Genomic DNA, 71,734 nt, shown 5'->3' on the forward strand with positions numbered 1-71,734 from the left:
CGGCTAAGAGGTGTTTCACAAACCTCGTCCGCACGATAGGACACCGCAAGAACTGACCCACAAGTGAGGTAACTCAATGACATGAGCAATTTACTAGAGTTACCTTTCGGCACTCCGCCGGGGAAGGTACAACTCCCCTTACAATCACCGAAGGTGGCCACGAACAATCACCAACTCGTGCCGATCCTTCACCACTGCTCCAACCGTCTAGGTGGTGGCAACCACCAAGAGAAACAAGCAAAATCCGCAGCGCAACACGAATACCAAGTGCCTCTAGATGCAATCACTCAAGCAACTCACTTGGATTCTCTCCCAATCTCACAATAATGATGGATCAATGATGGAGATGAGTGGGAGGTCTTTGGCTAAGCTCACAAGGTTGCTATGTCAATGAAAATGTGCAAGAGATCAGCCTTGAGCCGGCCATGGGGTTATAAATAGAGCCCCAATCAAATAGAGCAGTTATACCTCTTCACTGCGCAAAACGCGCTCTGACCGGATGCTCCGGTCATACTGACCAGACCCTGGACTCAGCGTCCGGTCTCCCGATGGACGCCACGCGTCACTTGCTTCAAATGTTGTTTGTCAGATTCCAACGGCTACAAAACTGATCGGACGCACCAGCAAAACTGACCGGACGCTGAAGCCCCAGCGTCCGGTCGTTTCCAGTAAGCTCCCCGAGGCGTATTTCTTCAACCGGACATGTCCGGTCCACCTTGACCGGACGCAGACCAGCGTCCGGTGCAATACCCTAGGTACTGTGCTGACCGACCAGTTCGACCGGATGCATGTTGCCAGCGTCCGGTGGTTTCAGACCCAGCGTCCGGTCAGTTGACCGACGCCAGCGTCTTCGCCACTAACTCGTTTTCACTTCTAACTTCTTCACCCTTGTTCCAATGTGCCAACCACCAAGTGTATCACCTTGTGCACACGTGTTAGCATATTTTCACAAATGTTTTCAAGGGTGTTAGCACTCCACTAGATCCTAAATGCATATGCAATGAGTTAGAGCACCTAGTGGCACTTTGATAACCGCATTTCGATACGAGTTTCACTTCTCTTAATAGTACGGCTATCTATCCAAAATATGATCACACTCACTAAGTGTCTTGATCACTAAAACAAAATGGCTCCTACATTTTATACCTTTGCCTTGAGCCTTTTGTTTTTCTCTTTCTTCTTTTCCAAGTTTAAGCATTTGTCCATCACCATGCCATCACCATTGTCATGATCTTTGCCATTGCTTCATCACTTGGAGTAGTGCTACCTATCTCATAATCATCCTGATAAACTAGGTTAGCACTTAGGGTTTCATCAATTATCAAAACCAAACTAGAGCTTTCAATCTCCCCCTTTTTGGTAATTGATGACAACCCTTATACAAAGATATGAATTAAAGTTCATTTGAATCCATGTTGCTTGCCCAAGCATATTTACCATGTGTAAAGGAATATGGGCAAGTTTCATGAACTCCAAATGGTAGTAATTGCTCCCCCTACATATGTGCTAAGAGTTTGGATTGTAGCTTTGCACATATGCTTAGATAGGAAATATAGGAGTCAATTTCTACCAAATGATGCTAAGGTATAAGAGATGGACCTTTGAAGCATGATACCAATCAGAGTGCACCAATATACCATCCTTAGCACCATTAGTAACTAGACATACATAAAAACTAGAATACCCCATAAGATCAACATTAAAAGCAAGGGTCTAGTTTTCATAATGTGAGCATGAGTCTAGTTACTTAGCCTATGCATGCTAGCTTTTCATTTCAACATTCAAACCTACAACTAGCATACACCACACAAGCATGGATATTTGAAATTAAAACTTATGCCATGCAAGCAAACATATGTAATGCTCATTCAAATGCATCATACAAGTTTATGAGCTTGCTCCCCCTACTTGTGTGATCAAAATTTTAATTGATCCCTTCTTTCCTTTATTATATCTCTCCCTTAACACTCATATCTTTGTTTCTCTCCCCCTTTGTCAACAATTAACACAAAAGGTGAGCTCAAATTATGGATAGGTTGAGATGAAACTATGTGAAATAAGGATCATTTTCCTAATTTGGTTCAATCTAGATTACTTGCAAAAGATATTTAACTCGGTTTGATCCAAGGACAAGCTTCTTCACACCTCCAAATAAGGGTTATCTTGTACCATGTTGAGTTAAACACTTATAGCCCATTTTCTAAATCAAACACTAGGTTTACAAGCCCACAAACATGTCATATGCTACCACTAGATCATTTCAAACATACAAGCAATAGTGGTACCATATAAGCATCAAATTCATTTGATTTTCATGAATGAGCCTAGGACATGATAGGAATGACTAGATGCACTAAACAAGTCCTTAGTAATGGATGGATGACATGTCAATCAACTTTATCTTGCTTTGCTCGAAGGAGAGGCATGTCATATAATGGGGGTGCATCAACACATATTGGAGAAGTCAAGTATGTTCAATTCATTTCCTTAGCTTGCAAAACCTCTTCTCATCAAGTGGCTTGGTGAATATGTCGGCAAGTTGATCTTCGGTGCCCACACTCTCTATGCAAATGTCCCCTTTTTGTTGATGATCTCTTATGAAGTGATGACGGACATCTATATGCTTTGTTCTTGAGTGTTGAACCGGGTTGTTGGTGAGCTTCACGGCACTTTCATTGTCACATAGCAATGGCACTTGCTTGAACTTGATTCCAAAGTCACTTAAGGTAGCCTTCATCCAAAGTAATTGAGCACAACACCTACCGGCCGAAATGTACTCCGCTTCGGCGGTTAAAGTGCTACACTATTTTGCTTCTTTGATGACCAAGACACAAGTGATCTTCCCAATAGTTGACATGTGCCCGATGTGCTCTTTCTCTCAACTTTGCATCCCACATAATCGGAGTCCGAATATCCAATCAACTCAAATCTTGCTCCTTTGGGATACCATAATCCAACATATTGTGTATGCTTCAAGTACCTCAATATTCTCTTTGTTGCCTTCAAATGACTTTCTCTTGACGAGGCTTGAAATCTAGCACACATGCATATACTAAACATCACATCCGGCCTTGATACGGTCACATAGAGTAGACTTTCAATCATAGACCGATACATCTTTTGATCCACCATGTTGCCACTAGCATCACTATCCAAGCTTCCACTTGTCCCCATTGGTGCACTAATAGCTTTACTCTCATCCATTTCAAACTTCTTGAGCATGTCCTTGATATACTTGCCTTGACTTACAAATGTGTCATTCTTCATTTGCTTGATTTGAAGATCAAGGAAGTAACTAAGCTCTCCAATTATAGACATCTCAAACTCACTTGCCATCATCTTGCCAAACTCCTCACAAATTCTTGATTTGTTGATCCAAAGATGATATCATCAACATAGATTTGCATTACAAACAAGTCATTTCCAAGCTTCTTGGTGAAGAGAGTGGTGTCAACCTTTCCCATCTTGAATCCCTTAGAGAGTAGGAAATCCCTCAATCTCTCATACCATGCTCTAGGTGCTTGTTTCAATCCATACAAAACCTTTCTCAACTTGAACACATGGTTGGGTTTCTTTTCAACTTCAAAACCGGGAGGTTGCTCAATATACACAAGCTCATTGATGTACCCATTGAGAAATGCACTTTTCACATCCATTTGGTACAACTTATGTTATGGGCACAAGCATAAGCTAGCAAGATCCTAATTGCTTCCAATCTTGCAACCGGGGCATATGTTTCTCCAAAGTCAAGACCTTCAACTTGAGTGTAACCTTGAGCCACTAATCTTGCTTTGTTCCTTATTACTATCCCATCTTGATCTTGCTTGTTCCGAAAGACCCACTTAGTTCCAATCACATTATGACCCTTAGGCCTCTCAACTAAATCACATACATGATTTCTTGTGAAGTTGTTTAGATCTTCATGCATAGCATTGATCCAATCAACATCCCTCAAAGCTTCATCTATCTTCTTAGGTTCAATGGATGACACAAATGAGAAATGCTCACAAAATGAAGTCAATCTTGATCTTGTTTGCACACATCTTGAAATATCACCAATGATAGTGTCCAATGGATGATCTCTTGCAATATTGGTTGGTTGAAGCACTTGCACTTGATTGCTAGTATTTGATTGATCACTTGGTTGAGATGATGAACTAGCCATTTGTTGATCTTGCATATTGCCATCACTAGTGCTTGCTTGGATTTGATCATGAGAACCACTAGCTTGCACATTTGAGTTAGAGAGCACTTGATTCTTGTCATCTTCTACATCAATCACCTCTCTAGGTCTTAACTCACCAATGTCCATATTCTTCATTGCATTTACCAATTGAGTGCCTCTTACATCATCTAGATTCTCATCTTCCTCTTGGGAACCATTTGTTTCATCAAATTCCATATCATGAGCCTCCTCAAGAGTACCACTAGCCAAATTCCAAACTCTATAAGCCTTGCTAGTAGTGAAGTAACCAAGCAAGAAACCTTCATCACATTTCTTTTCAAACTTGCTCAATCTAGTGTCTTTCTTCAATATATAGCATTTACAACCAAAAACCTAAAAGTATGCTATGTTGGACTTTCTTCCATTCAATAGCTCATAAGGTGTCTTCTCCATCATGGGGTGACAATAGAGTCTGTTGCTATAGTAGCAAGCCGTGTTGATTGCTTCGGCCCAAAATGAATGACTCATATTATACTCACTCAACATTGATCTTGCCATATCAATCAAGGTTCTATTCTTTCTTTCAACTAGCCCATTTGATTGAGGAGTATACTTGGCCAAGAATTGATGTCTAATTCCAAATTCATCACACAACTCATCAACTCTAGTGTTCTTGAATTCACTACTATTGTCACTTCTAGCTTTTTTGATTATGGTTTCAAACTCATTGTGAATGCCTTTGACAAATGATTTGAATGTTGCAAACACATCACTCTTATCAACAAGAAAGAATACCCATGTGTATCTAGTGAAATCATCCACAATCACAAATCCATATTTGTTTCCACCAATGCTAGTGTATATGGTTGGTCCAAACAAGTCCATATGCATCAACTCAAATGCCTTAGATGTGCTCATTATGCTCTTCTTAGGATGTGTATTACCAACTTGCTTTCCGGCTTGACATGCACTACGTAGCTTATCCTTCTCAAATGTGACATCTTTCAAGCCTCTAACTAAGTCATGCTTAATCAATTTGTTCAATTGTTTCATTCCAACATGACCAAGCCTTCTATGCCATAACCAACCCATGCTAGACTTAGTGATCAAACATGTTGACAATTGAGCTTCTCTAGCATTGAAATCAACTAAGTATAGATTCTCATATGTAAATCCTTTGAATATCAAGTTAGAGCCATCTACACTTATGATCTCTACATCATCCACACCAAATATGCACTTGAAACCAAGATCACACAATTGAGCTACCGACAATAAGTTGAAGTTCAAGCTCTCTACTAGTAGCACATTGGAAATACTCAAGTCATTGGATATTGCAATCTTACCAAGCCCTTTGACCTTGCCTTTGCCATTGTCACCAAATATGATACTATCAATCCCATTGATCTTGCTTTCATTGATTGAATTGAACATTCTTGAATCATCGGTCATGTGTTGTGCACTCACTATCAAGCACCCAATGCCTTCCTCCGGCTTTATAATTTACCTATAAAAGAAGATCAATTCTTTTTAGGTACCCAAACTTGCTTGGGTCCTTGTAGGTTAGTCACCAAGGTCTTTGGTACCCAAATGGCCTTCTTCTTTGGGCCCACAATTGGTGTACCAATGAACTTAGCCTTCACACCATTGGCACCCTTATAAAGCATGTAACAAGAATCAAATTTGATTGAGGATACATTAGGTAGCTTTTCTTGTTAGTCTTCCAATTTTGCTCTATATGCCCAACTTGCTTGCATCTATTGCAAAACCGACCATTGCCCTTCACAAAGCTAGCTTTGGGAGTGACAAAGGCCGCTTTGCCTTTCTTGGGGGTATAGCCTAATTCCTCTTTGTTGAGAGAAAACCTTTAGCTACCCAAGCACTTTAGCAAGCGGGCATCTCCACCATAGGCATTGCCTAAGGCACGAGTGAGCTCATTCACCTCCTTCTTGAGGGTTTCATTTTCCACCATTAGTGATGTATTATTCATAGGTGGAGTGGTAATGGTTGTGCTACAAGAAGTGTTAGTGGGAGCAACAATAATGGGTTCATGAAAAGATTCATTAATAAGATCACATGTTAGTCCCACATCACATGTTACTATCACTTGATCCTTCTTGGCTTCTTCCTTCTTGACTTGCTTAATGAGAGAGGAGTGAGCCTTTTCAAGCTTAGAGTGAGCTTTGCCAAGCTTCTCATGGGCATCCATTAGCCCCTCATGAGTGGCATTGAGCTCATCAAAGGATTGCTCAAGAAATTTTACTTTCTTGCACAATTCTTTGCACTCCTTTCTCTTCATCTCATTGCAAGCGTGCACTTGCTCACACATGTCCAAGAGCTCCTCCTTGGAGTACTCCTCATCATCATCATCATCATTTTCATTCCTACAAGTGTCACTTTCACATTCATCATCATCACTCTCATCATATTTTACCTTGGTAGGCTTTGCCATGAGGCATGTTGATGGAGTATCGAAGATGGAGGGCTTGTCATTGATGGCGATGCTTGCTAGTGCTCTCTTAATAGACTTCTTGCCATCATCACTAGAGTCATCACTATCCGATGAGCCATCACTATCCCAAGTGACTACATAGCCTCCACCCTTCTTCTTCTTTTGGAAGGTCATTCTCTTCTCCTTCTTCTCCTTCTTTTCTTTCTTATCCTCCTTGTGCTTCTTCTTCTCATCCTCATCATTGTCACTATTGTATGGACAATTTGCTACTACATGATCGGGGCTCTTGCAATTGTAGCATCTTCTCACATACTCTTTCTTCTTGGTGTGATCTCTTCTCTTTCTTGCACCATAGCCCTTCTTCTTCATGAACTTGCCCATCTTGCGCTCAAAGAGAGCCATAGCCTCATCATCAATATCACTTAGATCTTCATCATCACTTGATTCTTTCTTGGACTTGCCCTTGTTTTTGTATGATGATGAACTAGCCTTGAATGCTATACTTTTCTTCTTCTTGTCCTCTTCTTCCTTCTTGTCCTCCTTGTCATCCCCCTCCCTTTCCACACAATATGTCTCTTGTATCATGACATCACCTAGTACTTGTGTCGGGTACCGTAGAACGGGGTACTCCGAGCGAACATCAAAAGGGTCACTTAAGTCCCATAAAAAACAAAGCTAGAAGGTAAGCCGTGGGCCCCTCACCAGCCACGTCCGAGCCCACCAGGCTCTCCACCTCGCCTCGAGCCTCGCACAGGAGGTCTCGGCGTCCTGGTGCAATCTCCGTCTCGCGTGAGGCTTTTCACGGAAGGCCTCGACAGGGAGTGCCATCTCCGCCTCGCGCGAGGTCTCTCACGGAAGGCCTCGGCAAGGAGTTCGATCTCCATCTCGCACGAGGCATCATCCTCTGTATCGCGCAAGGCCAGCTTATCCATAGCCCGTCGCCCCCGCCTCGGCCGGTCTTCCCGACAGCATGTCATGTCCCATTAATACGTCAACCACTCCCGCAATCTCAGCCGGACGATGGCTCGACACCACAGAATGGCCGACGGGACATGAGGTCACATCAGCACCATATCGGCTAAGACAGGGCATGGCGGGAATTACTGGTCACTGTACCCTAACGCTGTGCCCACGATCAGCGCCCGCACTACACTGTGCCCCACGATCCCTGCCTCGAAAACAACATGACATGGATGGCCTGGCTCGGGTCATCACCATCTCCAAGCTAGCACACCAGATCAACCGCTCTCTCCGGGCCTCAGCACTATGCACCAGGGTCTCGGCTACCTCGGGATTCGTGTTTGCCGAGACCCCCCCATTACGGTGCAGCCTCAGCACCGACCGAGCCTCGGCCTCACGCACAGTCAATCCATAGTGATCCGCACCCTGACCGCCGCACCTGCTCTGAGGCAGCCTAGGAGCTCCCATGACACATAGGGACGGATGTGACCAGCACGTCGCCCCAGCGCTCCAAGGACGGACCACTCCGATGACCGTGCCGCCATAGGAACAGGCTACAGGGCCCGGACACGTTGCCTCTGTTCACACAACACCGTATAGTTAGCACATGTACCGTCCTTGTCCTCCCTTCAGGCTATAAAAGGAGAGGACTTGGGCCATTTTAGGGGGGACTCACGGAGAAGAAGGCCCTATAACACACACTTCCTAGCCGTCTGAGAGCAACGTCTCAAGCAGCCCACACCTCGCCGAGACCTGGGACTAACTCCCTCTCTCACCATGCTTGTAATCCCCTACTACAAGCGCTTCGATGCAAGGAATACAAGATCGATCTCTCAGACTGGACGTAGGGCTCGAATTGCCCGAACCAGTATAAGCCTTATGTCTCTTTGCATCACCATCTGGAATTGGGAACACACAGGATAAATTCACTAGTTGGTTGAGGACCCCCCGGTCCGAAACACCGACAGTTGGCGCGCCAGGTAGGGGCCTCTGCGTGTCAGTTTCGTCATCCCAACAAGTTCTAGATGGTAGACCCTGTACGACCATTACGTCTTGGCACGGTGATCTAGTTCAGGAGCCTAGAGTTCATGTCTCTAGGGCATGAGTACGACATGGTACTCCTCACGCCCCGAGCCCCACCAACCGACAACGACGTCACGCACCGGCAGCCCAGGCGGTGCCCGGGCGGCCGCTCTCGCCGTGATCGCCAGGCAATACGCGAGCAAGATCACCCCGATGCTACACGAATCTAGGGTGGCACGCCGCTCCCCGCCGACATCCTACGACCAGCTATTGGCGCAGGGTCCCTAGCTGGGGACCTGTCTAGCCTGAGCTTGGACAAAGGAAAAACACCGGTGGCACACGGCGACACCCAGTCATCAAGCTCTGCTCCACCACTCCCTGAGGAGCCAATTCCGGCGGAGCAAAGTCCAGCGGCGGCACCATCCCTATACCCCTTTGGGTTGAGAAATGCCGCCACCTCTTATGCTTACGCTTACGCTGCCGCTCATGAGGATCCCTCAGAACGCCGCCAGCGCTTCGCTCTCGACCTAGGCACCCATGCCGACTCCTCAGAGGAGGACGAGGCATGGCCCGGAGTGGATTTCTCTAGACTTCATGACCCTAGAGCTATGCACCATTTCTTGGCCGCAAGCGACTACTGCTTTGGCTACTTCAACTCCGACGACGAGGGCACCTACGACCCCACTCGCGAGTGTTTCCACGTCGGGCTCGGGATGCTGAGGGCGGGCGAGGAAGCCGAGGGGGCGGGTAGCCATTCTCCGCTTCGCCTGGGTACAGGCGCCACCACACCTCCGCACATTGTCCTATCGACAGCACGAAATGAGAACCCCGCTCTTGCACAACCTCAATGTCCAGACCTAGAACAGCTCCGTGAGCTCCAGGCCAAGGTCAAACAAGACTGACTCCTTCTACAACAGCTTTGAGACTCTCTTGAATAGGAGCAGCGAGGTTGTGGCGAGGGCGGAGGAGCCCGACGGAGGGCCCGCGATGTACATCACCGCATCCACAACGACGAAGGGAGCGAGCAACCCCCAGTCTTCAATCGCGCTAGCCAGAACATCACGGCTGCTGCAATGTTGGTTTGTGCGATGCCTGAGCCTTCTACCACAGAGGGGCGGCGGGTCCGCGGCGAGCTTCGAGAACTCCTAAAGACCACCATGGTTCAGCAGGCCGAGAGTTCCACCTCCTGACGGCACGGGGGCATCTTGAACCTACCCGCGACACCGCCTCAGCAGGATAGGGAAGCCTCGGCTCGTCCCGAGCCCGCTCGAGCACCGATAGCCCATAGGTTCCCCGGGCTTCTGGACCGCCTCGGCAATCGACGCGAGGTGCAGGGAGACCATGAGGTGGTCAGCAGGCGACGACGCCATGACAACAAGGGGCCCGCTCGGGGCTACCACCCACACCGAGGCGGCCGCTATGACAGCGAGGAGGACCGCAGTCCTTCTCCTGAACCACCAGGCCCTCGGGTCTTCAGTAGGGCCATTCGCGCTGCTCTTTTCCCCGCTCAGTTTCGGCAACCGACCAATCTCACGAAGTACAGCGGCGAGACCAACCCCGAACTCTTGCTTGCCGATTACTGCCTGGCCTGCCAGCTAGGTGGCATGGATGATGACCTGCTCATCATCCGCAACCTCCCCTTGCTCTTGTCAGACTCGGCGCGAGCCTGGCTCGAGCACCTTCCTCCCTCACAAATCCATGACTGGCGTGACTTGGTTAGGATCTTCGTCGGGAACTTCCAGGGCACATACGTGCGCCTTGGGAACTCCTGGGATCTTAAGAGCTGTCGCCAGAAACCAGACGAGTCTCTCTGAGACTTCATCCGGTGCTTCTCCAAACAGTGCACCGAGTTGCCCAGCGTCGGTGACTCGGAGATCATCTAGGCTTTCCTCTCTGGCACCACCTGCCGAGACTTGGTTCGAGAGTTAGGTCGGAATGTACCACGCTCAGCTGCCGCGCTCCTCGACATCACCACCAACTTCGCCTCGGGTGAGGAGGCTGTCGGAGCCATCTTCCCCGACAGCGACACCAAGGGTAAGCGAAGGGATGAGGCCCCCGAGGCCTCAGCCTCCCACCTCCCCAAGAGAAAGAAAAAGGGGCGCCTGGGGAAGTAGGAGGTCCTGGAGGCCGATCTGGTCGCGGCCGCAGAACGCAAGAATCCCCGAGGCCCCAAAGGCCTTAGGCCTTTCGACGACATGCTTAAGAAACCCTACCCTTACCACCAAGGTCTGGTCAAGCACGCCCTCGAGGACTGCTCCATGCTGCGGTGTTACTATGCCAGGCTCGGGCTCCCCGACGACGACGCCAAGCAGAGGGGCGCCGACGACCGAGATGATGACAAGGACAACGGTTTCCCTGAGGTACGCAACACCTTCATGATCTTCGGCGGACCCTCGGTGTGCCTTACGGCGTGGCAGCGCAAGAGGGAACGCTGAGAAGTCTTCTCGATCAAGGTGGCCACCCCCCGGTACCTCGACTGGTCTCGGGAGGCAATCACCTTTGATCAAGATGACCACCCTGACCATGTTCCGAATCCTGGACAGTACCCACTAGTTGTCGACCCAATCATCGGCAACACCCGACTCTCCAAGGTGTTGATGGACGGAGGCAGCGGCCTCAATATCCTCTATGTCAACACCTTGGAGCTCTTGGAGATCGACCGGTCGAGGCTCCGAGGCGACGTCGCACCCTTCCACGGCATCGTGCCAGGGAAGCGCACGCGACCCCTCGGGTGCATCGACCTTCTCGTCTGCTTTGGCACCCCCTCCAACTACCGCAAGGAAGTCCTAACCTTCAAGGTAGTCGGGTTCGGGGGAGCTTACCACACCATCCTGGGGCGGCCGTGCTACGCCAAGTTCATGGCAGTCCCCAACTATACCTACCTCAAGCTCAAGATGCCAGGCCCTAGTGGTATCATCACGATTGAGTCCACATATGAACATGCATACGACTGCGACGTCGAGTGCATCGAGTACGCTGAGGCTCTTGCGGAGGCCGAGACCCTCATCGCCCACCTCGACCAACTCAGTGGCGAGGCGCCTGACTCCAAGCATCGCGCAGGGGCGTTCGAGCCCACGGAGGCCATCAAACTCGTCCCAGTCGACCCCGCCTGCCCCGACGATCAAGCGTTGAGGATCAGCGCCACCCTCGACATCAAATAGGAAGCCATGCTCGTCGACTTCCTCCGTGCGAATGCCGACATATTTGCATGGAGTCCCTCGGATATGCCGGGCATACCGCGGGAGGTCGCCGAGCACGCCCTGGACATTCGGGCTGGATCTAGACCGGCGAGGCAACGCCTGCGCCGCTTCGACGAGGAAAAGCGTAGGGCCATCGGTGAGGAGATACAGAAACTCTTGGCGGCCAGGTTCATCAAGGAAGTGTCCCACCCAGAGTGGTTGGCTAACCCCGTGTTAGTCAAGAAGAAAAATGGGAAATGGAGGATGTGTATAGACTACACCGGTTTGAACAAAGCCTATCCAAAAGTCCCCTTCCCATTACCCCGAATCGATCAAATCGTTGATTCCACTGCAGGGTGTGAGACCCTGTCTTTCCTTGATGCGTATTCTGGTTACCATCAAATCAAGATGAAAGAGTCCTACTAGCTCGCGACTTCTTTCATCACACCATTCGACATGTACTGCTATGTGACTATGCCTTTCGGCCTCAGAAACGTAGGTGCCACGTACCAGCGGTGCATGACCCAGGTCTTTGGCGACCACATTAGGCGGACCGTCGAGGCTTATGTGGATGACATCATGGTCAAAAACAGAAAGGCCAAGGATCTTGTTAATGACTTGAGGATAACCTTCAAATGCCTTAGAGAGAAGGGCATCAAGCTCAACCCCAAGAAGTGTGTGTTCGGGGTCCCCCGAGGCATGCTCTTGGGATTCATAGTCTCAGAACACGGCATCGAAGCCAACCCAGAGAAGGTCTCAGCCATAACTAGCATGGGACCAATCAGAGACCTCAAGGGAGTACAGAGGGTCATGGGATGCCTTGCGGCCCTGAGCCGCTTCATCTCGCGCCTCGGCGAAAAAGGTTTGCCTCTGTACCGACTCTTGAGAAAATCCGAGCATTTTTCTTGGACCCCCGAGGCCGAAGAAGCCCTCGATAGACTCAAAACGCTGCTCATAAATCCTCCCGTCCTGGTACCCCCGACCAGGGACGAGGCCCTCTTACTCTACGTCGCCGCAACGACCCAAGTGGTCAGTGCTGCCGTAGTAGTAGAGAGGCAGGAAGAGGGGCGTGCTCTACCCACCCAACGTCCTGTTTACTTCATCAGCAAGGTGCTTTCCGAGACCAAAACACGCTACTCCCACATCCAGAAGCTGGTCTACGCCGTAGTCCTGGCCCGGCGCAAACTGCGTCACTACTTCGAGTCTCACCTAGTGACTATGGTATCATCTTTCCCCTTGGGGGAGATAGTTCATAACCGGGAGGCCTCAGGTAGGATAGCCAAGTGGGCCATCGAGCTTATGGGGGAAACTTTGACTTTTGCGCCATGAAAGGCGATCAAGTCTCAGATCTTGGCCGATTTCGTGGCTGAATGGATAGACACCCAATTACCACCTGCTCAAATTCAGACAGAGTGCTGGACCAAGTACTTCGATGGATCCCTGATGAAGACCGGGGCAGGCGCGGGTCTGCTCTTCATCTCGCCCCTCAGAGTACACATGCGCTACATGGTGCGGCTCCACTTCGCCGCCTCCAACAACATGGCCGAGTATGAGGCCCTCATCAACGGCTTACAAGTCACCGTCGAACTTGGGGCACGGCGTCTTGACGTCCAAGGCGACTCGCAGCTCATCGTCGATCAAGTCATGAAGGAGTCAAATTGCCTCGACCCCAAAATGGAGGCTTACTGCAAGTTGGTACGTCGCTTAGAAGACAAGTTCGATGGTCTCGAGCTAAACCACATCACGCGAAAGTACAACGAGGCCGCCGACGAACTGGCAAAGATGGCCTCGGCACGGGCCCCGGTCCCCCCGAACGTCTTTGCCAAAGACCTCCACAAACCTTCCATTGACAACACCTTGGTAACCGAGGAGGGCCCACCTATGGAGACCACGGCGAGGCTCGACACCCCCTCTACTGCCGAGACCCCCTCGACCAAGCCCGAGGTCATGGAAGTCAACACCGAGCCTCCGCAGACCGGCCAGGACACAGATTGGCGAATCCCGTTCCTCAATTGGTTTGATCGGGGGGAGCTTCCTAGCGACAGGACCAAAGCCCGATGGCTTGCGCGCCGAGCCAAGACTTATGTCCTCTACAATGACGAATTATACAGGCGAAGTCCCTCAGGTGTCCTCCAAAGATGTATCACCGCCGAGGCGGGCCGAGCCCTACTTTGGGACTTGCACGCAGGCGCCTACGGGCACCATGCGGCGCCTCGGACGCTCATAGGGAATGCTTTCCGCCAAGGGTTTTACTGGCCAACGGCGGTCGCCGACGCCACCAAGCTAGTACGCTCCTGCGAAGGATGTCAGTACTATGCTCGACAAACATATCTCCCGGCCCTGGCCCTCCAAACCATCCCCATCACGTGGCCGTTTGCCGTATGGGGGCTCGATATGGTCGGGCCTCTGCAAAAGGCCCCGGGAGGCTACACCCATCTGCTGGTATCAATTGACAAGTTCTCCAAATGGATCGAGTCTCGTCCGATCAATCGAATCAAATCCGAGCAGGCAGTGCTGTTCTTCACTGACATTATCCACAGGTTTGGGGTTCCCAACACCATCATCACCGATAATGGGACACAGTTCACCGGCAAAAAGTTCCTGACGTTTTGCGACGACCACCACATCCGTGTGGCCTAGTCAGCCGTAGGACACCCAAGGACCAACGACCAAGTAGAACGTGCCAACGGCATGATCCTACAAGGCCTCAAGCCAAGAATTTACAACCGGTTGTAAAAGTTTGGCAAGAAATGACTCGCCGAACTCCCATCAGTCATCTGGAGCCTGAGGAACACCCCAAGCTGAGCCACGGGGTTCACGCCTTTCTTCCTGGTCTATGGGGCCGAGGCCATCCTCCCCACTGACTTGGAATATGGTTCCCCAAGGCTACAAGCCAATAACGAACAAAGTAACCGCACCACCCGAGAGGACGCCATCGATCAACTAGAGGAAGCCCGAGACGTCGCGCTACTGCACTCGGCCAAATACCAGCAGACCCTACGACGCTACTAGGCCCGGCGCGTCCGAGGCCGAGACTTGAAGGTAGGCGACCTGGTGTTGAGGCTAGCACAGAGCAACAAGGGCCGCCACAAGCTGACCCCGCCATGGGAAGGACCGTACATCATCGCCCAAGTACTGAAGCCCGGGACCTACAAGCTGGCCAACGAGAAGGGCAAAATCTTCACCAACGCTTGGAACATAGAACAGCTACGTCGCTTTTATCCTTAAATTTCCAAGCATTGTATATATTGTTTCTCGGAATACAATTAAAAAGCATTCTTTAGTTGGTCTAACTTTTCGAGAAACCCCCCCGAGCCCATCGTGGGTCTCGGCAATACGGTAACACGGTAAGTGAGACTCGGCTCTGCCTCGACAGAACCAAGCCTCCCTCGGGGGCTAGATGGGGAACTCCCCCTAAGTCCCACGCACCATTCTTTAGTCGTTTTTCGAAAAAATTCCTATGCCAAGTCTCCAACACGCTCTGATGAATCGGTTGTAAAAACCCCTCGGACCAAAACCTATTTCCTAAGCAAGAGGCCGGTAGAGTCGCGAGACGGCCTACGCCTCTGGGCTATGGCACTCCCTCACTACCTCTCGCCCAAGGGACGGCTTGGGCTCCAAGGAGGTGTTTTGCAAAAGAAATCTGATCAGAGGCAACAGAGGGCAGAGGCTCGGAAACACGAAAAACAACTAAGAAACACAAATACTTCAAAAAGAAAGGCCTCGATGGCCACAAGCGTTACGATACAAAGATAATTCCTACTCTATTTTTACATAGCCCCTTGGGCCCAGGTCAAGGCTTAGGGCCTCCGGCACTGGCAGATGGTAGGGGAGGGACCACCTCCACTTCGAAGAGCGTCGCCAGCGTCGTGCCAGGGCCTTCCGCCGCCTCCATCAACTTTGTGACCGCCGCGTCGGCCTCCTCATCATCATTAGGCAAGACATAGCCATCACGGATGGCCAGGAGGTCGATGCCAACGTAGTGGGAGGAGATGACGGCCAACGCCTGCTTGACACCCATGTGCAGCGCTCCTTGGAGCCGCTCACGCATCCGGCTGCTCAGCGCAATCAAACGGCTCCCAAGGGAGCTGCCTGACTGAACCCCTTCGACCTCCAAGGCCTCGCAGGCGGAAAGGGCGGCACGTTTCAGCGCCTCATGCTCCCCGATCTTGGTCTCGAGCACCGTCTGCACCGCGCTGGAAGCCTCGGCTGCCCAAGTAACCTCCGCCTCTGACTCTGCACCATGGAAAACAGAATGAGGCTGAGCGAGGGAAAAAACAACCTAAGTTAGGGGCGGAAGCCCACGGAACTCACCCTTGGCCTTCTGCTCCCAGCGTCGGGTCTCGACCTGACAGGCCTCGACCTTCTCCTTCCAGTGCAGAGCCTCGGCCTAGGAGGCCTCGGCCTTCTCCTTCAATCGCTGGGTCTCGACCCGAGAAGCCTCGGCCACCTTGGAAGCTTCACTCCCTAGCTCTACGTCACGCAAGGAAGTTAGGGAGTGAACATAAGGAAAAGAAAACAAAACGAGGGGACTAAAACTCACCCTCGACCGTCCCCCTCCAAACCACAGCCTCGGTTTGCAAGGCCTCAACCGCCGCAAGGGCCTCGTCCAAGGCGCCTTTCGTCAGCTGGTGCGCACTCTCCTCCGCCCCCAGCTGCCCAGCAAGGGCCTTGCCCAAGGCCATCGCTTCTTTGGCCTGAGACCTGAAGGCATCCCGATCATCGGCGACGCGGGTAAGCTCCTCCTCCAACTCCTTGACCCATGCCGTCAAAGGGGAGACCTGCCCCTAGGCCATGACCACCTCGACCCTCGTGTCGGCACAACGAAGCCGAAGGTCCTCCACCTCCGTGCTCCGCGCCGCCAGAAGCTCGTTGGCTCCCGCAAGCTGGCCCCTTTGCCGCTGGAGCTGGTCCCAGATGTCCCTCTCCCGCCGAAGAAAGACTGACTTCCCAAGGGACCGGGCCTCGAGCTCCTGGGGAAGCAGAACAGGGGTCATTGATTGCAATAAAACTCAGAAAAACACAACGTCGCACGAGAAAAGAAAACACAAACCTGGGCGACTCTGGGCAGTTCGTCGGCCACCACGGACAGCGCCATCCAAAGCGACCGTTCTGCCAGCTCACGGTATTGCTCGAAGGTGTCCCAGCGCCCGCCCTCGGCTGCGTCCTCGAGAGTGAACAGGGGCTCCGCCTCAGGGTCGTCCCGGCTCTGCCATAGTACACGCGGGTGCTCCCACCCGCGAGGCTCGGGTCGCACCCGCACGAGGGCCGAGCTTCCCTCGCCCAAGGTCAGAGCCGGCTGTTCCATGGCGCCGGTCTCCTCGGCGTCAACCACCCCCCGCGCCTGGGAAGTATCGTTGGAGGAGATCGGATAGACCTCCACCTCCCGGGCGCTCTCTCGTAACAGTGGCGGGCCCTGAACCAAGGGCGCCAACAAGGCCTCCGCCGCCTTCATCTCCGCCTCCTGGGCAGACGGCCTCGCCGCCATCACGTCGGCCTTGGCGATCTCGAGGGCTCCAGCCTCCGCAGTCATGGCATTGACGGTCTCAGGGGCTCCGGCCTCCACCATCGTGGCCTCGGTGGACGCAGAAACACCGACCCCCGCCAATGCAGCCTCAGCGGTCTTGGGCGCCCCGGCCTCCATCGCCTCAGCCTCGGAGACCCCGGGGGCCTCGGCAACCAAGGGCACGATGGCCCCATCCGACTCATGAGCCTCGCCCTTGTGGGGCGGAAGCACTCCCTCCCCCGTCTTTGTCGGGGTCGCCTCGACAGCCCCTCCTTGGATGGCTGGCTCCTTCGGGTCGGCCCTCGCCGACGCCGCGCCGCGTTGTATAGCGGCTTGTGCCTCCACCACCCAGTGGGCGGAGGAGCCGGGGCTCGCCTTGAGCACCTTAAGGGGCGCCAAGGGAAGCTCGTCCGTAGGCCGCTTCCGACTAAGGAAAAATCACCTACAGAGTCCGCACGAGACCAAAGAGCGAATGAAAGGCACTGCGACCCCGCCAAAAATACACCTACCTCGAATGGGGCGGCAACCGCTTCGCCATGGCAACCCTCGTCCGCAAAGGCGGTGGTGGTGGCAGAGGCGTCGCCTCCGTGTCCATCGGTGCTGGCCGGTCCTCAAAGGACCCCGGTGCCCCGTCGGTCCTCTGCGGGGGCGGTTGCGTCGCCTCCGCCGCCACTTGTTCCACCATCGCCGTCGAGCCCACCGGGCTAACGGCGCGTTTGCCCAATGCCCGCGCCCCAGGCGTGTCAGCCTCGGCCCCGGAGCGGGCAATCGCCGACCCTAGGTCCGCTTTTCCTCCTCCTCCCGGGAGTACCGGGCTGCTTGCCAATGCCCCGGGCACCACCTCCACCACGTCAGGGAGATGGTCCAGGGGACCTCGCCCTGCCTCGCCCTCGTCAACCCTGTCCGAGGCCTCCGTCGACAGCGACGGTGATGGGGATTCCTCCAACGGGAGACCATCCTTCCTTTGTTGACGGCGGCGCTTATCCAGCTCCTCGCGCGCGAGGATTTGCTTTGTGTGCTTCGCCGCCTTGGCGTCTTTCCGTTTTTTCTGCGCATCGGCGTGCACCCGGTTGATCGCCCGCCGCCTCACGTCCTCGGGAACGGGTGGTGGAGAGGAACGCACGTCCCTCATCCCCTGTAGGAACGACGAACGCGCATAAGGGAACAAGGGGTAAGGGGGGACTGAGGAGGCTCGGAGGCTACATCGGCACATGACTTACCAGCGAGAGGAACCCCCGCGATGGTCGCATCACGATAGGGGTCAAGTTGCCGCCCCTCAGCTTCGCCTCTACCGTCTCCCCCACCCGATGAAGAATTTCCTCATCGGAAAGGGTGGAGGAGGACATCCGGATGCCCTCAATGGGCTCACCTAGCTTCATCTCGAACAGCCGCCGCCGCCAAGCCATCAGCGGCAGCACCCTCCGGCGGTGGAAGGCGGCCACGACCACAGCCACGGTGAGACCATGGCCCCGCAGCCTCGCCAGCCCCTCCAGAAGCGGCTACAGCTTGGGCTGGTCGTCCTTTGGGACGCCGTACTTCCATCTCTCTAGGCAGCTCCCAATAATCCGCCCAGTGTAAGGGGGAAGTCCTCCGTCATCGTTACGAAGGTAGAACCAGCTCGTGTACCACCGGTGGTTGGAGGACGCGAGCTGGGCCGGGATGTAGAGGTGCTAGCGGTCCTGGCGCACTTGGAGAGTGCAGCTGCTGGCCCTCGTCGCCTTCCTCGTACCCGACGTGCCCGTCGGCTTGGTGGTGTGCCCCACCCGGAATAGGTGGAGCCACAACTCCCAATGGGGAGCAATCCCCAAGTACCTCTCGCAGACGGCAACAAAGATAGCCGCCTAAGCGATGGAGTTGGGGTTGAAGTTGTGGAGCTCCACGCCGTAGTAGTGCGGGAGCGCCCGCATGAACCGATCCGCCGGGACACTGAGGCCGCGCTCGTGAAAGGAGACGAAGCTCACGACATAGCCGTCACGAGGCCTCGGCTCTGGCTTGCCGTACGGAGCAATCCACTCTGGCCTGGTGGGGTCCGTCACCAGGCGAAGGAGTCCCCTGTCGACAAGCGACTGAAGCATCTCCTCAGTAACGTCCGACGGATCCCAGGGGTCCACCTCGACAACGATGATGTCACCAGCCATGAGTGCGACGGAGGGATCAGATGTGGCTGTGAGTTTCTCTCTCTCTCTCCCATGCTCTCGCTTTTTCTCGCTCACTCCCTAGCTCGCTCTTCTCCCTTCTTCTTCCCGGGACTTGCTGCTCTAGCGATGGCTCGATAGAGGCAGGGCTAACGCAGGTAAGGTAAGGTGGGGAGGGGCGAGACTCTTCAAGTATTTATACAGGGGGAAGACGAAACGAACGGGCGATAAAATCGGGGAAGTTTCCCCCCGATCCAGCGCGGTTAACCACGAGCCGATGTTGCTGCCCAAGTGCCCACTTCTTTCTCATTAATTGCGGGAACAGTTACGTCCCATCCACCACGTCACGCTCGGCCACTACGGCAGCAGGCGTCGTTTCGCCTCCCTAGGAAACAGCCTCAAAAGGCGCGCCACCCGTTGCCGAGCCAATGGGGAAAGTATTCCCCCCCAGCCTATTCCTTTCAGATGAAGGAACCAGGCTCTGAGCCTATTATAGTCCAGGGGTTCGAAGGCTGGGCCCCAAGGGGTTTCGACAGCCGCCCTAGGACAATAGAGTCAGGGACGACCACGGGCGAGCCTATACGAGGCTGAGGCCTAAGCAAGCGAAATGCTTGGGATGCCCTAAGTCGTGTTCGAGATCGGCAGGGGAGTCTCCGAATGGGATCCCACCGTAGGGAGGCACCGAGCCACCGAGGCCCAGCAAACGGCCTCGGCACCCACTAGAGAAACCCTCCAGTACTCTTGGAGTGCATCTCCGGACCGCTAGCCGACCCTTAGCGAATGGGGTTCGGGCCTCCACTCGGACTACCCGATAACAGCTCACCGGAAGTGCCACCGCTCGTGCCCACCGAGGGTAGCGAGGCACATTCCACCCCTCCTTCCAAGCGAAAAGGAAGCATGAGGGTTGTATCAAAAGTCAGGGGAACCCCCGATGGCCTTCTCGCTCTATGTAGAGGCTAAGGGGCTCTTCCTGCAACCTTGCTGAGACCCAATGACCCCAGCTCGCACTCGAAGGGGCTCGGCAAAATAAACCCTCCTTCCGAGCGAAAAGGAAGCGTAAGGGTTGTACAAAAAGACAGGGGAGCTCCTGACGGCCCTCTCGCCCTACGTAGAGGCTAGGGGGCTCTCCCTACAGACATGCCGAGACCCCACGACCTGGGCTCGCGCCGAAAGGGGCCTCGACAAACAAACCCTCACGCGCGAGGGGCGTATAAAAAGCCAGGGAACTCCCAACGGCCCTCTTGCTCCGCGCAGAGGCTAGGGGCTCTTCCTGCAACCTTGCCGAGACCAGAATGGGCTTGGCAAACAAACCCTCCGTCCGAACAAAAAGGATATGTGAGGGTCGGATGAAAAAACCAGGGGACCCCTGACCGCCCTCTTGCTCTAGGTAGAGGCTCGGGGGCTCCTCCTGTACCCAAGACAAAGATAAACGATCTAAGTCCACGCTAGAAGTTTTGTTACAAATACGATAAAGGGCACCGAGTCCGTTACGGTCCAGGGGTTCAAAGGCTGGGCCTCCAAAGGTTTCGACAGCCGCCCTAGGGCAACAGAGTCAGGGATGACCTTGGGGCAAGCCTACGAATGGCCGAGGCCCGAGCGAACAATCGCTCGGGGCACCCTAAGTCGTGTCCGAGACCGGCAGGGAAGTCTCCGAATGGGATCCCACCGTAGGGAGGCACTGAGCCACCGAGGCCTAGCGAATGGCCTCGGCACCCACTAGAGAAACCCTCTGGTACTCTTGGAGTGCGTCTCTAGACCGTTAGCCGTCCCCTAGCGAACGGGGTACGAGCCTCCACTCGGACTCACCCGATAATAGCTCATCAGAAGTGCCCACGCTCGTGCCCATCGAGGGTAGCCTGGCACATTCCACCCCTCCTTCCGAGCGAAAAGGAAGCGTGAGGGTTGTACCCAAAGCCAGGGGACCCCTGACGGACCTCTCGCTCCGTGCGGAGGCTAGAGGGCTTTTCCTGCAACCTCGTCGAGACCCCCGCGACCCGAACTTGCACTTGTGGGCTCGGCAAATGCGATAAAAACTCCTCACTCAAACGCGAAAACGAAAAAAGCCCCTGGAGGAGTAACTCCACTCCTCTAGGGCCTCGGGGGCTACACCCGGCGGGTGCGCTCGCGCGCACCCACCGAAACCTCAAGAAACAAAACCCAATTCCTATGGGAGCGGCTATAAACCAAGCCTCGACAAACCCTCAGGGAGAGTGCACACACTCCCCCGGAGGCTCGGGGGCTACTGTCGGGTACCGTAGAATGGGGTATCCTGAGCGAACATCAAAAGGGTCACTTAAGTCCCATCAAAAAACAAAGCTAGAAGGTAAGCTGTGGGCCCCTCACCAGCTACGTCCGAGCCCACCAGGCTCTCCGCCTCGCCTCGAGCCTCGCACAGGAGGTCTCGGCGTCCTGACACAATCTCTGTCTCGTGGGAGGCTTTTCACGAAAGGCCTCGGCAGGGAGTGCCATCTCCGCCTCACGCGAGGCCTCTCACGGAAGGCCTCGGCAAGGAGTCCGATCTCCGTCTCACGCGAGGCATCATCCTCTGTATCATGCAAGGCCAGCTTATCCATAGCCCGTCGCCCCCGCCTTGGCTGGTCTTCCCGACAGCACGTCATGTCCCATTAATACGTCAACCACTCCCGCAATCTTAGCCGGACGATGGCTCGACACCACAGAATGGCCGACGGGACATGAGGTCGCATCAGCACCATATCGGCTGAGACAGGGCACGGCGGGAATTACCGGTCACTGTACCCTGACGTTGTGCCCACGATCAGCGCCCGCACTACACTGTGCCCCGCGATCCCTGCCTCGAAAACAACACGACATGGATGGCCTGGCCTGGGTCATCACCATCTCCAAGCTAGCACACCGGATCAACCGCTCTCTTCGGGCCTCAGCACTATGCACCAGGGTCTCGGCTACCTCAGGATTCGTGTCTACCGAGACCCCCACTATGGTGCAGCCTTGGCACCGACCGAGCCTCGGCCTCGCGCACAGTCAATCCACAGCGATCCACACCCCGATCGCCGCACCTGCTCCGAGGCAGCCCAGGAGCTCCCATGACGCATAGGGACGGATGTGACCAGCACGTCGCCCCAGCGCTCCAAGGACGGACCGCTCCAACGACCGCGCCGCCACAGGAACATGCTACAGGGCCTGGACACGCCGCCTCTGTTCACACAACACCATATAGTTAGCACATGTACCGTCCTTGTCCTCCCTTCAGGCTATAAAATGAGAGGACTTGGGCCATTTTAGGGGGGACTCACGGAGAAGAAGGCCCTGTAACACACACTTCCCAGCCGCCTGAGAGCAACGTCTCAAGCAGCCCACACCTCACCGAGACCTGGGACTAACTCCCTCTCTCACCGTGCTTGTAATCCCCTACTACAAGCGCTTCGGTGCAAGCAATACAAGATCGATCTCTCAGAGTGGACGTAGGGCTCGAATTGCCCGAACCAGTATAAGCCTTGTGTCTCTTTGCATCACCATCTAGAATTGGGAACACGCAGGATAAATTCACTAGTTGGTTGAGGACCCCCCGGTCCGAAACACCGACAACTTGGTTGGGGGTAATGTCCTTCAATCCTCCTCTTATGATAAGCAATCTTAACATCTCAAATCTTGGAGGTAAGCACATCAAGAATCGATGGGAGACATCATCATCCTTGATCTTCTCTCCCAACACCTTCAAGTCGTTGACAATGACTTGCAATCGATGAAACATCTCTGGAATGCTCTCATCATCCTTCATCTTGAAACTTGTCAACTTCTCCTTGAGGATGTACAACTTGGCACTCTTCACCGCCGGTGTGCCCTCATATGTTTCCTCCAATCACTTCCACACCTCATTTGCTCTATTACAATCCTTGATTTGCTCAAACACTTTGGAATCAATGGCATTGTATATGGTGTTGAGAGCCATTGTATTGCATTGCTTGTTGATCTTATCTTGATTTGTTGGATCATCGGGATCAATGATAGCATAGTCATTCTCAGTTACTTCCCATACTTGATCATTGATTGAACCAAGATACATCCTCATCTTTCTCTTCCAATAACCATAGCATGTGCCATCAAAGAATGGTGGTTTGCCCCCCACATGGTTGAACACAACTTGAGCCATAATTTGACACCGAGGTTGTTAAGCCTTTAATCAAACGGTGACCACGGCTCCGATACCACTTGAAAGGTCCTAGTATGGCTAGAGGGGGGTGAATAGCCTATTTAAAAATCTACAAATCAACTAGAGCAATTTGATTAGTATGACACATAGCGTAATGCAAACTTGCTCTAGCTCTACAAGGGTTGCAAGCCACCTATCCAACAATTCTAGTTGCAATGATTACTTAGGCACACAAACTTGCTACTCTCAAGAGCTCAACTAGATGAATGTAAACAACAAAGCAAGCTCTCAATTGTAATTACTCTAAAGAGCTTGTATCAACTAGTTTGCAAGAATGTAATCAAGTAAGTAGGGTGATTATACCACCGTGTAGGGGATGAACCAATCACAAGATGAAGATCAATCCAATCACCGGGAGAATGCAAATGACAAGAGACAATCGATTTTCTCTCGAGGTTCACGTGCTTGCCAACACGCTACGTCCCCGTTGTGTCGACCAACACTTGGTGGTTCGGCGGCTAAGAGGTGTTTCACAAACCTCGTCCGCACGATAGGACACCGCAAGAACCGACCCACAAGTGAGGTAACTCAATGACACGAGCAATTTACTAGAGTTACCTTTCGGCACTCCGCCGAGGAAGGTACAACTCCCCTTACAATCACCGAAGGTGGCCACGAACAATCACCAACTCGTGCCAATCCTTCACCGCTGCCCCAACCATCTAGGTGGTGGCAACCACCAAGAGAAACAAGCGAAATCCACAGCGCAACACGAATACCAAGTGCCTCTAGATGCAATCACTCAAGCAACTCACTTGGATTCTCTCCCAATCTCACAATGATGATGGATCAATGATGGAGATGAGTGGGACGTCTTTGGCTAAGCTCACAAGGTTGCTATGTCAATGAAAATGTGCAAGAGATCAGCCTTGAGCCGGCCATGGGGTTATAAATAGAGCCCCAATCAAATAGAGCCGTTATACCCCTTCACTGGGTAAAACGCGCTCTGACCGGACACTCCGGTCATACTGACCAGACCCTGGACTCAGCGTCCGGTCTCTCGATGGACGCCACGCATCACTTGCTTCAAACGCTATTCGTCAGATTCCAACGGCTACGAAACTGACCGGATACGCCGGCAAAACTGACCGGACGCTGAAGCCCCAGCGTCCGGTCGTTTCCAGTAAGCTCCCCGAGGCGTATTTCTTCGACCGGACACGTCCGGTCCACCTTGACCGGACGCAGACCAGCGTCCGGTGCAATACCCTAGGTACTGTGCCGATCGACCAGTTCGACCGGACACATGCTGCCAGCGTCCGGTGCTTTCAGACCCAGCGTCCGGTCAGTTGACCGACGCCAGCGTCTTCGCAACTAACTCGTTTTCACTTCTAACTTCTTCACCCTTGTTCCAATGTGCCAACCACCAAGTGTATCACCTTGTGCACATGTGTTAGCATATTTTCACAAATGTTTTCAAGGGTGTTAGCACTCCACTAGATCCTAAATGCATATGCAATGAGTTAGAGCACCTAGTGGCACTTTGATAACCGCATTTCGATATGAGTTTCACTCCTCTTAATAGTACGGCTATCTATCCAAAATGTGATCACACTCACTAAGTGTCTTGATCACTAAAACAAAATGGCTCCTACATTTTATACCTTTGCCTTGAGCCTTTTGTTTTTCTCTTTCTTCTTTTCCAAGTTTAAGCATTTGTCCATCACCATGCCATCACCATTGTCATGATCTTTGCCATTGCTTCATCACTTGGAGTGGTGCTACCTATCTCATAATCATCCTGATAAACTAGGTTAGCACTTAGGGTTTCATCAATTATTAAAACCAAACTAGAGCTTTCACCAGGGTACCACATGCGGTCCTTGCGGGTCCTCCACACGACCAGCACACCTTCGATGAGTACCTGCGGTGGCTTCACAGGTCTACGAGGACACATATCAAGCCTCCGTACACTGATGTGGCGATTGATGAGGACTCGGAGGAAGATGTCATCGAAGATGTGTACGACGTTACCACTAGGGAGGACACACAGCTACAGAGAGCCCCGCTTCAAAGATACGTGGTAAGATACTTGAATGGTATAATTTGTTATCCTTTTGATATTAAGTATGTGTACTAAAATTGTCCAACCACGTTTTTGTACCTAGGCGACACAATTGTCAAGGTTGTCCAACGAAGCAGCGTTCCGGCTTCACGAGTCTAGAGGACAGGGGCCAGGCGTTCTCGCGGCTTTTGTGGAGGTAAACATAAACTTGTCCGTTTTGAAAATATTTCTTTATTGTATATGCATTTGGCTAATGAACTAACTTTAACGTCTATTTATGCAGAAGGTGAAGAAGAGCTGCAGGAAGCTAGCTCAGAAGTTGAGCTGCATGGACACTCCTTATGAGGAACCGCCACTCCCCGCGTGGTCGGATGGCACGTCTTCAGCCTCTTTGAGAACATCAGCCGGCTCTTCTCAGCCGATGACGCAGGGTGCCACTTCCGCGGTGCGTACACCACCACATCATAGCGCTGGGAAGGACCCTACAACCGAGGACGAGGAGGAGGACGATGACAACGACGACGAACCCCCGGGCTTTCGCGGACAGCACGACCAGTGGGACGAATGGCCGCAGGACGAGATCGGCATGTCTCAGCTAGGTGGTGCCCTGTTTAGCACCCAAGGAGCCTCACATGTACTAATAAAGATAGTTTGTTTCAATACGTATGCTCCATGAACTAACGATCATAAAGAATTATAAGTAATCGTGCGTATCATATACCTGCAGGGTACGAGCCGTACGCACCGTCGACGCGACCATACCGACGTTGGCTACACTCCCAATGTGTTGCCAACAAATCCGAAGAGACAAAGGCGTCCGAGGGATCCTTACACTCCTGGGTCTTAGTTTGTTTAGGTCAAACGAATATTGGCATCCGAAACTTGCGGGGTTATTTGGTTATGTTATGTCAAACTTATGTGAAAACAATGAATATGTTATGTGACAGCTTGTCAACTTGCTTCTTATTCGTTTCGTTGAGTCGCGGCAGCACTGCCGGCGAGATCGTTCGCTAGCCACTTGGACGTGTTTCGACCGTGAAAAAAACTCAACAAAATACGGGCGCGACGCCTTTCGATTCTACCATCCAGGTAGCCCGGGCCGGCGGCAGGCGCAACGGCCAGGTGGTGTGGCTGTTCGTGCGGTATGTTTGGTCCAGCCGCGCCACGCAACAGGCGCGGCACTGCCGCGCCAGGGTCGGTGGCGCGGCAAGACCCGCCACGTCAGCGCCCCCCCCCCCCCGGCCGCCCCACGCCATGTCAGCCCTGTGCCGCGCCACCATGCATGCGCGCGGCACATGCATTTGGCCGCGCCAGGCCAATAGGCGCGGCCAAAAGTGTTAGTTTTAAAAAAAAAACCGACAGTGTTAGATTTAAAATTATATTTAGAAAAGGGTTAAAATTATAAAAAAAATCTTCCTGGAAAACCCCATGTGTAGCCGTTACGAAAGGATAGCTTCTTACTGATATTCTCACGCATAACAGATTCATTCACCTAATAAAACTGGTATCTGTGCATCCTTTGTTAGACAGACTGCAGTACATTGTTTGCAGCTATTCAACTTAAAACTGTTTCTACGAGTGCGGCAATTAGGTTCTTTTGCCGGTTAGATCCGTGATTAATTGCGAAAAGGTTGTAAACCTACTTCACATAATTTCCGTGTTTGCAGGATACATTAGATTCCATGGACGGAGAAGATCCAGATGCGGAAGATGATAGCGATTACCAGGAGGAGGAGGAGGAGCATTCGAGCTGAGCCAGCCGTGAGCTCGCTGTGAGCTCATAGATCTCATTTCTTTCTGGAGTTTGTGCAGGGCGGTGCCTAGGCAATTGGCACTGGAGCCAAGTAACTGTGCCGGTAGGCCACGGTCCGCGTGTAAATTATGGGCATATTTCAGCGAATGAGCGTCGTAGCGATTTCTTACAGGTTTCTTGTACTCTGCCTTGTCTCAGAGGTCGCCTCTCCATACAGTTCCGCACCCCCTAGCGCGTACGGGTGCATTGGCATTCGGCATCGCATAGCTTCCTTCGTTTCGAACTTTGAAGAGTCCCTGCCAAGCTTGGCTGATTTTTTGGCCACTCTGGGCATCGTGACGCTCCAGACTCGCGCTTCCCGCGCTTGTCAACGGTTTTCTTTACGTTTCCTGCGTCACGGCATCGTTTAGTTATGCGTGATGGAATAGTTTGGCGCTATGGTTTGTCAACCTGCCGTGGAGGTAGGCCGGTGTCGAGTGCAACTCTATGTGCTGGGACTGGGACGAGTGATGAATCGTGGTGTTTACTATTGTATAAATTCGGGAAAACAAGAGGTCTCCTAGACGTGAATTCTTGACAGGTTCTCTCACGATGTCTTTTTTTTTTTTGAATAGTTCTCACGATGTGAAGTATACTCGCACCTTTTTTGCGAATGTAAACACGACGGTCACTGAAAGCTCGAATTTATTCAGTGTCGCTCTCGTTGTCTCGGTCTCACTTACATCAGTCTCAGCCAATACTTTTATGACGTTGATTTCAAAACTGTCATGTTATATAGAACGAAATAAAACTTGGGTGAAACGTCAATTTTTAATGTAAAGTTTTATTCTATAGTTTCATAGATATATTTAATTTCATGACTTATAGAGAGTTAATCGTGCTAAAAGAGTTTCATATGGATAAAATTTATTTGTTCTCTCTCTTCTTAAATATACTGCCATATCATTAAAAAATACCTATTTGGCAACCTATTTAGGCCCCGTTTGGCCGGGCTCTCGCGGGCTCCGGCTCCTGCACTGTAGCCGGGTGTCGGCCGCTCAGGAGCCGACAGGTGCCTACAGGAGCCGGAGCCGCGGAGCCAGAAAAACGAGCTTCTCTGGCTCCGGTGGTGTCAGTGAGAGAGGAAAGGAGGAGAGAGAAAAAACGCTCTGGTGAACAGTAACCGGGTGTCGGCCGCCCAGGAGCCGACGGGCGGGAGCCGGAGCCTGGCCAAACGGGGCCTTAATATAAATAAAACTCACGTAAAACTCCTAGTGAGACTAGCCTTACTATTATGCCGCTGCAGGAGACGAGGAGGAGCGATGGCGCGCGCTGACAAAAAACGAGCCGCCGGAGCCGCGGAGCCAGAAAAACGAGTTTCTCCGGCTCCGGTGGTGTCAGTGAGAGAGGAAATGATGAGAGAGAAAAAACAGCTCCGGTGAATAGTAGCCGGGTGTCGACCGCTCAGGAGCCGACAGGCTGGAGCCGGAGCCCGGCCAAACGGGGCTGAGGCAAGCGTGTGAGTTGGCTTAGATCTCGTGCCTTTTGGGAGCTTGCTGTGCAGGACCAGGACGGCGCCTTAGCATTGGAGCAAAGTGCTTGTGTCGGCATGAACTTGGTTGCGGTTTCGTACGGTTTTCCCTGCCCTCGGAGGTGGCGTCTCCATGCAGTTTCAGCCCGCACCTGGTACAGCTCGTAGTCGTATACTCGTATGTGATCTGATCGCACTACAGCTTCGCGTGGCCGCGGGGCGTGCGTGGCAGCGCAGAAGCCGGCCGGCAGCGCCAGGACCCAGGAGCAGCCCAGCTCTGCACTGCACCGCTTTGCCGCCGGCCACGCGGCCGTCACGCGGGAGCTGTCTAGTGAAAGCGCGGGCGCGCGCACGCGGCACGCCACCTGCCCGTCCGTCCGTGCGCGCCCACGCGTTGCCCCCCCGAACCCCCCCCCCCCCCCCCCCCCCCCCCCCCCCCCCCCCCCCCCCCCCCCCCCGGTTTCCTCGCACCCACGACGGCTGCGGCGCCGTTATGCTGTGCGCGATCGAATCGGAGAATAGATTCGGCTCCGCGCCATACTCTGCCGTCGTCAACGTGCTGAGCGGGTTAGGTCGCGACGAAGCGCCGAACACTCGGTTCCGTGTCTCATCGACTCGTGGCTTATCTTCCATTCCAAACATCATCGTGTGACTGCATCGATCGGCTCCTTTTTTAACTAGGTGTAGGTGATGTTCTATCCCGTTGTTATGCGTTAGAATTCATCATCCATATGGTTTGTGCAAGGACGCTGATTTGTGAGCCAAATCCAAAATTGCTAGACGCTATCGAAACAACCGGCCAATTGTTGGGGGGCGTGTACGTGTTGGAACCTAGCAGACTGACTTCACACAAAGACGAAAACCAAGAGAAAACCGTCGGTGGAATTCGGACAGGGGAAAAAGGAAGGGAAACAATACCGTCGGCGGGCGGCATAAGGTCTGAAACGGACAACGCCGTGCAGTCGGCGAGCGGTTGGGAGCGAGTCGATTGTCGAGGCGGGAGAGAAAAAGGAGGAGAGGAGAAAAAGGAAAACAAAAGCAAGAATATATGGCGCGCCGGCCGGCGATCCGCGATCGATAAACAAAGGCAGGGCCCGCGCGCGTCCACTGGCGTCTGAGCTGTGCGTGTGGAACGGAGAAACCTCGCGGCGGGGCCCATTCGCCCGCCGCCGTCGCCCCTGAGGCCGCGGCCGCGGTCGCGCCCGTCACCATCCGGCTGCCGGGGCCGGCTGACGTGTGGACGGCTGGACGCCGTGACGATGGCGGCAGTCACAGCGCCCCGCTGCGTGCGACACGATCCGGTGATCCGGTCCCGGCGTTTTTGCGGGGAGAGCGACAGCGCGAGAGGGGAGACACGGGTGCGGGCGGTGTGAAAACACCCTGCCGCGGCGCGGGCGGACGGGCCGGGTGGACGACGACGGACGTGACACCCACCGCACGCCTCGCTCGCCCGTTCGCTGCTGCGTCCTGCGCTTGTACGCTTCTCAGGTTTGGACGTCATATGCGGTTTCGTTCGGGGCCTGGTTTCGCAGGTTTAGACGTTAGTAGCACTGTAGCAGCTACGTCCAGATGATTTTTTTTCCCTGATTCCTCAAAAAAAAAAAAGTCCAGATGATCTTTTTTGTTTTTCAGATTTTTTTTTGCGAGGAGTTTTTCATCAGATCATATAGAAGAAACAAATCCAGGTGAAACTTTGTTTTTGTTTTTCAGATCAGTTGGTTGGTTTCCAATTCTTGCCCAACTAAATTCATGGCAAGCCAAAACATTTAGTTATCAATTGGTTCATTGTCAAAGAATTGGCACGCCAAAGTTTATAACCAAAGTTTATAACCAAAGTTTTGGCAAATCAGTTTTGGCTTGCCATGATTTTGGTTGGGCAAAAACCGGAAGCTAACCAAATAGATCCTAAATTATGTATATACCCCTCTTGTATCCTCCTCACATGAGGAAACTCAGAAGCAATTGTTGGCCCCGTTCGCTTCGCTGAAAAAACAAGTCGAAACACTGTTTCGGCTGATTTGTTGTGAGAGAAAAACACCGTTTCATCTGAAAAAACAAGCTGAAAAGTATGGATTATAAGTAAAGCGAACACGGCCGTTGCTTTCGGAGGGTTCCTCGAAAGTTCAGCCCGCAGAGAGCTCGGCGGCCACCTCACACCGTGGATGGGAATCACCGATGATGGATGGATGGATAGGGCGTGGTAGTAGTTTCTTTATGCATGTGGTGGTTTTTTTAATAGGTGAATCCTACTAAAAAAAGTTGATCTCAAAGTCATGATTATATTTTTTAGACAAGATTTGAACTGCGGGATTATGTTTTGTTTAGAAAGGAGGGAACAGAATGAACCACCATTTTTTTGTTTGTCATGCGTGGTGTAACCGATCAGGCGAAACTGCCTCCCTAGTAAACAGTAAGCATAACATTAGCATGCTACTTTTTTTCTGGCAAAAGAACACATTAACATACTTCCTGACTGAATAAAAACAAACAAAATTCATGGGACAATTTCTTATGGATATCTATGGCAGATTCATGACATATGTCCTGTATCCAGCGATGGGGAGGGTTATTCTAAATTTATACAGTGTCCATGACTAGGTCCCATCATTTTTTGTAAAAAGAAAAACTACTAATTGATATAATATATTATATTAAACAACATACTGTTAGTGAACTGCAGATACTCTGAGGCTAGTAGGTGCGTACACCAGGCAGCTTGCAGCCGGCAAAGCACAGCTGCACAGGCGGGCCGGCCAGTAACGAAACAAGTGGTAGTTTTCCGTTTTCCGCCGCCCAAATCCGGCCCTGGTGACCGGGCGGCCCCTCCCGCTGTGCACGTAAGCAATATCCAAATCCCCGCGTGGATCCGGCTGTCGTGTGCGCGCTGCCGCCGCCGTGGCAGGCAAGGAAGGAAGACGCGGGGCAGGTGCGGTGCGGCCGCCCGTCCCCCTCACCTCACCAGTCACCCCGGCCCCGCCGCCGAAGAAAAGCCCTTTGTTTTTTCCCCCATCCACCCATCCGCGCTCCACTCCACGGTCGCCCTCGCCTCCTCTGAACCCGTCGCCGTCACACGCCTCGCGCGGCACCGCAACCGCGGGCCACGCGGCTCGCGGCGGGACCGGAACCACCGCCGGGTCCCGCGCCCCGCGGGACCGCCCACTACTCGTCTCGTTCGTTCGTGCGGGGCAGGGTACGCAGGCGGTGCCGCTCGTTGGGGCGTGACCGCGACGCGTCGTGCCGCGCCCGCCCACCCGCGCGTCTCTGGAAATTGAGACGTCTCTGCATGGCTCGTTCGTTGGGCCTTGGGCGGGCGGGCGTCGTGGAGTGCGGCCGTAAGCAACCGGGACGGACGGTGGGCGGAGCGGCGGCAGGCACACCGTTGGGTTGGTTGGTTGGTTCACTCGCTGCGCTGCCGCTCCAAGACGTTGATGTGCTGCACGCAACGACCGGCGCCAAGTTGCACTTTCAGGCACCGTTCACTCCATTGCTTCGGACGTGTGGACGGGGAAGTGATTATGCCAAGATGCGCAGCTGGGTGAAGCTTTTCCTATGTGAGCATGTGTGTTGCAGAGCCACGCGGAACCGATTCGTGCTCGTTGGTTTGGTTTCTTTTAACGGTATATACTGCCTTTGGATGAACCTAGGATGAAGATGCAAACCTACTCGGTTGTGACTTGTGAGTGCAGATATATCAGCTAAGTTCAAGCTCTCATCAAGACAGATTTAGGTATTTACTTGGAGTTGATTGCTCAGCTGGGTTTCAGATGAAGACGCTATGCAGCTGGACGAAGAGTGACCTGACCAGTGACCGGCTATCCTAAGCTCCAAGCAAACACCCCTTTGCATCAGGCTCACTTGACCTGGATCGTAGACATGAAAAGAAACGGTACAGGTACAATGCATTCCAAAGGACCACGGAGACTGAACAAGTGAGGGAAAAAATACGGTTACCGGCCACACACGGACACGCACCCGTACAACCCGCGCACTGAGGCCCAGTTTAGATGCAAAATTTTTGGCAAAATGCAATAGTAGCGCTTTTCGTTGTTATTTGGTAATTAGTGTCTAATCATAGTCTAATTAGGCTTAAAAGATTCGTCTCGTGAATTTCGTCTAAACTGTGTAATTAGTTTTATTTTTTATTTATATTTAATGCTTTATGCATGCGTCAAAGATTCAATGTGACAAAAAATCTTAAAAAATTTGGTAAAATGAAGTGGAACTAAACATGGCCTGAGTGAGCGCATGCAACGCAAGCAGCCGCGGCATTCCATGTACGGGCGAGCAAACATCGGAGGCCAACGCGGGACGGCCGCCCCCATCTCCCTCCACCTCCGTCGCTGTGGGCGAGGCGCCTGTGGCTGTGGGTCAAACCTCCCCTCCCGCTGGCTCCTCCTCACCTCCCGCCTCCCCTATTAATACCGCGCATCCACCTCCCTTTCCTCCCCGCACTCCAGCCCTGCCTGCCCAGCGCACCAACACAACAACCACCACCATCACCGCCGAGCGCTGCGCTGCTGCCCAACACTTGGCATCGTCCTCCGCCGTCGTCACTCGCACGCTCCTTCCCTTCCATGGCGCCCAAGAACGCTCTCCCCGCCGCCAGCGCCGTGACCGACGGCATGATGGAGCCCAGGTTCCGCGGCGTCCGGAAGCGCCCGTGGGGCCGGTACGCGGCGGAGATCCGGGACCCCGCCAGGAAGGCCCGCGTGTGGCTCGGCACCTTCGACACCGCCGAGGCCGCGGCGCGCGCCTACGACGCCGCCGCGTTCCACTTCCGCGGGCCCAAGGCCAAGACCAACTTCCCCGTCGCGTTCGCCGCGGCCGCGCACGCGCAAGCGCTCGCGCTCCCGCTGCCGATGCCGCCGCCGACCAAGAAGCTGGTCGTGAGCCCCAGCAGCAGCACCGTGGAGTCCTCCTCCCGGGACTCGCCCGCCACGCCGCCCAGGGCTCCATCTCCGGCCCCGACGGTGATGCCCGCGCCGTCGCTCGACCTGAGCCTCGGCATGCCGGCCATGGTGGCCGCCCAGCCGTTCCTGTTCCTGGACCCGAGGCTCGCGGTGACCGTGGCCGTGCCGGCGCCCGTGCCCTGCCGGCCGGCCGCTGTCGCAGGCGGCGCCAACAAGCAGGCGGCACCAGCATCCTGCCGCGAAGACGTGGAGCAGAGCGACACCGGGTCGTCGTCATCCGTGGTGGACGCTTCCCCGGAAGCGGTCGGCGTGCGGTTCGACCTCAACATGCCGCCGCCGGCCGAGGTGGCGTAAGTGGTGGACCAGCCGCAGCGCCCGATGACACGACGGCTCCTCCAACAGGGTCGCGTACGCGTAGATGATTAGCACTTGTATTAGTATGAGGTTGGATGCTCGATCGTTTAATTTGCCGCGATGAGTTACTACTAGGTGTACATAGATCTTCTTTTTGCATCGGCGGCTAGGTATAACAAAAGCTACTGCTTGCCGATGTTACAAAACAAAATACTACCAAAGCGTTTTGTCCTTCGTTGTTTGTAACATATTAATTTGCTAATTAACGAGAGATCTTTTGCTCCTATATATATATATATGTTGTATATGTTTTTCTATCTAGGTTCCTGATGATTTGACTATGTTTGTAAGAGTTTCGAGTTATGATCATTCAATCAATACCGTGCGCAAATCTTATTTTTGAATCTGATAATTTGATCTCAGCAGCCTGCTTCATCAAGAAATATACTGCACAAAAACCAAAAGAAGTCTTCTTCTTGACAAGCTTAGCACCAGATCGAGCAAATCATCAACAAGTGCAACACCCTGTTGCTTACTTACAGTGCAAGCATGCAAACGTTGAACCGTTGGTTCTCTGTGTGAATTTCCGTAGAGGACCGGCTTGACAAGCACGGACTGATGAGAGGACGACGACCTGGGACGAGACGACGCGGAAAGCCACCGCGCGAGCTCGGAGGCTGGGTCGCGCCGCGCGGCGAGCTGGCGAGTGTTCACCCGTACGCGCGCTGGCGTCAGTGCGTCACCTCGCTCCCGCGCACGTCGCGACGCAAGCATAGCAGCCAGTCGGGATCGCCAGCGCGCCCCGCGGCCCCACGCGCGTTTGACGCCTTCCTTTTTTTCTTTTTCCGGTCGCTCGCGCAGGCGCTACTACTCTTCGGACCGCGGCAAGCTCCCCGCCACGACCGGACGACCCCGAGCAACACGAGGCAAAGGCGCGCGAGGCGGGTTGGGAATTGGGATGGGTCCCCGGCGCCGCGTGCCCGCGTCCTCGTGGAGTCATGTGATAGGGTATCAGGCTAACCTATGAGCTTCCGCGCGGCACTGGACTGCTCGGCACCGGCGGAATTCTCTTTTTTTTTTGAAAGGCATCGGTGGATTATTTTGTTCAGGCGGCGGTAGCTTTGGGAGCTCTTGGCCTCTTGCAAGCAACCGTAAAGCGTAAACCACCTCTGCTTTGCCTGGGTTTGCTTGGATTGGTCCAATACAATACGTAGCGCAAAAATACGAACGCAAAAAGTGATGATAATTCACCGCGCTCTTATCGAAATTCCTCTAAAGCTGAACACTGGGATATTCTATTTTTTATACATGTATATCGATATGATACTACATGAGATTTGTACATAGAATCATGGTATTCACGTGAATACCCCTAGCTACGCTGACTACCGTGACCCGAAGGAAAACTTCATTTCGCTGAGCGAAGCCCCTAAAATGCCAAGCTGCTAAAGTCTCGCAAAAATGATTAAAAGAATTCGTGAAACAAGCGACCAAGCTCGAGCTGAAAAAAAATTGACGGCAGTTGTTGGGGCGTAGGGAACGGCGGGTCGGATTTGTCCGAGAATCCAGTGACATGTTGGTGGTTGCCTGGCTGGTTTTACTCCTTGCACTTGCAGGAGGTGATGATACGCATCGAGTCAAGCTGGGGGAAAGACGGGCAGTAACTCGGATGTTTTTGGCCATTTTAGCTGAATCTTCTCACAGGCGACGCCAGGCCAGGCCACACGGTGGTCTACGTTCAGACTCGAATCGTTAATTCAGCCAGTCAGTCAACGGTGTTTTTTTATCACAACAAATCAACACTAGTCGGGCTTATTCGCTCAGAAACCGAATCACGTATGCACTTTGGAGGGAAACAGCAGCTATCGTGAGCAGAGCACACAAGTTGGCGCGGAAAGGGAAAGCACACATAGGTCTCCGCCGTCCCCTCCTCGAGTCAGTCTCCACCGCCAGGTTTTGCCTGAGCTGAGAGCTCGATCCGGATTGGAGCCGGCCAGGGCCAGTCGCCCAGTCCATAGGGGAGGCGGCAGTAGCATCGCACCTTTCCGTTCCGATTCCAAAGACGGCCCAGCCACACGCGAGGCGGCGCGTGCCCGCACGGAACCGCCACCCCTCGGAGGCGTCGGCGGCTTTGGATCTCGGGCGGCGCCGGGGCCAGAATAAACAAAAGGAGCCGCCGCCTTTGCACGAGGCGGACTGGCGTGCGGACCCAACCCAACCTCCCAGCGGAGACGGCGAGCGGGCGCGGTGCCCACGCTTCCACGGGAAAATTAGGTGGCGCCTCGGATCGTGTCGGCCGCCGGGCCACCAGCGTCCTCCCGCTGCCTGCGGGACAGCGCACGAAACCTGGCGCCGCAGCGGCGGGTCGACAAAGCACGCTGCCTACAGCCTAGTAGAGATCTACGAGTCCGCAGCACTCGGTGACGCGACCTCGTCCGATCGATCCAACCCGGCCGGCACCGGCAGTGCGGGTGAGCGGTTAGCCAACCGACCTCTCTCACCTTCGTGCCGTCCGATCATGTCGATCGAGGACGAAAAGGCCAAGTCCAGGATCAGGACCACGGGTGGCCGAGCGGATGGACAGGCCACAGGCCTAGCTAGAGCCCTTGATCGAGCACCCATCTGCCCAGCCAGCCGCGCACGCGCACAGCCGCGGCGCCGACGGCATATCCTGATGCCACGCACTACCGCCGCTTGGCGCACGGCCCGTGCCCGATGCCGTGGAGGCGCGGGCACCTCGCTTCGGCTCCACGTTTCGGCGCCGCGGCGCGCGCTAAGCGACGAGCGGCGCGGCAGCACAACTACTCCCACCGAGGCAACACGGCCGGTGTGGTGTGTTGCCCGCACCGCACGGCCGCTGCCATGACGCGAACGAGCCCGGAAGCCTAGAACTTGTCCTCTCTGCCCAAATCTGCCATTGCAATCTCAGCCTTTCTTCAGTAGTTTGTAGCACGCCAATTAGCGAAACAAAAGACAATCGACCACCTCAGGCATCCGCACGGATACAGATTGCCGTGGCAAACAGCTAACGGGCACAGGCGACTTCTCCTAGCATTTCGTGAGGATCTCGGCTCCGGTCCTGGTGATCAGTATCGTGTGCTCGAACTGCACCGTCAAGCTGCCGTCCGTCGTCACGGCAGTCCAGCCGTCGTCCCACATGTCGCAGTCGATGCTCCCCATGGATATGATCGGCTCTGCACAAGAAAGTTAGGCGGCGCTAGCATCAGTCAGGAAGGCAAGAACACTGCTACACGTCGACAGCAAAAGAGGACAAGGCTTTACTCCGCGTGCAAGACGTGGAATGAGTTAGGAAGCTGCGAACCTATTGTGAATGTTTGCCCTTCAATCATCTGACCCGGCCTGTTGTTCCCTGTTGCAAGCACATCACAACAAGGTCTAAAAATTGCACACTAAAATAAGAAAACAACAACAAAAAAAACTACTATTACAAGATCAATATCTCAGAGATCTTACAAATTTATCATTATGACTCTACTATTATCCTTCCTTTTGTAGTTTTGTGGCATACATATAAGCATGACAGACTTAGTGGGACTCTGCTCTTATAATTTTCATGTTTTGGCTAGGCACATGGTAGTCCCAGTTTGTATAAGAGGACTTGATATCAATCGAATTAATTATATACTAAAATAGAAAGTCTGCAGTCTGGAGGTTTTTTCTTTTCTTTTCTTTTTCAATAGAGAAACACAGAGAGACATCTAAACTTCAACATAATTTGCTTTTCACCTAAGCAATGCTTATCCATTAATCCATTAAAATGTTTATTCTCAGGAGAAAATCTACAGCCTACTGTTAAATCTTAAAGTACTAGTGTGCTAAGCCTTTGAAGTCCTCAACTACAATATGCACTGCCTATCATCTATCGCCAAAAAACATTGACTTACGCTGGTGATAGATAAGTGGTTCTGAGTGAAATACTCTGCCAACTCCATGCCCAACAAAACACTCCACAACACAAAATCCGTTCCTCTCAGCATGCTCACTGAAATGTTCAAACAAATCAATGGGTAAACGTTATTAAAGTAATAGGGAGACGAGCTTCGGCTCGACTGGTCAGGCGGTGAGGCTTGAGGCCTCAACCTGCCGACCGGAGTTCAAGGCCCGACGAGGGCAGAATTTCCGGTACCCATTAAAAAAATCCCCTCGCCTGTCTCGAGTTTCCCAAAGCACAGGCAACGGATCGGCCCACTCACAGGGTAACGGGCCCCTGTGTAAGGGCGGGACACGGTGTTCGGGGGTTTTCTCGGCCTGCGTGAGAAGGTCTTCTTCCTTAAGCACAAAGTTGCGGGGGCTGTCTGCCCACCGTAGGCCGAGTTTTTTTTTATTAAAGTAATATCTAAGATGAAGTAAATTTTGGTATAGCCACACCAAATCATGTAGGACAACGGACAAGATTAACAGTAAACTTGTTTTCAAATTCGTTTAACATGCGAGAGACACTGGGTGAATGGTTGTGTAAAAATATAACATCTCTACTCCTGTTAAGACGAAACTGGCATCGTCCACACCCTGGCTTCGTTCTGCCCCCGACTTGCGCGAGCCCTCAACTCCCCGCATCCTCTCGTGCCGACAGGTAGGACCAGGCCCCCTCTGTTGTCCCTCTCACTCCCTCCACGATCCCATGCTCCCACCCGACCTCCCCTGCGTCTACCAAAAGCTCACCCCTCCCAACTCCCCGTGTCTCCCAAACCCTAGACCCGCGCCCCTCGTCCTCGCCCTCGCCCCGGAGGCTGCCCCGCACCCGTCACCCTTTTCGCGGAGGCCTCCCTGCGCCCCTCGCCCTCACCTCGGAGGCCGGAGCGTGCGTCGCCCTCACCCGTGCGCCCCCGACGCGGACGCGGGAAATGGCACCCGCCTCTCCGCCTCCTCCTCCTGTGGCGGCGACAGCACGTGGGCCCCGCCCTACCCGATGGCAGCAACCCGGGCCACCAAGCCTCCGGATGCCAGCCACCAGCTCCAGACCAAGTTCTCGCAGGTAATCGTCCGATCTGGCCATCTTCCCAAGATCAGGTCTGATTGAATCAAGTTTTGTTCTGGAGATTCGTACCTTCCCAGTTTACCAATTTATTTGTGGAAGGCAGGGCCATTTGCTAATTGCAAATGATGATATGATGCAGCTGCACATAGGTCGGTGAAAACCTAGGTCTTTGCACCTGCATTTCTATAGGCAAAAGAAAACCCAAGGTCTATATACTACATACTGTCATACTGGCTAATACTGAATTAGACAATGCCTACTGAATCAGACAGTGCCGAATTCGAATGTAGTAGGTTCTGGGTAAAATTTCCATTTTGTGCTAAGGCTGCCCAAAAAGGTAACAGGTGAAGGGGGTTGTGAAGGGGGTACGGTGCCGCGCGGCGCTGCAGCGCCTCAAAAACAATGTTACTGCCTTATTTGTCTTTCATTCTGCTTGTTGATTTGGCAATTCTCTAGATGACATGATCATTTTCCTTTCATTCATCTTGTTGATTTGGCTTTGTTGTTGTTGTTGCATCTTGTTGATTTGGCGCTTCTTTACGTTTGTATTTTTCTCTATCTCATATTTAGGTAGAGCATGGAATTTGTAATATATATTTCTCCAAGCAGTCATGTTGTGATATTCTGAATCTATGCATACTCTATGAATCTTGCTATTTCAAGTTTGCAGAAAATGTATAAGCTAAAGATCAGTACAGACTGATCATAATACTGTTGAGAAAATATATGGCACTCTATGTATGGTTTGATGCAATAGTTCTCTTTTGTACTGTTCTCTGAGAAAATAAGCTTTGAATGATGATTGGCCTCCATTGTCAACCCCACGGTGGTAAGAGTCAAGCAGAACTGAGATTGGATCCTTTCTGAATTTAAGTCGGGGAAAAGTTGTACTGAGACGACCACTAATGTCATGTGTTTAGGAGAAACTGATACATACTAATTTAGCATTGAACATTGTAGCAGTGTGTTTTTACTCAGGAGTTAGATGGGCCGATCAATAGTCCAGTGTGGTCTTTGTTTTTTTAATTTCATCAACTGGTATGTGGATTATGGATTGAGGCTCTAATTTAAAATTGCCATTCTTTTATCAAATTCGGTTCTGAAACAATATCTTCAAGTGCAGATTATACTATACCATTTCAATATGCTTGTGCCGATATGTTAAATAGTCCATGTATGTTCGGTATATTTCTATGATTGTGTACTGCAGACCAGCATATGGGGTATGGGCGGAGACTAAATGATCCAATTAACCTCTCCTTTTCTTTAGTTAACATGCTGCTGGAAAGACTAAAGTTCCTTACAATAGTGTACTGCTGCAATTTGCAATGCACAATTTTTTATTGCTACATTATGTACTAAACTGATTGTATATTTCTGCGGGTGATTTTCTTGGACCCCTGTAACCGAGGGTGGCATACTGGCATAGGAGGCCTACAAGCCACTGTCCATCGAGGTGGTGGAGTTTGCACTGCCCTGGCCATGGAGGTGCGCATCAGGATTCCTCTTCACTTCGCTCTACCACACTACGTTTACTTCTGGGAGGCAGGTATCTACTGATGACTCATCCCATTTGTAACAGAGTCCGTTGAGATGCTTGGTGCAGCAACTTGAGGCTGACTTGCGCCTTATTGGCGACTTTAATTTCTTTCTTATAGGGGCAGACTCCCTTGTTCCCTAGGGTCTTCGGTCATGAGGCTACAGGAGATGTTATCTTCCTGGACCCACTTTTATTTTCTTGCGGTCTGCAGATGTTTAAGTTGAATTTTACAGTCTCCTGCTTCTATTCTTAGTTACCTTATATATCGTTGGTCAGTCATTATTTATTGACACATTACATGCAGAGCAATCCTGGATTCTAGACAATATGTGAAAAGAGCACTAAGAAAAAGTTTGTGTTGCTTGAGACTGCAATCCGAGCGTCCATGCACAGTATGATGACCATGATATCTATGACCGATAGAGGTAAAGATGATGGATCATGGAGACTGTGATCTTCGCTGTGATGTCTTCTCTTTGGGGTATGATGCTAGGGTTCACCTAGACAGTGTTTACAGCTTCAATTATGAAGATGTATCTCAAGGTTTTCAACTTCTTGTGGAAGCTCAAGCGTGTGGATCACTCCCTTACTGGAGTGTGCAAGGTGATGGAGCCTAACTGCATCGTTTCTTCTCCATTTTACATGGAAGGAACAAGCATCGGAGCTCAGTTTGTTTCAGTTCTATTCAATGAAATGAATCACTTTGTGACCAATTTCTAGGACTACATTATGTTTGAGGTCCTGGAGGTTTCATGGGCCCGTTTCTTGGATTACTGAAATTTCGACTGGAGTTAAACTAACTGTTGTCTGAAACTCTTGATAACATGCTGTGCTAAGGACAGCTCATGATAAGATAACATCTATATAATTGTTCATGTAAAGGAGAGAACTGTAGAACAAAGGGGTGGTTATTTATTGTGATTTTGTTTCCCTCCAGTTGTGTAATCTTTCAGTTGGTTTGACTGCGGTTGAAGGGATCTAATGCTGCTACCAAGATATGAAATTAATATAATTCAGTGTCCAAGCTTGTGTACTGCTGACAGCAAGATCCAATTGAATGAAGGCGAAAAGATAGACTTGAAGAAATCCGTGGGAATATGATGATGTTCAAACTTGTTTCGAATACAAAAATGCATCTTACATGACATGACTGAGCATTGTATTATTTATTAATGAAAATTTGTAAAAACGTATAGCAGTTTTTGTGAATTCAAAAAATAGATAGCAAATAAAGACATTGGGTAGCTTTTTTTTTACGAGCTTTGTTACGGTGCTTGGGAGGAACCACCGGTTCCTCTCGTCAAAATTACTTACCGCAGATCTTAATTAAGAAAAATTAATTAATTATAATTAAGGGCAGTTTAGTATTTTCCTACTGGCAGCACCGCCTTGGCCGCGTCGAGCGCGCCGAACGAACCGCTCCAACCACGCGTTCAGGAGCAGGGCTCCTCGCGGCGTTGAAGAGCCTGAAACCATAGAGCTTCTCGCCGGCGTACACCCACGAGACCAGGCTGCCTAGTGCGACGTCCATGTACCCAACGCTGTCGTCGCTGAAGAAGGCTTACCCTTGGAGCACTCCTTGAAGGCTACCTCCAGTTGATCCGCCGCCGCAAGCGTTTGCTTCAGCCCCTCCGCCTGCTCCTCTCCGTTTGCTTCAGCCCCTCCGCCTGCTCCTCTCCGTCTTGCCCTTGAATGACTACAGCTACAAGGGCAGGAGCTGCAACGGCACAGGACACCTCCGGCTCTGGCTATTTTCTACTCCTTGTTCAGCAGCAGCCACCGCCACTCATATATGCTCGCCGCCACGGCCGCCCAGAATCCACAGATGCAAGCGTCGTCGTCGTGCCACGGTGCTACCGTGCTAGGAGAGGGAGGGAGTTGTGGGCCCGTCCACCGAGGGAGCAGCTACACAAAAATACTATTATACCCTTTAGATTTATTTCGAAAATAATTATTTTCTCATATATTTTTTGTTCCGGACCCACATATTTTTTTTTCCGCCCACAACTTAAGTTCCTCTAGATTGGTTCTTCTTACTTTATAGCCATCCGATCTATCCAAACGGATGGCTCTAGTTTTTTCCAAACACCGTAAAAGTTCACTTTTTTACTATATTTTATTGAAATCTTGTTATCGAAATTTTGAAAATAAATTATTTTATCTAATTTGAAATAAATATTTTTTTGCTGCTTTCATCATAGTTGTTGATTTAAGGCCTAATATTGTACCGAGTTACTTGTTAGTTAGTCTTCTAAATCATGGGCTGGTGCTAAATGGCTGAGTCAGTTCTTTCTGCAAGAGTTGTGTTCTGTATATGCAATCAAGCAAAAAGACAAGTTTGTATTAATTTAGTCTGCTGATTTCGACTCGCTTTTGGGACTCCCGTAGTGATGCACGGGCATCTGCTAGTTACATGAGAAGCTACTAGTACTGCTAAAGAGTTAAAAAAGAGTAGTGTTTTACTGTTCCAAGCAGCTTTTTGCAATGCCAGGGTAGCGAATGAGGGAAATAGTGGCAAAATTTTCAACGGCCAAAGGTGACTATTATGCATTTGGCAGAAAAACTCTTGATTCTTCAGTAACATTGCTCCTTTTCAACTCTAATGTTTCAAGATCTCAAAGGCTTCCCTTTTGCCATAACCAACCCAGTAACTAGGCTCCGTTCGCGTGCCCTTAAACCCGGCTATCCGTTTCTTTTTTCATCCAGAACAGTATTTTTCTCTCACAAATTCCTTCAGATTCATCCAGATTCCTTCAAAATTCCTCCAAGCGATGATGAGAAAACTTCTTTTCGAGGAACTAGAGATATGACTATCATTGCCTTCTTGGCCACAAAAGAAATCAGTGCAAAATATTATACCTTATTCTTCTGCCAATCTTCTTAAAGCTGGTACCATGTTTGCATGTTGATATACCCCTGAGGAGGCACTCTTCAGTAACCTGATATTAGCATGATACAGTAAGCATCTGGTTCCTGAAGTTCGTGTTGGCAGTCGGCCAACTAGCAAAAGGTATGCACATATGAAATAACAGATAATGTGAGAAAAGAAGCACCTTCTTACACTAATCTTTATCAACCTAAATAGTCAAACAACAACAACAACAACAACAACAACAAAGCCTTTAAATCCTAAATAAGTTAGGGTAGACTAGAGTTAAAACCCAGCAGAAACAATAAAGGTTCAGGCACATGAATAGCTGTCTTCCAAACACTTCTATCTAAGGCTAAGTCTTTGGATATATTCCATCCTTTCAAGTCTCCTTTTATTGCCTCTACCCAAGTCAACTTCGGTCTTACTCTGCCTCTCTTCACGTTACTATCTTGGCTTAGGATTCTACTACGCATCGGTGCCTCTGGAGGTCCCCGTTGGACATGTCCAAACCATCTCAACCGGTGTTGGACAAGCTTTTCTTCAATTGGTGCTACCCCTAATCTATCACGTATATCATCGTTTCGAACTCGATCCCTTCTTGTATAACCGCAAATCCAACGCAACATACGTATTTCCGTGACACTTATCTGTTGAACATGTCGTCTTTTTGTAGGCCAACATTCTGCACCATACAACATAGCAGGTCTAATCGCCGTCCTATAAAACTTGTCTTTTAGCTTCTGTGGTACCCTTTTGTCACATAGGACACCAGATGCTTGCCGCCACTTCATCATCCTGTTTTGATTCTATGGCTAACATCTTCATCAATATCCCCGTCTCTCTGTAGCATTGATTCTAAATATCGAAAGGTATCCTTCCTAGGCACTACTTGACCTTCCAAACTAATATCTTCCTCCTCCCGAGTAGTAGTGCCGAAGTCACATCTCATATACTCAGTTTTAGTTCTGCTGAGTCTAAAACCTTTGGACTCCAAAGTCTCCTGTCATAACTCCAGTTTCTGATTCACTCATGTCCGGCTTTCATCAACTAGCACTACATCATCCGCGAAAAGCATACACCAAGGGATGTCCCCTTGTATGTCTCTTGTGACCTCATCCATCACTAAGGCAAACAAATAAGGGCTCAAAGCTGATCCTTGATGTAGTCCTATCCTAATCGAAAAGTCATCCGTGTCTCCATCACTTGTTCGAACTCTAGTCACAACATTGTTGTACATGTCCTTAATGAGTCCGACGTACTTCATTGGGACTTTATGTTTATCCAAAGCCCACCACATAACATTCCTTGGTATTTTATCATAAGCCTTCTCTAAGTCAATAAAAACCATGTGTAGGTCCTTCTTCTCTCTATACCGCTCCATAACTTGTCTTATTAAGAAAATAGCTTCCATGGTTGACCTTCTGGTCATGAAACCAAATTGGTTCATAGAGACCCGCGTTATTGCTCTCAAGCGATGCTCGATAACTCTCTCCCATAGCTTTATAGTATGGCTCATCAACTTAATTCTCCGATAATTAGTACAACTTTAAATATCCCCTTTATTCTTGTAGATTGGTACCAATATACTTCTCCACTCATCAGGCATCTTGTTCGATCAAAAAATATGGTTGAACAGCTTGGTTAGCCATACTATAGCTATGTCCCCGAGGCATCTCCACACCTCGATTGGGATACCATCCGGTCGCATCGCCTTACCTCCTTTCATCCTTTTCAACGCATCTCTGACCTCAGATTCTTAGATTCTCTGCACAAAGTACCTATTGGTGTTATCAAAAGAGTCATTCAACTGAAATGTTGTGTCTATATTCTCACCATTGAACAATTTATCAAAATACTCTTGCCATCGATGTCGGATCTCATCCTCCTTCATCAAGAGATGTTCCATTTCATCCTTAATGCACTTAACTTGGTTGAAGTCCTTTGTCTTTCTCTCACGAACCCTAGCCATCCTATAAATGTCCTTCTCTCCTTCCTTCGTACTCAAATGTTGGTAAAGATCCTCGTACGCTCTACCCTTTGTCACACTTATATAGATCTTTTAGCATTCTAGAGGAAAAGAAACTTATATGTTGGTAAGATGTTCTGACAATTGTAATTGTGAGGATCCCTCATCATTCATCAATTTAAGTCTAGTCAGAAATCAGAATGTTGGCATGAAATAAAAGCGAATAAGTAGATTACAGTCAGAGTTTGTGAACTTAAGCTGCTAGTCACGACTAGAAAAATAGTACTATTACCTCCGTCCCAAAAACCTTGATGTTTTAGTTTTGTCCCAAGTTAAATTATCTTAAGTTTGACCAAATGTATAGAGAAAATTGCTAACATTTATGACACCAATAGTTATATTATATATGAAATGTGTTCTATGATAAATCTAATGATACTTATTTGGTAATATAAACATTAGTATTCTTTTGCAAAAAGTTGGTCAATAACACAATATTGTTTGACTTAGGACACAACTAAAACATCATTTTTTAAGGAGGTAGTAGATTGCAAGAGCAAGCATTGCATCTGCTCCACAGAAAAGGGTAGATACCTTCACAAGTTGTTTACCGGCTTCATCGACTTCTCCACAAAGAAATGTTTTTGAGGTATCCCCATGATATCCCTAAAATGGTGAAGGCACTTTAGGCGATGATAGCCAAATTAAAGTGAATGAGGCAAATGGCAAATAAATAAATAGCATGAAGTGACAATAATTATATATGTCCAAGACGATAAACATGTACATTCAAGTAGACAGTGACATCGATGTTATTTATGTCTCCATCCTGTAAATACAAATGTGAAACGTTTAGTCACGGTGGCTGTGGAAATGTGTAGTTGAAAGGCCCTGAACTGGCACAAAACATTGTTAGAATCGAATGTGTACCTCTCTATGTGACCCGTAGATGCGGTGAAGCATCCTCGTCTTCTCCGTGGATGCACCTCAGCGGGTAGACACCGATGCCATCGGTGTAGTAGGCGTCCATCGCCGTAGAGACGATCACTAGTGGCCCGGTGTAGACCCAGTGGCGCTGTGGTGAACCATAGTGGTACGGTAGTGATCCTACAGGGGCGACGGCGGAGTCAGTGGGCTCATCACGTCGCTGGTAGCACGGCCTTTAGATCGGATTAGAATTTTCTTTTTGGTGGGTGTGGCGGCTCCGGTCAACCTCGTGAAACGAGCCCCGATCCCCACCTTCTCTATTTGTATGTGCTGTGCGACAGGGGCCCACCAACCAGTTAGGGTTGGGCTCCCCCGATCAGGGAGCAGATACAAGGGCCCAATAGGCCGTTGGGCCTATTGGTGGAGATCAACTAACATTCTCCCCCTTGATCTCATTCCATCTTTCACTTTTATATTATTTACTTTTGTTTATTCCATTACAGATTAGCTCATAGAGCATGTCTCATCGTCATGGTCCATTGCCGATAGACTTAACAGCTACAACTCACTACTCTGTTCTAAAATAGATACTTATCTTTTTGGCCTTCTTTTGTCCAGGAATTTTATAGGCTTTCCCTTAAACCCATGCTAGCTACATGTTCTCTAAACACCATGTCCTCTGAACATGTTGGGTGGTAAGCCTTTTATAAGCGGATCCGCGAGCATTCTTTCTATTCTTATATGCTCAAGACTTATGACTTGATCCCGGACTTTATCTTTCACAATATAATACTCTATGTCAATGTGTTTGGCAGCACCACTTGACTTATGTTGTGAGCATACTATACTGCCAGATTGTAATCGTAGTATAACTTTAAGTGATCTATAGATGTCGTCAACCACCTTCAAACCGGGTATAAACTTCGTTAGTTAGTTCACATGCCCGTTGCCTCATAACACGCTACAAACTGTCATACATTGTGGACGATGTAGTGACAGTTTGCTTTGAGCTTTTCCATAAAATAGCTCCCCTTTGCGAGATGATAGAAAATCCACGTCTGGATATGTATTCACTCTCGCATAATTAGAATCTGAATATCCCACCATATGGAGTGAATCAGATCTTCTATATGTCATCATGAGGCCTTTCGTTCCTTGCAAATAATGCAAGACTTTCTTTACTAATTTCAGTGTTCTATTCCAGAATTGCTCTGGAATCTGCCAAGTAAAACCCGGTAACAAATGCCAAGTCAGGGCGCGTACATACTTGAGCATGTTGCAAGCTTCCGACAGCTGAAGCATATGGAACCACTTTTACTTTATCGATTGAGCTCATATTGGTTCCTAGGGCATTGAAAATCCCCATATCTGTCGTCCTTGACTATAGGAGTAGGTGAAGGACTATATTTGTGCATATTGAATTTCTTTAAGATCTTTTCTATGTATACCTTTTGTGACAGTTCTTATACCATTTTTCTTCTATCTTGGTGAATCTCGATCCCTAGAACGAACGAGGCTTCGCCAAGATCTTTCATATCAAATTTCTTTGTCTCTAGTAGTAGACTGACATCACTACTAGCAAGTAAGATATTATCTACATACAAGACAAGGAAGATAAACTTCCCATTCTTAAACTTTGCATAGACACAATTGTCCTCTACATTCTCTTTTAAAACCCAAAATTCTTTATTGACTGATCAAACTTCAAGTACCACTATCTTGAAGCTTGCTTTAATCTATAAATGGATTTCTTTAGGCGGCATCCCATTCGTTCTTTTCCTTCCATGACAAAACCTTTCGGTTGTGCCATGTAAATATTTTCCTCCAAGTCTCTGTTGAGAAATGCTATCTTTACATCCATCTGATGTAATTCTCAATCGTAATGTGCCACTAATGCCATTATGATTCTGAAGGAAACTTTACATGAGACTGGAGAAAAGGTCTCATTATAATCAATCCCTTCTCTTTGCATAAAGCCTTTTGCCACAAGTCACGCTTTATATGTTTCTATATTCCCTTGAGAGTCAAGTTTTGTTCTGTAGACCCATTTACAGCCTACTGTATTGGCTCCTTTAGGAATTATTTCCAAGTCCCAAACTCTATTGGCATTCATCGATTTCATTTCATCTTCCATGGCCTCAAGCCACTTTGATGAATGATTACTTTTCATGGCTTATTCAAATGAGGTGGGATCATCCTCCATTTGAAATTCCTCAGTGTTGTACACTTCATAATCAGCAGGAATAGCTGATTTTCTAACTCTTTGAGACCTTCTAGGGGCCTCCACTTTTGACACATCTTCTGTTTGAGGCTGTTGTTGCTCCCCCTCATGTGTGGCAATAGGTTCTATAGGATCCTGAAGAACATGTTCCTCATTTTTATTCATTGTTGCCACAGGTGGAATAACAATAGGTGCTGACACCATAGTATCTTGCACTGTCGGTGCAGCGATAACATGTAGTGAGAAAATTGGCTCATGAATCATTGGAGTGGGCGCATACACCTGCTTCACTTCAAGGTCAATTTCTTGAGCTACCATGCTCCCCCTCATCTTTTCATCCTCTAGGAAAACAGCGTGTCTTGTTTCCACAAACTTTGTATGTCACTCTGGATAGTAGAAACGAAAACCTTTTGACTTTTCTTTGTAGCCAATGAAATGGCAACTTACTATTTTGGGATCTAGTTTTCCAATATTTGGGTTAAATACTTTAGCCTCAGCAGGGCTCCCCCACACACTCAAGTGTTTAGTGAGGGTACTCTTTCTGTCCACAACTCATACGGTATTTTGGGCACCGACTTACTTGGTACTCTTTTAAGAATATGAATGGGGTTTTTAACGCCTCCATCCACAGGCTCAACTATAAGGTGGAGTAACTTATCATACTGCCCACCATATCCATCAGGGTACGATTGATTCTTTTAGCTACTCTATTCTGCTGAGGTTCACCCGGTATAGAATACTGGGCTACTATGCCATTCTTTTAGGGTATGCCGACCGTAGTACTCCCCCACGGTCAGACATGACTATCTTAATTTTTAATATCTTAAATTTATTCAATACTTATGTTTTTTCTTTGATTGGATAAATATAGCCATAATGGGAGTAATCATCTGTGAATGTTATGAACGGATCATAACCATCCACACTCTTTACAGAAAAGTTGACCACAGATGTCTGTGTGAATAATCTGTAAAATTCCTGCGCTTCATTTGTCATCTTTTTTAATCTTCTTTACATACTTTCCTTTTATGCATTCCCTGCATTGTTCTTAATCTGAGAGCTATAATGGAGGAAGAATATCATACTTAACTTGTCTTTCTATTCCCCCCTCGAAATATGGCCTAAACGACAGTACCATAATTTCAACAACGCATCGTGAGCTCTCTTATGCCACCTTTTCCAGAGTAACACTCTGTCACCAGCTGCTTCATCAGCTGAGTGGCATATATCTTTGAAGAGCCAGTAAACTGACTCTTTATATGTCCTTGAAGAGCCAGTGAACTGACTCTTTATTCTATCGAGGTACTCGGTGACCGTGTCATATTCTAGGATTGAGCCCACAATTGCAGGTTCAATCATGTTCTTTATCACAACCAAACATTTCTTATTGGTAGTGACCCACTTCCTATGCTCAAAAGTCATAGGACATCTTTTGGGATTCAAAATCCCTTTCTTTAGTTGCCTAATCGGCATCATTCTCTTTTGTCTCCTTCACCGGTACCACAGACTCAGTGGGACACAGTGAGGTGACTACCCAGTCCATCTTAGTAAAGATGAAAACCAGGTCAAAAACTTTTCTTAACATAAAATAACACCATTTGCATGCCTTGATTCCAACGTTGGTCAAAATCAAAACATACAATTATTCTTATACACTAATTCTACATCACCGTTGGGCAGAAATAGAATTAATGCATAAATCTTTAACATTTACAACTGCTCTTACACAATAATTCTATATCACCGTTGGGCAGAAATAGAATTAATGCATAAATCATTAAAATTAACATCTGTTCTTATACACTAATTCTACATCACCGTTGGGCGGAAATAGAATTAATGCATAAATCATTAAAATTACGATATTGTTATTAACAACGTTGGTCAGAAAATAACAACATCATAATCATATCAAATCTCTTTTTTTCCAATTAAATACCACATTGGTTCAAAATAACTGGAGAATCAATATTTTCTTTAGCAGCGGAAACAATCTCTTTTTCTCCAATTAAATACCACATTGGTTCAAAATAACTAGAGTATAAACAACTTTACTTTGGCTGTGGAAAAATTCTCTTTTTCTTGAATTTTACCCACAGGGAAATTTGCTTTTTTCTATTTTCTTTAATCCATTAATCAATTTCCAGGAATTAAATATTTACTGGAAGAACTTTCTTTTTCTCCAGTTAAATAACACGTCGGTTCAAAATCACTGGAGAATATACTTTTTCTTTAGCAGCGAAAAAACTTTCACTCAATTTCTTGAATTTTACCCACAGGGAAAAATTACCTTTTTTATTTTCTTTTAAGCCATTAATTCATTTTCCAGGAAATAAAAACTTTACTGGAAAATGAAAAAACAAAAAACTGATTGATTCTTTCTCACTGTTCTTTGATTGGGCTGGAACTGCCACAGTGCCCCGGTCCATCATTGCCTTTCACTCTCGCGTGCGTGCGCCATGCTGACCCAGGCCGCAACCTAGGCCTGGGCTGGCAAAGCAGCCCGGTGTGCCCTCGCCCGCCTGGGCCGAGAGCGGCCCGGCCACTTACAACCGTTCGATTAGGATCGACGGCTCGTCCGCGCATCTCGGGAGATCAAAAACCCGTCGCAGTCTGAGCACCGAAAACCCTAGAGTCATTTCGCTTCCTCCGTCTACGCCGCTCTCTTCTCTCTCAGTGCACCTGCAGCCACCGAGAGGATACTGAGCGAGAGCGAGCAGCGACCATGGCGCCGTCGCCGGCCCCCTCACCGGCGCGCGTGCTTCCCAACGGGTGAGCACGCCGCCGTCGAGCGGCCTGGCCGCGGCACCCCCTTGGCCGAGCCCGGAGAGCCAGCTCCCCGGCTCGGCTTCTTCTCCCACGCCGGCGAAGGGACATCCGACGCGCGGCGAGGTAGACTTTCTTCTCCCTTCGGATTCGATTTCTATCTTCTTTCTTTTCTTTTCACTCGTTCACCCGAAAAGGGGATCTAAGGTTAGGGTTCGGTTGAACCCGATTCGTGTTTTTTTATTCGCGTTCTCCAAGATTATCCACTTTCCCCTCTTCGGATTTGGGTTTGCTTTTCTCTTATCCGAACAAGGATTTAGATCTAGGGTTCAGAATCCGACCCTCCCCTATTGTTCTCCGATTTGGGTCTTGTTCTTCTCTTTTCCGTACCGGAGGTGGGGATTAGGGTTACTTTGATTCCTTTTCTTTCTTTTGATTCGACAGATTCGGTTTTTCTCTTGATGACAAAAGAGGAGATTCCTCTTTTTCGAACTGGTTAGGGTTTGGATCTTCCCCTTCGGATTTGAGTTGGTCTAGGCCGAATCCCTCTTCTTTCATTTTCTTTTGGTGCTCGGATTGAACCGATTTGGGTTTCTTTTCATTTCTTTTCTTTTCTTTTTGGGGTTCATCCGAATCCTCTCGTGGGTTAGGGTTCGAGTGACGAGGGCTTGCCGAGGGCCCTTCCTTTTCTTCTTCCCCGAGCTGGTTGCGCGGGTTAGTTCATCTGAAACGGGTTCACTGTTCTTCCCCTTCACCCAGTTAGGGTTAGGGTTGGGGAACTTTTCTTTTCTTGTCAGATGTGAACTGGATTTGATCTTTTCTGTTCTTTGCCGTGCGCCGTCAAACGGTGTGGCTTCTTTTCCCCCCGTGCGGTGGCGGTGGTGACCGGGTTCCAGTGACATCCGCCACCCTCGGACCCTTTTCTTTGCTTTTACCCGGTTAGGATTAGGATTACACAGAGGCAACCGGCTCCGATACCATTGTTAGAATCGAATGTGTACCTCTCTGTGTGACCCGTAGATGCGGTGAAGCATCCTCGTCTTCTCCGTGGATGCACCTCAGCGGGTAGACGCTGATGCCGTCGGTATAGTAGGCGTCCATCGCCGTAGAGACGATCACCAGTGGCCCGGTGTAGACCCAGTGGCGCTGTGGTGAACCGTAGTGGTACGGTAGTGATCCTGCAGGGGTGACGGCGGAGTCGGTGGGCTCATCCCGTCGCTGGCAGCACGACCTTTAGATCGAATTAGGGTTTTCTTTTTGGTGGGTGTGGCGGCTCCGGTCAACCTTGTGAAACGAGCCCCGATCCCCACCTTCTCTATTTGTATGTGCTGTGCCACAAGGGCCCACCAACCAGTTAGGGTTGGGCTCCCCCGATCAGGGAGCAGATACGAGGGCCCAATAGACCGTTGGGCCTATTGGTGGAGATCAACTAACAAACATGTCAATGTAAGGCTTTCTGAACCTGTAGCTCGCGTGAATCAAGAATTCCATGGCACATACACTCATTCACTGAGGTGCATACACTTTTTGGAAACCCACCATATCCAAGTGGGGATGGATAGGCTCCAGCATCGATGATCATCTTGTGCACTGCTTTATCAATTTCGTCTGTTGTTACAGAGGGCTAATAGAAAGATGCAATAGATTTCTCACTCAAGATATAATGATGACGGAATGCGCATGGATAGAAAAAGAGATGGTGTCTTATGAACAAAACAAACACATCAATTTTAGAAAGAAAAAGAAAAGACAAAAACATAAACTGGTACTTTTATTAGCTACAAGAAAGATAAACATAGTGGAGATGCTGTACTTACTTTCACTAATGTTCCTGCATAGTCAAGAACACGAGCGGCAAGCTCGCAAGCAGCTCTCATGTGGACAATGCTCTCTTTTTCGTGCATTTGTACCTCTTTTGCTATCTCTGGTACATATTTCGTGCCAACATAAGGAGGCCGAGGTATGTTTCCTGGTACTGGAAGAGGTGGGCTAACAGTTCCACGAACCAGGGGTGCTCTTTTCTTTGGTTATCCAGACTCTTGTGTCCCTGACCTTTTGAGTTTGAGTTTCAGCAAGCGTCAGAACGGTGCACAGGCAAGGATGCAGTTGCAGTGGCAGAGTGGCGCTAGCAATGACATGTCCTACTGTACGTGATTAGACAACTAATTTCGAATTATTGAAGGGAAGCAATAAAGCAACTAGTGGATTTCATACCTCGTACTTTCTTTCTCCAGTCCCCCTAGTCTCTTTGCCTGGACAAGGAAGGGCTTCTTCTGTGGGCATGTATTCCTCCCTTAAAAATTGAAGAGGACACATCGCGATCGAATCAGTAACAGGTGAAGGAATAATACATGCCTATAGAATCATTCTACATCCACAAATTTCAAGTTTCATATGAACAATCACATATTCACATGGAGAGCAAATACCTCGGCCACCGGAGAGCAACGGAGAGGAGCGGTGGAGCTCCATGGACGGGACTCTAATCGCCATTGGAGCGGGCGTGCGCTCCCCAAATCTGCAGTGGGGCGGGCGGCAGGGTCGTCGCCAATTTGGATTGGTAGTCCCGCGCGGCGAGGGCGACGAGCCGGACGAACAGAGCAAGAGGATAATACGAGAGGAAATGGATTTTCACCTCTTCGTTTTGTTCCCACAAGAAGACAGTGGGCCGGGCCGGGTCCAGCAACTATACCTTGTCCTTGTTCCTAACACTTTTGAGTTTCTTATTTGGCCTGATTGAAAGTTTGAACTTATCTTTTTTCCTTGGCCCCAAATAAATTTTCTTACCTATTTGGCCTTGAAGTTTTATTTTCTAATAATGTTCTTACCGTAAGATCTGTCAGAGTTTACCATCGTTTTTTTGAAACGTCAGAGTTTACCATCATTGAGTTGCCAGTTTTTATTGAACGGACGAAAATACCCCTAACACCAAGTCATGTCTCTCTTCTCTCAACTCATGGTCTCGTCTCCCTCCCGCATCCTCTCCCACTCTCTCCTAGATAGTGCGGGCGAGACTCGGAAGCTGATGTAGGAGCATCCTCGGTCTCAGCACGTGCGGGAGCATCTCGACACACGGCGGTCTCGGCAAGCGACTGGGCACGGCCAGGGCGCACGGCATCCTAGGCTTCGACGGCCTAGGTTCTATGTGTTTGCTGGCTCCCTGTGTGCCAGCCTGGGCGCCAGCACGGGGTGAATGGAGCCCAACATCTAAAGCTATGAAGGCCAAGCCCAAGGCAAAGAGGAAGAATATAGCTAAAGACATTGCCATAAACCCACTGATACTTGACAGCCTTGTCGTGGGCACAAAAAGCAAAAAAATGTGATCCTGTTAGCCCTACAATGAGCACAAGGAGCAAAAGGAGGTTTAGTTTGTGACTTTCGTGTGCCTTCATTTTAATTCCATGTTGAATGTCGACTTTTAATATGATGGCGTATGTGTTGATCTAGTGCACTGTGAAATTGATGTGTGAAACAGATGTATGTGTCGAACACTATATTGAACTACGTGCTCTGTGTCCTTTTTAAATTTTTAGGATGATGAACTTATTTAAATCGTATGCCATGATCAAGTTGACATTTTTTTACTGTAATGACGGAGGTTTGCATGTTGCACTCCTATCAAAAGGTGCTTAAAAATATGTTGTTATGAAAATTGGGTTCAAAGAGTGCTCAAAATTATATTGGTACGTTGCTTGGGTGTCATTTGGTTTCTCATAATGTCTTAGGGGTAAATTGGTAATTTCATGTACCACTTAACGCCGCTACAGACAACATATCACCGTAAGGCCAGATTAGTAAACAAAACTTCTAGTAAGACCAAATATGTAAGAAAATTTGTTACAGGGCCAAGAAAGAAAACCAAGTTTTTGTGAGGGCCAAATAAGATTTTTTTTTCAAAACTTTTGGGCAGAACCTTGTCCTTTATGCAAATGAATTATCCACGATCTCTTCCTTATCTATTATCGTTTTTTAGGAAAATTCTCTATCTATTATCTACTCATGTTTAGCATATAAAGTTTCTCCTCTATGTTGTTCTCACTACTGGATTCAGGTTCTTTGCCGAGTGCCTGAGGCACTCGGTAAAGGCCAGATTACACTCGGCAAAGCCTTTGCCGAGTGTGGCACTCGGCAAAGAACACACGGCAAAAAATTAATCGGCAAAGCCCTCTTTGCCGAGTGTCTTTTATCGGGCACTCGGCAAAGGCTTTGTCGAGTGCCCCGGGGACACTCGACAAAGAAAAGTGACCGTCACGGCGCCGGTCCCGTTGACGGTCACTTTGCCGAGTGCCAACCCTGCGGGCACTCGGCAAAGATTTTTTTATTTTTTTTAAAAAAATTTCTTTGCTGAGTGCCAACCCTTCATGCACTCGGCAAAGAGTTTTTATTTTTTTACGAAATTTCTTTGCCGAGTGCCAACCTTCAGGCACTCGGCAAAGATTTTTTATTTTTTTTTAATTTCTTTGCCGAGTGCCCTCTGTCCGGCACTCGGCAAAGTTTGAATTTTTTTAAAAAATTTCTTTGCCGAGTGCCCTCTGCCCGGCACTCGGCAAAGTTTGATTTTTTTTTAAAAAAAATTCTTTGCCGAGTGCCCTCTTGCCGAGTGCCTTCTGTCCGGCACTCGGCAAAGTTTGAATTTTTTTAAAAAAAAAATTCTTTGCGGAGTGCCCTCTGTGCAGCACTCGGCAAAGTTTGAATTTTTTTTAAAAAAAATCTTTGCCGAGTGCCATGGTCACAACGTTCGGCAAAGCTGGAAAAATGGTTTTCTGGACACCTATTTTTCTAGCTTTGCCGAGTGCTGTGACCATTGCACTTGCAACACTCGGCAAAGTGACCCAAAACTGCAATTTTTAATTTTTTTACATTCCATCATGACAAATAAATTCATACAAACATATATCACATATATATCTCATCCATCACATATATATCTCATCCATCCACACATCCATCCGCACATATCACATCCATCACAATATATATCACATATATAATAATAAGTGCTCAGGTTCATCCAAATAAATCCACAAGTCTATCAAAGTCCACAAGTGCATCACAAGTATATCACAAAGTGAACAACAAATGAAAAAATACAACGTGCACTCATCTCGGCCAAGGCGACTGTGGTGAAGGCCCAGCTCCATCATTCGGAGGTGCATGAGGTGGATTATTCGAACCACCGTCAGATGGAGACTGCACAAAGGAGAAAAGATTGCATATGAGACAAGATTATTTGGATAGCTAATCTAGAAAGGTAGAGGCCATACAAGCAAAGCACAAGTGAAAGTAAAAAACTTTCATACTCACAGGAGTAGCTGTAGCTGCAGGACGCGGAGGCGGAGGTAGAACCAACAACCCAGATGGTAGAGAGAAGCCCACACCTTGCCCAAGTCCTTGTAGGAACTCCGTAATGTCCGTCAGCCTCTGCGCTTGGGTCTGCCGCTCGGCCCGCTCGGCCTCTAGCTGGGCCGCCATCTTCTGGTGCCCGGCCTCCAGCTTCACACGTTGCCTCATTTCTTGTTCCAGCCGGGCCTGCAATATTTCACTCCAATGTTTCAGTAATGCAAAGCTAATTAAGGTGTGTAAAGATCAATGTGTGACGAGTAAATCAGGAATAACCTCGAGTGCGTCGACCCGGTGCTGTGCAGCGGTCGGCCGTGTGCGAATGGCCGGACTCTCGCTCGTGCTCCGTGCTCGGATCTAGGAGAGAGAGGGAGTAGAGGCCGTGTCGATGACGCCGTCGCCAAGCCAAAACCGCCCATGCTTCTTGCCTTGCCCCGCCCTCATGACGGCCTCTCCATCAAAATCTTGGGTGCTCGGATCATGGTCTGACCCATGGAGCGACCTCACCACCTTAGTGTACTCACTGATGCGGGAGTGGACTCTCGGGTTCGTGTATGCCTCGGGCGGGTCCTCCAGGTTGAAGGAGACGTCGGACGTCGCCTTGCCCTTGTGAGCCATACACCATGCCTGGAAGTTCGAGCAAGCCTGGCCACTATGTGACACCGACTGGGAGAAAGACAGCACGATGATTAGAAATCAGGCAGAATTGAGCGTCATAATAGATAAATGAATTCACGTACCCATGCTTGTTTGTATCCGACGAGGCTACGGCTGCCTTGATAGTGTGCTGGACCTTGCATCTGCAAACGACGGTCTCAGGCATCCTTGTGCATCTTGAGATACTCCTCCGTGAACCACCTGTCCACCATCATCGTCCAGCACTCGGGATACGCTTGGCACCACCAGGGAATCATCTACACGTCATCAAGTATTAGACATATAAGAAGATCAAATTAAACCAACTTAATCTCAAAATAAATCAATATTGATGTTCTTCATTTACCTCAAGGTACTACTCCTAGGTCAGCTGCATCTCTCTTGCGTTTTTCTTGGTTTTCCTCTCTCCAAGCTTCGACCCGTAGTAGGTTACGATGGGCTAGATGCGCACCTCATGATGCATGTCAGAGACGAGTTTTTATAGGCTTTGGTAGTCACCTGCTCCGCCCTGGCCTCAAATCCCTCCTCGCATCTGTAATAAGTCTGCATACAAAATGATGTATCCATTCATTATTTCAAGAAAAGTCCAATGAATGCGATGTTTTTTGAGCAATGTTGTGCGAGGGAGACTTACCCAAAGCTCTGCCTTCACCCACGTCGCCTTGTTGGGGTACTCCGCATCGGTGGTGACAGCGTAGTGGTCAAACGAGTAGGCCAGCTCTGTCTTCAATGCATACGTGATAATGCCAGGGAAGTGTTGCCTGCACAGAAGACCCATGATGCCGTTGACTAGTCATGCGTTACCACCCGACACAACCACCCAGTTCCTGCACAAGTGATTAAGAAAAATTATTAGTTTTTTTCATTATATCATATGAAGTAGTGGTGATAACATATAAAGCTACTTACTTTTGCCCTTCAGGGCGAATCACTGGGCGTTGGTGAGGAAGCGGAACATGTGGAAGGCTCATGGGACCTCACAAGTAGACACTTGAAGAGGAGTCAGAGGAAGCGAAACCCATGCCTGCCGCCTCCAACTCATCGTTGAAAGCTCTAGTTTGGTTTTGGTGAATTGATGAAACCCTAAGTGCTAACCTAGTTTATCAAGTGATCATGAGATAGGTAGCACACTACAAGTGGAGAAGCCAATGAAGATCATAGCATGATGATGATGATGGCATGGTGATGATCAAGTGCTTCGACTTGGAAAGAAGAAAGAGAAAAACAAAAAGCTCAAGGCAAAGGTATATTTTGTACGAGCTATTTTGTTTTAGTGATCAAGACACTTAGATAGTGTGATCACATTTAGGTTTGATAGCCGTACTATTAAGAGGGGTGAAACTCGTATCGGAATGCGGTTATCAAAGTGCCACTAGATGCTCTAACTCATTGCATATGCATTTATGATCTAGTAGAGTGCTAACACCCTTGAAAATGGTTGTGAAAATATGCTAACACTTGTGCACAAGGTGATACACTTGGTGGTGTTGGCATATCTACAAAGGAGGTGGTGTTTGCAGGGTTGAGATGGGTTTGGGTGCGCTTTCAGGAAAATGGAATGCCTATTTTCTATTGCGCCGGATGCAAATTCTTATGGTTGGCACATTGGAGCAAGGGTGAAGAAGTTAGAAGTGAAAACGAGTTGATCGCGAAGACGCTGGCGTCGGTCAACTGACCAGACGCTGGGTCTGAAAGCACCAGACCCTAGCAGTGTGCGTCCGGTCAAACTGACGGGTCTGCACAGTACCGAGGGTATTGCACCGGACGCTGGTCTATGTCCGGTCAAGGTGGACCGGACGCGTCCGGTCGAAGAAATACACCTCAGGGAGCTTACTGGAAACGACCGGACGCTGAGGCTTCTGCGTCCGGTCATTTTGTGCCGGAGCGTCCGGTCAGCTTCGTAGCCATTGAAATCTAACGAACAACATTTGAAGCCAATGACACGTGGCGCACATTGCATGTCCGGACGCTGAGGTCCAGCGTCTGGTCAATATGATCAGAGCATCCGGTCGGCCCGTGTTCAGTGCAGTGAAGGGGTACAACGGCTCTATTTCATGGGGGCTTCTATTTAAGCCCCATGGCCGGCTCAAGCTCACTCTCTTGCACATTTTCATTGACATAGCAACCTTGTGAGCTTAGCAAAAGCCCTCCCACTCATTTTCATCATTGATTCATCATCTTAGTGAGATTGGGAGTGATCCAAGTGCATTGCTTGAGTGATTGCATCTAGAGGCACTTGATGTTCATGTTTCGCTGTGGATTTCGCTTGTTACTCTTGGTGGTTGCCGCCACCTAGACGGCTTGTAGCAGCGAGGATCGTTGAGCGGAGGGTGGTGATTGTCTCCGGCTCTGATCATGGTGATTGTGAGGGGTTCTTGACCTTTCCCCGGCGGAGCGCCAAAAGGTACTCTAGTGGATTGCTCGTGGCTTGTGTGATCCTCATCTTATGTTGGTTGTGTGGCACCCTATTGAGGGTTTGGCGTGTGAAGCCAATTAGCACGTGAACCTCCAAGTGAGTGAATCGCCACAACGAGGACTAGCTTGCCGGCAAGCAAGTGAACCTCGATAAAAATCATTGTGTTCATCATTGATTCCGAGGTGATTGGTCATCATTGTTATTCATCTTCATGATTGATTGGTTCATTCATCTACACGGCGGTATAACCCTCTTGATCACTCTCTTTACTTTACCGCAAACTAGTTGACAAGCTCTTTAGTGTAGCTAGTTGTGAGAGCTTGCATGCTTGGTTGGTGTGGCTCTTTAGTTAGCCTTTGAGAGCACACTAACATAGGGTAGTGTTATTGCTCTTGTGTGAATTGGCACTATCTAAATTAGAATTGTGGTAGGTGGCTTGCATTTTGAGTAGGCTAGCGCAACACTTTCTTTGCCTCATAATTGTCTAACCATTTGGTTAAGTGTTGTTGTAGAAATTTTTATTAGGCTATTCACCCCCCTCTAGCCATTAGGACCTTTCAGTCATCCTCGTGCGCCCCCTCCTCCTCGTTCGTCTGCCGAACTAGCTCATTGTCCGACCCGTCCACAGGCGCCACCTCCTCCTCTGGCTCCTCCTCACGTGGCGTGGGAGGAGACGGCCCCCTCCTGCATCTGGCAGTCCACCTCCTCCTCCTGTCCGATCCCTCTGCCACCCCCTCCGCCTCCTCCTGCAGCCGGCGTGGTCTTTGGTATATCGAGTTCACAGACCTATGATGGTCGCCTGCCATTTTTGTTCAATCACCTACAACAAAAAAGAAAAACAAGACGTAATTAGAAATAGGTGAAAAAATGAACAAAACATAATTACAAAAAACATAGTAATACATGTATTAGAAATATTTGCAAAAATGAACAAAACATAATTACAAAAATCATAGTATTACATGTATTAGAAATAATCTTCATGATTGAGATTAGCTGGATCATATGTCTCGTCATCACTATCAACATTGTCCAACTCATCAACACTATCCGAAGGAGGAATGTTGTCTTCATTGTCATTGCCTAAACGTAATCGCTCAAGCATTTGTATGTCCTTCAGATTTTGTACCTCGTCTCCAGCATCCTTGTCATCATCCCTTTCATTGTCTACTTTCATTCCTATCTCTTCGGTTAAGTCTATGTCAAACCTTCCTTGTAGTCCCTCTTCTTGATAGAACTCTCCATCATATGTGTTTGGGTTGAAGTTGTAATCTTCATCATTTGGGATAGGTTGTTTACCGTGTGGTGATACCTTGTGCACAATAGACCAACCCTTAAGATGCTCGGCGTCTTTGCACGCGTATGACGTATAGTAAACCTGGACAGCCTGTTGAGCCACAATGTAGACATCTTTTCCTAGATAGATGGAATCCTATCGAATCTCGACTAGCCCAAGCTTAGGGGTCCGTCTCGTTACTCCAGGATGAAACTAGTGGCATTTGAATATGACAGGAGTAACAGGTTTGGAACCATAGAATGATAGTTCGTAGATTTCTTCAATTCTTCCATAATAGTCGAGTCCATCAATGCCGGATGTAACAACTCTGCTGTTTGTGGGTTTTTGATTGGACCGACTCTGCTTGTAGCTTGCTGTGTGAAAACGATATCCATTCATGTCATAACCGGTAAATGACTTGACCCTAACGGCACAGCCGTTTGCAACCTATCTCAGCTCATCACTTATAGATGCATCAGTTTGGGCTTTCTGTTTGAACCAACAAATGAAATCGGGGCTCCCTAGTCCCGCACCCCATGAAAGAAGGGTATCATTTTCTTGTGGGGTAGGTTGCCTTGATCCATGCTAGGATTGACGAAGAAATTCCCTGTACCAACGAGAAACAAGGGGGTTGGACGAAGAAATAAGGACATACGGTGAAATGAAACAAGTTCGTTTAGAACTTACCCAATGAATGGTTGCACCTCGACAAGGTTGGTCAACACATATAGCATGATACTGCGCCACTCTTCATTTTTCAATTGCTTAGTGGTCAATGCACTTGCGCTTCCGAGTTGCCCTTGGAAAAGGCTGAGGTTCGATTCATTTTCGCCAGCATTGTAACGAGGGGGTGGATTATAAACGCTAGGAAGTTTCTCAGTGTAGTATTTCTCTGTGAAGTTCGACACCTCCTCTAGAATGTATGCCTCTGCAATGGAAGCCTCAATTTTGGCTTTATTTCTATATTTTTTGCGAAGAGTCTTCAGACATCTCTCGATTGGATAGCACCAATGGTTCTGCATGGCCCCCCCACCCGTGCCTCATACGGGAGGTGCACAATCAAATGCTGCATCGGCAAGAAGAAGCCAGGTGGAAAGATCTTGTCCAACTTACAAAGCAACACGGGTGCCGTTTTTTCCAAGTCATCAATGATGGTCTGAGAGAGCTCCTTGGCACAAAGCTAGCGGAATAAGTAGCTCAACTCTGCCAGCACTTGCCAGACATGCTCTGGGACATAGCCTCGAACCATTGCCGAAAGAAGCCGCTCAATCCATATGTGGTAGTCATGACTCTTCATCCCATTTACTCATAGAGTGCCTAAGTTCACTCCCCTCTTTAGATTTACTGCATACCCATCAGGGAACATTAGCGTCTTGATCCATTCAAGTACTTCCCTCCTTTGGTCCTTTTTAAGACGAAATCGGCCTTAGACCTTCTCTAGGTCTTACCACGACTAGGAGGCTGCATCTCTTGATTTGGTCTATCGCACATTGTTGCCAGGTCCACTCTAGCCTTAGGGTTGTCCTTAGACTTTTCAGTGTCCATGAGTGTTGCCCAAAGTGCCTCGGCGACATTCTTTTCAGTGTGCATTACATCAATGTTATGTGGCAGAAGAAGGTCATCGAAATAGGGGAGCCTCGTCATGCCCGAGATATGAGTCCACATATGTTGCTCACCATATCCCACAAAACCACCATCATTAGGCACGAGAGCATCTATCTGAGCATGAACCTCGGCACCAGTCATCATCCGCGGTGCAGGGTTTGTCACTTTGACACCTTTTATAAAGTTCTTGATGTCTTGTCTGAATGAATGGTCAAGAGGTAGGAATTGACGATGTCTGTCGAACGACGAATACTTGCCACCCTTCTGCAACCAAATGAACCTCACACCTTCCTTGCATATTGGGCATGGGAACTTCCCGTGAACACACCAGGCGCAGAATATCCCATACGCCAGGAAGTCATGCAGGGAGTAGTGGTACCAAACGTGCATTTTGAAGGTTGTCTTTGTAGCTCGATCGTATGTCCATACCCCTTCGTCCTAAGCACGGACCAATTCATCAAATATGGGCTCCATGAACACACCCATATTACTCCCTGGGTGTCCAAGAATTATCAACGACAAGAATACGTTATGTCGTTGAAAGGAGACACCGGGGGGAGGGGAGATTATGGAGGATAACGAAGATGGGCCAACATGTGTATGGGATAGCCATCATTCCATAAGGATTGAACCCATCTATTGCCAGCGCGACACGTACATTATGCGCCTCATCTACTTTGTCACGATGTTTGTCATTAAAGCGGATCCAAGCTTCACCATCAGATGGATGTACCATCTTGTTAGGATTGTACCATTTGCTATTTTTATGCCATGTCATCTGTTTCGCGGATTCCTCGATCATGTATAGCCATTGGATCCTCGGTAGGAACGAAAGGTACCGTAGGATTTTCACGGGGATCGTAAGTTGCCTCTTTTGGCCATCATTAGAGTCTACCTCCAGGTACCTGGAGGATTTACACTTTGGATAGAACTTTGCATGCTCGTGTTCTTTCCTAAATAGGATGCACCCCTTCGGACAAGCATGTATCTGCTCATACGGCATCTTAAGTGCTCGAAGGAGTTTCTGTGACTCATACATGCTCTTTGGCAGAATGTGGCCCTCCAGAAGTACGGTGCCAATCATGGCCAACATCTTATCGAAGCTAGGTCGACTCAAGTTTAACTCGGACTTCAACCCCATTAAGCGTCCAATGGCATCTAGTTGAGACACCGTTGACCGATCGTGAAGAGGTTTCTGTGCCGAGTCCATCATGTCGTAGAACGCCTATGCGGCTACCTCCATCTCCTCCTTCTCATGTCCCTCATCGAACTATCCTTGGTGAAAGTCATCTAACATGTCTGGTACCCTGACATCAGCATCAAAAGCCTCCACCCGTGGTCTCACCACCTCCTCTCTCATACGATGGGCTTCACCATGGTGGACCCACCGGGTGTTGTCCAGCGTAAATCCATTCTTCACAAGATATTTACCTATTTCCACCTTGTTTACCCTCCTCCTGTTTCCACATTTGCTGTAGGGACACAAAACTAGGCAATGTCCTTTAGTAGCCTTGCCAAATGCACTATTTAAGAAAGCATCGGTCTTGTTCATCCATTCTATGGTGTAATCACTCTGACTTCTCCAGCCCATGTACATCCACTGACGGTCATCCATCCTCTAACATATGTATCAGTGAGTAATGTAACCATCAATTGCATCTACATGGTGTTCCTACTATCTAATAGGTGAGGATAGGTCCTAATCCCACCCGCGAATGCGTAGATGAGGTTAGTTTCCATGCTCTACTCCTATCCAAGATAGAATTTCGGCAGCACCTCCCCGCTATTCTCCAGATACACGTCCTGCCAAAGAAGAGTGCGTATCTAGAGAACAACAGGGAGGTGATGTCGAAACTCTATCTTGGACCGGAGCAGGCCATGGAAACTAACCCATCTATACATCCGCGGGCTATCCAAAAAACGTGGATAATCCGAAACATATACGGTCATAGATATGCAAAGATCTGCATACCTCCAACCGTATCTCTTTCGAACGAGAGACGCCTAACTAGGTTACGCGATCTACGACCATGATATGGAAAGAGGGGTTATACCTAGGGTGGCGGTGGAGTCAGGCTAGCGAGGCCATGGTGGGTCGGTGCAGTGGCTAGGTGGCACGGTGCAGGCAGACCGGCACGGTGACGGGAACTCCGACTCGGCTCCGATGGGCTCTTCTCTACAAAAATGAAACAAAATACTGTCATTTAAAAAAAAATTCGACAGAACCTCCTCTGCACGGTGAGGTTTCCAAAACCTGTAAAAAACAGCGGCACAATGGCCGACAAGCACATATGTCTCAAGAGAAGCCATGTAATTTGGATATCAATCCATCCAGAAGAATATATCCAAGTAGTACCACTACTTCTACTACTACTTCCACTATTGCTACTACTACTACCACTAGTTCTACTACTACTACCACCACTATTGCTACAACTACTACCACTACTTCTACTACTACTACTACTACCACTACTTCTAATACTACTACTACCACTAGCACTACTAGTACAACTAATACTACTACAACTATCACTACCACGACAACAACAAGAGAGAAGGCATACCTGGTGGGAGCCAGAGGTAGGGGCGGGTGGCGTTGGGGTCGGGCGGCGTTGGGGTCGGAGTCGGGGTCGTCGGAGTCGGGAACGGGGTCGGGCACGGGCGTGGCCGGGGGCAGGGCCGGTCGGGGGGTAGGGCCGGCCTGGGGCGGCCGGGGGCAGGGCGCGGGCAGCGCTGGCGCGCGGGCGGTGGCGGCGTGGGCGCGGCGCGCGGCGCGGGGGCTGGCTAGCTGTCTGTTTGACTGTCCGGCCGGCCGAATTTGTTTAAGTCCCACAACCGTCCTTTGCCGAGTGCCGGATCAGGGAGGCACTTGGCAAAGATTTAATTTTTTTAAAAAAATTCTTTGCCGACTGTCCCAGATCTGGCACTCGACAAAGATTTATTTTTTTTAAAAAAAATCTTTGCCGAGTGTCCCAGATCTGGTACTCGGCAATTGTTTTTTGAAAAATACTTTGCCGAGTGTCCCTGGCACGACACTCGGCAAAGATTTTTTTTAAATGTCTTTTTTTTGAAAAATACTTTGCCGGGTGCCCCTGGCACAACACTCGGCAAAGATTTATTTTGTTTTTAAAATGTCTTTGCCGAGTGCCTTATTCGTGGCACTCGGCAAAGACATTTATTTTTTTTTTAAAAAAAATTCTTTGCCGAGGGTCCCGCACTCGGCAAAGATTTAATTTTTTTTAAAAAATTTCTTTGCCGAGTGTCCCAGATCTAGCACTCGGCAATTTTTTTTTTGAAAAATACTTTGCCGAGTGCCCGTGGCACGGCACTCGGCAAAGATTTAATTTTTTAAATGTCTTTGCCGAGTGCCCTGTGAAGGCACTCGACAAAGAGGAAATTTTTAAAAAAATTCAAAACCCTCTTTGCCGAGTGCCTTATTCGTGGCACTCGGTAAAGACCCCCTTTGCCGAGTGCCATGCCCCGGCACTCGGCAAGTTTTTTTTTGTTTTTGACCTCCAAATTTTTTATGCAGCCCTTTTAAAGCATCAGAAACTATAGTTAGAATTTGAGGATTTTTATGGCTTTTTGATATATTTAGTTATTTTATTTAATTTACTTGAATTTTTTTTAAAAAATATAATTTTGAACTGCACGTGGTACGAATAATGAAATTTAATGATTTAAAAAATGATAGTCATGTTACTGAGTGTAGTGTGAGGCCATATCCAGGAACGGACCCGAAATTTCAGACATCTTGTTCACGAAACATGACCGCGAACTTACGTGCGAAGTGTTTTTAAATTCTATAAAAAACAAACGAAGTCCGAAAATCATGAAACTTGTTGAGATGTCCGAAATTTTGGGTCCGTTCCTAGATACGGCCTCACACTACACTCAGTAACATGACTATCATTTTTTGAATTATTAAATTCCATTATTCGTACCACGTGCAGTTCAAAATTATATTTTTCGAAAAAATTCAAGTAAACGAAATAAAGTAACTAAATATATCAAAAAGCCATAAAAAATCCTCAAATTCTAACTAGGAGTTCCTGGTGCTTTAAAAAGGCTGCACAAAAAATTTGGAGGCCAAAAACAAAAAAAAAACTTTACCGAGTGCCGGGGCATGACACTCGGCAAAGTGGGTCTTTGTCGAGTGCCACGAATAATGCACTCGGCAAAGAGGGTTTTGAATTTTTTTAAAAAATTTCCTCTTTGCCGAGTGCCTTCACAGGGCACTCGGCAAAGACATTTAAAAAAAATTAAATCTTTGCCGAGTGCCGTGCCACGGGCACTCGGCAAAGTATTTTTCAAAAAAAAAATTGCTGAGTGCTAGATCTGGGACACTCGGCAAAGAAATTTTTTTTAAAAAAAATTTAAATCTTTGCCGAGTGCCAGATCTAGGACCCTCGGCAAAGATTTAAAAAAAAATTAAATCTTTGCCGAGTGCCTAACAGCAGACACTCGGCAAAGAAGGACGTGGCCGAACACCGTTACGCGGGTCATCCTATGCCGAGTGCCGCGCTTTTGCCGAGAGTCTGGCACTCGGCAAAGAAGTCCTTTGTGGAGTGCATTTTTTTGCAGAGTGTTCGGCACTCGACAAAGAACTCTTTGCCGAGTGCCCGATTTTTGACACTCGGCAAAGAATTTTGCACTCGGCAAAATCTCTACTTGAGTAGTGTCTATCAAACAAAGTATTTGATCACTTTAAGTCAAGATTTTTAAGAAGTTAGCCCCATAATCATGATAACATATATATATATATATATATATATATATATATATATATATATATATATATATATATATATATATATATATATATATATATATATATATATATATATATATATATATAGGGAGAGTATATTCAGTAGCCAGCTACAAAATAAGTTATTTTATAGCCACCTCTATTTACGATAATTTTATATACTAATTTACGATAATGTCAATACATATTTACGATGGTTAGGTTACTATAACATAGGAAATATTTATCATAACGTTATAGTAAATCACTTAGTAAGGAGTTACTATAATCTCGTAAATTAACATAGTAATTATCGTAACTCAAAGTGGCTACAGAATAAGTTATTTTGTAGCCAGCTATATGATAGTATATATATATATATATATATATATATATATATATATATATATATGCCACGTTCGGCTTACCTCATATTCGACTTGTTTTTTCAGTCGGAACAATGTTTTTCAGCCAAGATTCAAACCAGCGAACGTATATATGTGTGTGTGTGTGAATAATCAAGGACAGCCTGCATAACTAATGCACGATATTCACAGGAAGTGTGACCAGCCCCCGTTAATAAATTATAAGGGGAGGAAGTTAATATACAGTACACAAGAACACGACCAGCCCTAGACTAGGACGACGTGGGTGATGCCGCCAGGTAAGCATCCAGGTTCTTGTTGTCGCTCCGAGACACGAATATGATGCAGATCGGTGGGCGCGCCTTGAGCATCGCGAGCATGGACTGCAGCAGCGCCCCGACAGCGTCCCTGCAGATGAGTCCGGCGGCCACAGCCATGGACTGCGCGCGCGCGCCGTCGGCGTCGAGCCTCCTCCACAGGTACATGACGACGCTCCCAAAGAACATGCCGATGGGTATCCTGGGCGGCAGGAAGAACCCGACTGCCACGGCGATGGTGCACGGGTGGTACCGCCCGACGCGCCACCCCCTCCGTGCGGACACCTCGCGGAGCACGCTGTTGGCCAGCGCCACGGCGAAGGCGATCTTGCAGAGCAGCAGGCTCTGCCTGGGAAACCCGGCCTGGTCAGACATGGCTGACGTCTCCTAAACGCCGGCGCCCGTCACCGGAGTCGAAGAGGATGACCCAGAAAACTCGGTGAACTCACGCACACACGCGAACACTGTGAAACTTAGAGCACACACAAATGTTTTGGTGCCGTGAACCCACCTTCGGCATTTTTCAGACTCTATTCATATATATACATGCAGTGAGCAGCTCCTGGCCACTCAAACTCAACGCCATGCACGCCACTACTTCCTACAGGGCCGCGCCATCCCACGACCAAACTAGTGGAGTGCGAAGCTTCAGCTACGACTCAACAGAAAGACGAAAACGTGGCCACCTCCTTGCGGACAATGCGCAAGTCAAGGGCCTTACATGACGCACCTCTAGCAGGTTCAGTTATTGGACTCTGAAACTCTGAAAAACAAGACTCTGAACCTAGACTGAACTAACTGAATGAGCTAACAATCTCCCCCCAAATGAGGTGAGTTCAGACTAGGTTGACCACGCCGATCTTCTCCCTTAGCTCACAGAACCTTGAACGTCCCAACGCCTTGGTCATCAGATCGGCGAGCTGATCTTGCGAGCTCGCATACTCCAGCAGAATCGTACCATTGCCAACGCACTCACGAATGAAATGGAACTTTGTATCAATATGCTTACTTCGATCGTGCAGTACCGGATTCTTGCTGAGAGCAATGGCTGACATGTTATCCATCTTCAGTTGAGGTGCTGGAGAATCGTCGCCTGTGACTTCCTTCAGCAACCTCGTGAGCCACACCGCCTGACACGCTGCTGTAGCGCCAGCGATGTACTCTGCCTCGCAAGAAGAGAGCGCCACCACCTTCTGTTTCTGGGATTGCCAGGCCACCGCCTTGGTTCCCAGGAAGAAGATAATCCCCGTAGTACTCTTTCTGTCATTCACATCACCTCCCAGGTCGCTGTCACTGTAGCCCGTAAGGCTATTGTCAATACCAGACAGCTTGGGGTAAGCCAATCCAAAATCTGCAGTGCCGGCGATGTAACGGAGCAAATGCTTAACCGCCGCCATGTGTTCCTGCCTGGGCTTCTCCATAAACCGACTCACCATCCCCACCGCGAAAGAAATATCAGGACGAGTGTGTATCAAGTACCGCAAGCTTCCCACCAGACTGCGATATTCAGACACATTTACCTCTGCTGAAGTTCCTTCCTTGGACAGTTTCAGTCGTGTCTCCATTGGTGTGTGACAAGAATTACACCCTGCCATGTTTGCCTTCTGGAGCAATCTGCGGGCATAGGCAGCTTGACCGAGTGTAATGGCCGCCTTGGACTGCCGCACCTCAATTCCCAGGTAGTAGGACAGCAACCCGAGGTCACTCATCCTGAACAGGCGCTGCATCTCCAGCTTGAAAGCTTCAACTCCTCCCTCCTTGGCTCCAGTGATGATCAAATCATCTACGTAGACGCCAACGATCACCCGTGAAGACCCCTTGCCTCGGGTGTACATGCCATGCTCACTGGTGCACCGCGCGAAGCCGAGTTCACGCAGGCTGACATCCAGCTTTTGGTTCCACGCCCTGGGAGCCTGACGCAGACCGTATAATGCTTTCTTCAGACGCAGCACCTTCTCACCGTGGCCTGCCGCAGAGAAACCCGGCGGCTGCTGGACATAAACTTCCTCGGCAAGCTCCCCGTTCAAGAAAGCCGACTTGACGTCCATATGATGGACAAGCCAGCCCTCCTGAGCAGCGACAGCCAACAGCATCCGCACCGACTCCATCCTCGCCACCGGCGCGAACACCTCATCAAAGTCGATGCCGCTCTTCTGGACATATCCCTTCGCCACCAAGCGTGCTTTGTGCTTCACGATGGCTCCCTGCTCGTTGCGCTTGAATTTGAACACCCACTTGAGCCCGATAGCACGGTGCCCTTGTGGGAGCTTGACGAGCGCCCATGTGTCGTTCTGCTCGATCGAAGACAGCTCCTCGAGCATGGCCTTCCTCCACGCCTCATCGTGACGCGCCTCATCGAACGTGGTTGGCTCCCCCTCAACGCCCATCAAGAGTTCTGCCAGCGCGCGTTCAGCCTCCTCTGGCACTGGTGCGTCACCGAGCACGTTGTCCAGTGCCCGGAATCGCAATGGCGCGTCGTCGGCGTCAATGTCCAGATCTGGATCCCCTAGCGGAGGGGACACGAACTCCACTCCAGCTGGCGTTCCTGGTGCAGGCGAGTCAGTTGGTGCAGCCTCCTGCACCAGTGTCGATGGAGAAGCCGCCGGGCCCATGGGTGATGTCGAGGGTCCTGGCGAGCCTGGTGGCGTGTGCGCTGGTGACTGCGGCACATGTTCACCTCCTGGTGCGAGCAGTGTCACGTACTCCACCGTGAACGGCTCCTCCGAATCCACGTCCAGTGAGTCATCCGCCGTATCTTCCCACTTCCAGGGCCTCCCTTCATCAAATACCGCATCGCGCGATATGCACACCCTCCTGGTGCGCGGGTTGTAGAAGCGGTAGGCCTTGGATCCCGGCTCGTAGCCGATGAACGCCATAGGAGTACTCCGGTCGTCCAGCTTATGCTGGTGTCCGCCGGCGACCTTGACATGGGCAGTACAACCAAAAGTGCGGAAGAAGTGAACAGCGGGCTTGGCGCCATACCAGACCTCATACGGCGTTTTCCCGTCCACGCTCCGGGTCGGCGACCGGTTCAAGATGAACACCGCAGTGCAGACCGCCTCCCCCCAAAGCCAGCCGGGTACCTTCATGCCTTTCATCATGCTCCTCGCCATCCCGAGCACGGTCTGGTTGCGCCTCTCAACCACGCCGTTCTGTTGTGGAGTGTACGGCGCGGTGAGATGGCGCTGGACTCCCGTGTCAGCGCAGTGCTCCGCGAAGGCATGCACCGTGAACTCGCCTCCACGGTCTGTACGTAGCGTGCCCACCTTGCGCCCGGCTTCGTTCTCCAGCCTTGCCTGCAGCTGGATGATGGCTAACGCGGCCTGATCCTTAGACGCCAGAAGAGTGAGCCACATAAACCTGCTCCTGTCATCAACAACAAGCAGGAAAAGGCGTTTGCCGCCCGGCGTGGGCGGGGTGATCGGCCCACACAGGTCGGCGTGAACCAGCTCCAGTGACTTGGACGCCCGGAACCTGCTCACCGCCGGGAACGGGCGTCGACGTTGCTTCCCGGCGAGGCAACTCTCACACACCTGCTCGACATGGTCGATGCGTGGGAGGCCCCGTACCATC

At 49.5% G+C, this 71,734-nt stretch overlaps 3 protein-coding genes across 8 annotated transcripts; 1 reads left to right on the top strand and 2 right to left on the bottom strand.

Annotated features, from left to right (window-relative positions):
• Positions 1–33,314: 33,314 nt before the first annotated feature.
• LOC136493694 (ethylene-responsive transcription factor 4-like) lies at positions 33,315–34,429 on the top strand. The gene has a single exon (XM_066489811.1). It carries the CDS (start codon positions 33,452–33,454, stop codon positions 34,139–34,141), a length of 690 nt encoding a protein of 229 aa, XP_066345908.1. The 5' UTR covers positions 33,315–33,451; the 3' UTR covers positions 34,142–34,429.
• Positions 34,430–37,051: 2,622 nt separating this feature from the next.
• Positions 37,052–54,027, bottom strand: LOC136493696 (methionine aminopeptidase 1B, chloroplastic-like). 6 transcript variants are annotated; one of them, XM_066489818.1, is made up of 10 exons: positions 53,862–54,027; positions 53,647–53,725; positions 53,250–53,484; positions 46,449–46,625; positions 46,306–46,347; positions 46,113–46,184; positions 43,540–43,619; positions 38,047–38,144; positions 37,464–37,511; positions 37,052–37,335 (listed from the first exon to the last, which is right to left on the bottom strand). In XM_066489818.1, exons 4-10 carry the CDS (start codon positions 46,479–46,481, stop codon positions 37,190–37,192), a joined length of 519 nt encoding a protein of 172 aa, XP_066345915.1. In that variant the 5' UTR covers positions 46,482–46,625; positions 53,250–53,484; positions 53,647–53,725; positions 53,862–54,027; the 3' UTR covers positions 37,052–37,189. The 6 variants fall into 6 exon arrangements, with proteins under 6 accessions (XP_066345915.1, XP_066345911.1, XP_066345913.1 ...); XM_066489814.1 differs by lacking the exons at positions 46,306–46,347; positions 46,449–46,625; XM_066489816.1 differs by lacking the exons at positions 46,306–46,347; positions 46,449–46,625 and having other exon boundaries at positions 53,250–53,573.
• Positions 54,028–68,116: 14,089 nt separating this feature from the next.
• On the bottom strand, positions 68,117–68,536 carry LOC136492340 (probable metal-nicotianamine transporter YSL17). The gene has a single exon (XM_066488394.1). It carries the CDS (start codon positions 68,534–68,536, stop codon positions 68,117–68,119), a length of 420 nt encoding a protein of 139 aa, XP_066344491.1.
• Positions 68,537–71,734: the final 3,198 nt, after the last annotated feature.

The sequence above is a fragment of the Miscanthus floridulus genome, chromosome 11 (assembly GCF_019320115.1).
Source record: "Miscanthus floridulus cultivar M001 chromosome 11, ASM1932011v1, whole genome shotgun sequence".
In the NCBI taxonomy this organism is placed as follows: Eukaryota; Viridiplantae; Streptophyta; class Magnoliopsida; order Poales; family Poaceae; genus Miscanthus; species Miscanthus floridulus.

What these genes read in the sequence shown, in the direction of transcription:
- LOC136493694 (XM_066489811.1), top strand. Translation starts at nt 33,452, where the DNA reads ATGGCGCCCAAGAACGCTCTCCCCGCCGCCAGCGCCGTGACCGACGGC.
- LOC136492340 (XM_066488394.1), bottom strand. Translation starts at nt 68,536, where the DNA reads ATGTCTGACCAGGCCGGGTTTCCCAGGCAGAGCCTGCTGCTCTGCAAG.
- LOC136493696 (XM_066489814.1), bottom strand. Translation starts at nt 53,336, where the DNA reads ATGCACGAAAAAGAGAGCATTGTCCACATGAGAGCTGCTTGCGAGCTT. An exon ending in ATGCAGGAACATTAGTGAAA is followed by an intron (nt 46,185 to 53,249) that starts GTAAGTACAGCA and finishes TCACCATTTTAG; the next exon opens with GGATATCATGGGGATACCTC. An exon ending in ACCACTTATCTATCACCAGC is followed by an intron (nt 37,512 to 38,046) that starts GTAAGTCAATGT and finishes TGCTTGCAACAG; the next exon opens with GGAACAACAGGCCGGGTCAG.